Source organism: Papaver somniferum, chromosome 9 (assembly GCF_003573695.1).
Source record: "Papaver somniferum cultivar HN1 chromosome 9, ASM357369v1, whole genome shotgun sequence".
Taxonomy (NCBI): Eukaryota; Viridiplantae; Streptophyta; class Magnoliopsida; order Ranunculales; family Papaveraceae; genus Papaver; species Papaver somniferum.
The window spans coordinates 138,939,845-139,011,933 of NC_039366.1; the positions used below are offsets into that span (position 1 = coordinate 138,939,845).

At 36.4% G+C, this 72,089-nt stretch overlaps 4 protein-coding genes, 1 long non-coding RNA gene and 2 other non-coding genes across 7 annotated transcripts; 3 read left to right on the forward strand and 4 right to left on the reverse strand.

The window, feature by feature from the left end:
- Window positions 1–4,796: 4,796 nt before the first annotated feature.
- Window positions 4,797–5,273, reverse strand: LOC113312631. The gene has a single exon (XM_026561369.1). The coding sequence runs from the start codon at window positions 5,271–5,273 to the stop codon at window positions 4,797–4,799; it is 477 nt and encodes a 158-aa protein (XP_026417154.1).
- A 19,720-nt stretch (window positions 5,274–24,993) lies between these two features.
- Window positions 24,994–26,733, forward strand: LOC113309472 (transcription factor SRM1-like). Its single transcript, XM_026557895.1, has 2 exons — window positions 24,994–25,559; window positions 26,109–26,733. Exons 1-2 carry the CDS (start codon window positions 25,153–25,155, stop codon window positions 26,401–26,403), a joined length of 702 nt encoding a protein of 233 aa, XP_026413680.1. The 5' UTR covers window positions 24,994–25,152; the 3' UTR covers window positions 26,404–26,733.
- Window positions 26,734–27,938: 1,205 nt separating this feature from the next.
- Window positions 27,939–28,011, reverse strand: TRNAR-ACG. The gene has a single exon. It is a non-coding gene; the product is annotated as a tRNA-Arg (tRNA).
- A 4,141-nt stretch (window positions 28,012–32,152) lies between these two features.
- Window positions 32,153–35,660, forward strand: LOC113308336. The gene is made up of 4 exons (XR_003339682.1): window positions 32,153–32,737; window positions 32,860–33,661; window positions 34,010–34,162; window positions 35,339–35,660. It is a non-coding gene; the product is annotated as an uncharacterized LOC113308336 (long non-coding RNA).
- Window positions 35,661–41,913: 6,253 nt separating this feature from the next.
- Window positions 41,914–43,268, reverse strand: LOC113314219 (NAC domain-containing protein 90-like). Its single transcript, XM_026562996.1, has 3 exons — window positions 43,003–43,268; window positions 42,522–42,889; window positions 41,914–42,422 (listed from the first exon to the last, which is right to left on the reverse strand). Exons 1-3 carry the CDS (start codon window positions 43,223–43,225, stop codon window positions 42,114–42,116), a joined length of 900 nt encoding a protein of 299 aa, XP_026418781.1. The 5' UTR covers window positions 43,226–43,268; the 3' UTR covers window positions 41,914–42,113.
- A 3,719-nt stretch (window positions 43,269–46,987) lies between these two features.
- Window positions 46,988–47,067, forward strand: TRNAL-UAG. The gene has a single exon. It is a non-coding gene; the product is annotated as a tRNA-Leu (tRNA).
- Window positions 47,068–47,816: 749 nt separating this feature from the next.
- Window positions 47,817–49,968, reverse strand: LOC113308477 (60S ribosomal protein L36a). Its single transcript, XM_026556945.1, has 4 exons — window positions 49,841–49,968; window positions 48,372–48,551; window positions 48,189–48,263; window positions 47,817–48,096 (listed from the first exon to the last, which is right to left on the reverse strand). The coding sequence occupies exons 1-4, from the start codon at window positions 49,841–49,843 to the stop codon at window positions 48,037–48,039; spliced, it is 318 nt and encodes a 105-aa protein (XP_026412730.1). The 5' UTR covers window positions 49,844–49,968; the 3' UTR covers window positions 47,817–48,036.
- Between the last annotated feature and the right edge of the window lie 22,121 nt (window positions 49,969–72,089).

Sequence of the window (72,089 nt, forward strand, 5' to 3'; positions counted from 1 at the left end):
GACAAAGTTTATATAGCTTAAGAGAATTGGTCTCTCGACTCTAGCACGCTCATTGCACACGCTCACTGCACACGACTATCACATGACACACACAGTCACATTACACTATGTTATTACCCTCCCTCAATCTCTAGTGGGCTGTAAGAAGACCACTTGAGATTGCACTATCACATGACACACACAGTCACATTACACTCACATTACTCTATCCAACAACACACTGCAGTAGGTGTATCAAGAGAAGCAAGAGAGTAGCATAGGACATAAAATAAAACAAAACAGGATGTCAAGGTGGCACAACAGACTAGCATTGGGCGTTGCAGCAGATGAGAAATATAAGAAGTAGACACATCCCTAGTAGTTGTTGCAGTAATAAGCATGAAGAATCACCAGGCTAGTAATCATGTGGTGAATGTCATAGTAGGTTGTTGTCGCAGATGTAGAATAAGCATTCACGGTGGGGTTATACTTGCAGTTGGTGCAACACAGAAGATACAAGACACATCATCAGGGGAAGTCAGCAATGGAAGTAATAGATGCTGTCGACTACTGTTGCATAAGTAGATCAGATTGCAGGCATGTTAAGAAATGTAGTCGAAAAACAGTCACCCACACACACTGGCATGACTGTAGTGGCATATCAATGACTCGGAAATTGACATTCTCCCTTGAATTTGATATCTTGCACTAACTCACTAGCAACCAACACTATTTGAACCATCAAGTAATAGGTGGATAGCATGATGCTTATTCATAACAAAGCTGTAGAAGGACAAAGAATTAATGAATCAGCAAGAAGTATAAGAAGCAGCAACAAATACTTTGACAAGCCTGAATCAGCTGGATACAATGGCAGTAGTTGGTGATATAATTGTTGCAGTAGGTGGTCAATTGATGCAGTAGGTGAAGTACTCACAGTTGGTGTAGTAATAGAAATAATGCAATATGAACAACCAACCAAATAGAAGCACCTGGAGATGTAGAAGTATGGCGGTATATATACTTGTAGCAGGAAGTAAGATTAAGAAAATTTGCTCTGCAACTTACTGTGTGCTGAGGTCTTGTTGTGGCATGTCATATGAAACTCAAAATAAACAACAAGCACATACCTTTGCACTGAAGTATTTAACTACCACAACATTAGCCTGTAAGCTGCAGTCTCACACAAACACTCATGCCAGCACCACATCTTGCAAATACCATTCATAAGAGAAGTGTACTATGAACACCACCAGCTTGCATACTCCAATGACATGATAGAAGTTTAAGACCTTGAACTGAAAATTAGGAGTACCGAAAAGTACTTGGTAGTTGTACCATTGTTACGCACTAAAAAAATAATGACAAACAACTGATAAAGATAAAAGATAAAGGGCAGCAGGCTATACTCAGAATTGAATACAAAATCATCAATGAGAACATCAACTGTACTCAATATAACTTCTCAATTCCAATCACATGACATCATTTTCAGTTTCATCATTTGAACTCGCAAGCCAACTCACTCATAAAAAGAGGATTGTACCAAAGCCAACACCAATGGGATGAACTGATAATAAGCTAATTAAGCATATATAGTGCAGTAAACTTTCGTTTCGTACACTTATCAATACACATCTGTGATTTAAGAGGAGATTTTCCTGACTTTCAAGTGGAACAACTTTAAGCTTCTCTCTTATCTAGACAAGGTGTAGAGGAGATAGGCATGCTCAGACTCAAAAGCGCTAGGTATTAGCACAAGTAGGACTTGATGAAAAAACTAGATGCCAAAATTCTAGTTATGATGAAAAGGATTTTGAAAACAACATTGTCTGTTGTTGAGCTAGTGATGTAGAAGCTGAACACATGAGGTTAAAACCTAAAGTAATCGAAAGATAACAATGGATATTACCAACATAGACTCAAATTTCAGTTGATGAGTAAAGAAGTTCCAATCCTAAACAAGCAAACTGGAAACTGGAAAAACCAAGAGCTCAAACCCCAAAACTGAGTTTTAGATCCAAAATCATGCTTAATCCTCTTGACGACGTTGCAATACTAGCATCAGGATCAGATACAACCTCACACTACTTAACCATTAATGATCACAACTGCATACTAGTTCCATGAAAACAAACTCTATGAAAAGAATTGATGAAATTAAAAGAACTCAAACCTGTTGATTCGTGCACTCCAACTCCAATATGAAAATAAAACTCAGAAACATCATGTAAAACACAAGATTCTTCAAACATATGTGAGGACTTCCTTGAAGTAAGATATGAGACCAACAACTTCTCAAACTTCTGCTGAGTCCAATCGGTGGAACGACTTTAAGTTTTCGCCCTAACTAGACCGTAGTGTAGCGGACTAGAACACGCTCAGACTATCTCGACACCAGGATTCAAGAATAGCAGATCTTGATGAAGAAATTAGCTGCAAAAACAAGCTAATTATGATGGAAATCTTTGGTTGAAGATGAAATTGGAAGATGTTGTTGTAAGTAATCTAGATCTGAGATGTAATTCTTTGTAGGATGAAGAACAATCTGTGGATTTTTGATGAAGAACAATCATAGTTGTAAGATGTTGTTGATGAACATCAGCAGGAGATGAAGATTCAGGTGAATCAGTAGAAAAATTAGATCGATACCCTCAGAAATTCATGATTTTTGAGTCTGATACCATGATAACATTCAATGAATGAATGTCTACATTGTATTGAGACGATTTGTAATCAAATGATTATTAGAAAATATTAATTTTGTTTACAGGACAGACAGAGTTTATATAGATCAACAGAATTGGTCTCTCGACTCTAGCACGCTCATTGCACACGCTCACTGCACACGACTATCACATGACACACACAGTCACATTACACTATGCTATTAAATATCAATGAGTATAAACTTGTATATTTGTATATATATGAAGTTGTTGAACCGACAATACAGAAAGAAAAAATGAATTCTACTTCTTTAATGGAGGATAGTGATAAGAAAAAACAATACAAATGGAAGATTAAAAAGGGTGTTTAGTTTCTGCTAATTTTGAGATTGGCCGACTTGCTAATTTAGAGCAGACGCCCATGACGTTTGTTAGACATGTTAAGAAAAATTTTCTCAACATGCGTAAAACTTTCACACCTCTAATGACACCATTTCTCTCATCATGCATAACCTTTTAGATAAAAATCCCATTTGTTATGCGTCAAAATCTACTTATGGTGTGTTTGTTTGCAGAACTCACGATTTCGAGGATTTATAATCCCATGGGATTACAAATTCCGGAATTCATGTAAATCCCTCGTGTGTTTGGTAACTCACTTAAAATTCGTAGGATTTATAGAATTATCTTGTTTTAAAGTCCATATATTTTTTGGTATTACCCTTAGCATCTTAAAATTAAATATACTAGAATACGCTCAGACTATCTCGGCATCATGAATCAATAACAACATATATTGATGAAGAAATTAGATGCAACATACATGATAATTATGATGTATAAAGCAGTTGAAAATGAAATTGGATGTAGTTGAGCAAGTGATGTAGAAATTGAACACATGAGATTAAATCTAAAGTAATCTAAACATGAAATTGGAGATTATCAGCAGAGACTCAATTTTAGTTGATGAGGTAAGAGATTTCAATCCAAACACCAAACAGGAAATTGAAATAACCAAGAGCTCAAACCCTAAAACTGAATTTTAGATCTAAAATACATGCTTAATTATGTTTGTTGACGTAGCAGAGGTATCAAACCAAATCAAAACCCTAATTTTTAACAGAAACACCATTAATGGAAGTGGATGAAGAAAATTACCAATTGTTTGCTGTAGATGTAGATAGAAATGCACCGTTGAGTCAAATTAAACCCAAATTTGAGAGGAATTCATGAAATCGGTCTTCAAATCTCGATCTACACACAGTAGCAGCAGCAGAAGATGGTGAAATAATGGTGGTGATGATTGTTGAAGATGGAAGTAATGGTGGTTTTGATGAAGAAACAGGATAGGATCGGTACCCTCAGAAATTGATTTATGAGTCTGATACCATAGTAACACAGGTAAATCCTGATGTCTACATTGCAATGATTTAATCAATTGATTGATAATAAGAAAGATAATTGAGTTTACAGGACAGGGGAGAATATATAGCTCGACTCTCTCATTCTCTCTTACACTTCTCACGTGTGTTGCACACACTTGCAACCTACACCACACAGATTCACTCACACACTTACATTACATGTTATTAGTGAGATGCTAAAGTAGCTAGTGTTCTGAGTCCACACAAAACTCTACATTTTTACACATGATCTGGTAATAAGAAGTTGCTTAAACTCTTTAATACTAAGAAAAAAAATGATCTGATCAACCTTAGATTTTGGCATCATAAAGTAAACTCACCTTTTTATTCATCTTTTAATGTTTTTAATTTTTCCAACTCTTTTTGCTATAACTCTTGAGAAGTCTTAATTCTGTAACACTGAGAGGTAGTATACGGAGGAACTGCGACGTAAGGTGATTTTACTTAAAAGTAATATTTAGAGAAAAGATATACGTGTTCTTATCACCACCAGGTCTCAACTACCACCAGTTGTTTCTTTGATTCTCTCAATATCCAAACAACCTCATCACCGGAGTTTCTCAACTACGAAGGGAAAAAAGTGAAGGTTAAGATCTATATAAAATACAAACCAAAGAAAATTAACAAGAAAAGAAAGGAACCAAGTCAACACCTTCAGCAGAAACCATGACAGGACATCCGGTCGATAGACTTTTTTTTTTATAAGCAAAGGCCTTCAAAAAGGCTAATGGTCCTCCTCAACTGTTGGAAGGATCCAAACAGGAGGTGTAGACCAGTACATGGTAGAATTATTTTGTTTATCCCACTGAGGAAGTTCATGAGCTACAAAATTATAATATCGAGTTTGGAAACTAAAGATACAAGCATATAACTTGGAAGAAAAAAATAGAATGTCTTTAAAGATAACATCCGTTTGCGAGTCCCCATCAAAATTCCCAGCTGAAAATTGATCGATGAGAGATTTCGCATCACTTTCTATGATGATGTGAGTTAAGTGTTGTTCCACAGCTTTCTTCAGAACTGCCCAGATGGCCCTTGCTTCAGCTTCTTCAGCAGAACGAACATCAAAGACTAAGGAAGCACAAAAGGTTGCTTTTCTTTTGAAGTCTCGTATCACATACCCTGCACCATTTTCTCCAGAGATATCATCAAATGGACCATCAATATTACATTTAATCCAACCAAAAGAGGGGGCATCCATTTATCACAAATACTGACATGTATGGTAGAAGGTATAGTCACACTAGGATTTTTGTTTTTTTTCTAGTGAGGAGCATAGCTCTAGCTCTAGCTAGGACATCAGTGAAGTTTTCCTTAATGTTCTGGAAGATGAATTTGTTTCTACTGGTCAAAAGAGACCATAAGATATCCACGAAGAGACATTGATCGTCCTCGGAGAGTTTAGATTGAGGATCAATTAACCAGAAAAGAAGCCAGACAATAAAAGATTTGTTCTGAAAAAATTGAATGTTTATGTTGAAATCAGAGATGAACCAGACTCTACTAGCAAAGGGACAAGTGACAAAGCATGCATAATAGTTTCCTGAGGATCAGAACACCTAGGACAATCCACACTATGCATAGGCATTCTAGTGTGAAGAATAATTCTAGAGGGCAAAGCATTTCTAGCTGCTCTCCATAAAAAGACCTGAATTCTGTAAGGTACTCTTACTTTCCAAATACGCTTCCAAAGGTTTTTACAAGGGGAGGCCTAAGGCCTCTGAGCCCCAAGTAGGCAGATTTAGAGAAAAATTTGCCATTCTTTGAAAGATCTCAAGCCCTCCTATCAGGAGTACAAAGCTGGCTTAAGGGAATGGTGATAATCTTTTGGAAATAAGCATTATCAAAATGGGTGTTAAGTCTAACACATCCCAACTTCTAGTTTGGAAATCAATAAAATAAGCAACTTTGATGCTAGGATCAAGAGGAACAAGAGGGTTGGGTGTGGCGGAACCCAGAGAAGGAATCCATTTGTCACACCATGTGTCAATGAATTGACCATCCCCAACAATCCAGGAAATGAAAGGTTTTATAAGTTCCTTTATGGCATGCAGACACTTCCAAGTCCAAGAGCACTTGGCAGTACACTTGGAATTCAAGAAATCAGTTCTAGGAAAGTATTTAGCCTTAAGAACAATGGCAAGTAAACAATTAGGATTTTCTAAGATTCTCCAGGCATTCCTAGCAAGCATTGCTAGGTTATTTAATTCAGCCTTTCGGAACCCCAGACCTCCTTCAGCTTGGGGTGAGCATAAAATATCTCACCCTAGGAGGTGCAACTTTCTATCATTGGGGTCTAAAATTTCACCCCACCTGAGTTTGCAGAGGTGAGAATACATTTGTTTACAGATATATTTAGGAATAAAAAAATCTCTCATTTGAAAAAGAGGAATAGCTTGGCCAATGTGCTTTATTAGAGTAGTTCTAGCAGCTTGAGATAAGAGCTTATGAAGCCAGATAGAAATCCTAGCATCGATGGCTTGGAGGATACCCATATGGGTCTGGATTTTAGAAGATTGGAAAACAATGGGAGTGCCAAGATATTTTTCTCCTAAATCCCTGCTTTGGGTATCTAGAATATTAGCCAAAAGAGCTTTCATATGCTCGTGGATCTTCCTGCTAAACAAAATGCCAGATTTTTCAAAATTGATTTCTTGCCCAGAGGCTAGGCAATACTTTTGAAGATAGTCTTTTATGACATGAAAGTTTTTTTAAGTAGCTTTATCAAACAAGAGAGAATCACCAACAAGCAAAAGGTGAGTCATTTCAGGGGCCTCTTTACAAACTTTAATGCCTTCTAAAATACCCTTCTTCTGGAGGCTATCAATGTAAGAAGATAGGGCTTCAGAACAGATGATGTAAAGATAGGGAGAGAGTGGGTCTCCCTGTCTTAGCCCTCTTTCAGGTTGGAAAAATCCAGTAAGGCTACCATTAAGAAGGACAAAATAAGACACAGTAGAAACACTCTGGTTTATCAGTTTAACCCAGTGGTTAGACAGACCCATTTTAGTTAAAACTTTTTCAAGAAAATCCCATTCAAGCTTGTCATAAGCTTTAGACATATCAAGTTCAATGGAAGCTATGCCCTCAACTTTATCATTATGATTGAAAGCATATATGGCCTCATTAGCTAGTAAGATATTATCGTAAATGCCCCTCTTAGGAATAAAAGCACTTTGATTTTGAGAAATTATGTTGTTCGTGAAAGGTTTTAGACTAGTAGCTAAGGTTTCTGAAAGAATTTTGTAAATAAAATTACAAAGACCTATTGGCCTATATTGAGTAACCAATTCAGCAAGAGGGACTTTGGGTATGAGAGCTATATTGGTATGATTAAAAACCTTAGCAATGTTACCTGTTCTGAAGCAGGTTTATGTCATATCAATGAACAACATCTCCCACAATATCCCAATGCTTTTGATAAAAAAGACATGTAAAGCCATCAGGGTCAGGAGCCTTTTCCCCCCATTTGGAAGACAGCATTCTTAATTTCCTCTGGATTTTGAGGCACATTTAAGGATGTGTTGTCCTCCTCAGAAAATTTGACAGGAAGATCATCCAGAATTTCATCTTGAAATTTCCGAGGATGGGAGGAATAAAGATTTTTAAAATAATATACGAAAGAGCCTCCAATACTATCTCTATCAGTTAGAATAATATTCAAGGAGTTCTTTATCCAGCTAATAAAATTTCTTTTTCTTCTAAAGAGAGTTACTCTATGAAAATATGGTGAATTTATGTCACCTTCCAAGAGCCAGACTTCTCTAGATTTGTCCTTCCAATATAATTCCTCCAAGTTATACAGATACTCAAGCCTAGCTTTTAGTCTAGAAGTATTACTAGTATCAGTAGGATTAGAAAGTTGGAGATCAGCTAATTCTTTCCTAATGACAAAGATGTTAGTTTGGATATTACCAAAAGAAGACTTATTCAAGTCTCTAATGCCTTTCTTAGTACTTAAAAGTTTAGCTTTAAGCTTGTAGGAAGGGGAACCTACCACATTAACAGACCAAGAGTTAGCAACAATGTCTCTACAAGTAGGATCCTCTATCCACATGGACATAAAATGAAAAGGTCTAGGCATACAAATATCCTCATAATTAAATCCTATATGAATTGGGCAATGATCAAAAGAGTCCATAGGGAGGTTGTTGACACAAAGTTTGGGAAAAAGCTCCTCAGCAGTTTGGTTAATAAGACATCTATCTAATCTTTCAAGGATTAAATCAGGACCTTGTTGCATATTGGACCAAGTAAACCTGGGTCCAGAAAAATCAGGATCATGCAGATTGAAAACAGAACAGAAATTTCTAAGATTTTCAAAATCAGGATCATCAATTTCTAGACCACCATTTTTCAGTTCCTAGAAGAGCATTAAAATCTCATATAAAGAAGACAAGTTCATCTAAAGGGGCATTAGTCTGTTGACATTGTTGTTCCCAAAAGGCTTGTCTTAGACTACTATTGGGTTCACCATACATAAATTGAATATGACAGGTCTTAGCATGGATGATGTCTGTAGAAGTAACATAGATGCCCCTCATACTGGATGAAACAATGTTGAGGTGAACTTCCTTCTTCAAGGCAAGAGCAAGACCACCACTTCTACCAACACAAAGGATATTAAAAGTACAAGGAAATCCCATGTTTTTTAACTTTCTAGCTGCCATGTCTTTGTTCATTTTTGCCTCAGAGAGGAAAATGATGTCAGGGTTGACATTCTTACGTAGTAAGCTAATCTCCTTATTAGCAGATTTTTTACCAAAACCTCGAAGATTCCAAGCAATCAGATTGATATTATTGACAGGGAAATGATACGGCATTATGAGCAGTATCAATTAAAGGGGTTGCATGAGGATGGTTTACCTGAGTGGTAGAGTCAGATCCACCACCAAGAGAGGCACTGGTACCGTCACCACTTTGAGAAGAAAATTGGGAGGAATCGAGACTAGAACTAGCAGCATTGAGAAGAGAATTATTTCGGACACCATTGTTGCTTGGGGAATTGTCAGCAGGTACATTGTAGCTCCCAAAAGAGTTAAAGACTGGTTGGGTGTTGAGGGAACATGTAGAGACATCAATGGCTGGTAAGTCCCCCAATTTGGTAATTGGAGGACACAGTTGAGCAAAATCAGGCTCGGTAGAGGTTTGTTCTTCAGGGATAACCACTATACTAGCCACACTATAATTAGCACCGGTACGTTTCCTTAAATCTGCCTTAGGATTAATTTTCCTTTTGAGATTTTCTAGAGCGTCTTGTTCAGCTGAGTTAACAGTTCCTCTAGTGATGATTGGACTGGTATTTGGGATAACAGCAGTTTTGAATCTTCTTGATGAGTTTGTAGTACGAATCGGACCACTAGGGTTTGACTCGGAACCAGAAATGGAGGCATCCACAGTGACATTTTGAGTGGTAACTTGCTTGAGAACAATTGGCAGACCATTCTCCAGCTGGGTCAAATGTTTCTGAACAGGACTAACATCAAAAATCTTCAGGGTAGTGGATGTGTTTATAAAGGGATCCATCTGAAAAGTGTTTGATAAGCTCTTCTGAATAGTATTTTCCATTCTTTGATCAATCGCTTCTGATTTTCCTTTGTTGCACACTTTAATCGTTGTTGAATCAATTTGTGTGTCTGGTATTATCTCAGATTGTTGCATAATAGTATCAGTGATGGAAGCAGAGGAGAAGTCTACTTGCTTGATTGAAGAAGGAATCATTAGCTTTGAAACAGCCGGGAGAGTATACTTACATCAAGAAGCATCAAGTTCTTTGATCTTTTTCTGCTTCAATTTCCAGGCAGAGCAGTTTTGGTCTTTATGATCAAGGATGCGACATGAGGTACAGAAATATCTTGGAACTATGATGTATCTACATTCAATCAAGAAAGGTTCACTTCTACCACTTGTGAAGAGAGGGATGCATGTTGGTAAGGCTTTCTGTACTGGGATTCTAATGCACACTTTGACGTTCTTCTTAAGAGGATGTTTACCAAAAGGATTTTGAGCTTCAATTAGTTCCCCCATACTGAGAGTGAGTTTCTGTAGATCCTAAAATTTTGTGCATTCATTTGGGATGTTGCATAAGATAAACCACATGATTTTTTCGTCAAACATAAGTTTATGGTTTGCAGGTCATCCTTCAACAGGTACCACTTTTAACACCATTAGATAACCACAGACAAATCAAGGTTTTTGAGAATTGATTCTGTTAAAGTCCTCTTCAGATAAGTAACGAATAAGAACTTTGTTTCGCTGACCATTGAAGGTAGTTATAGTTGGTTGTTGAGCTAAGGGACAGTTATTGCAGATATAAAACCTGATTAAGGAGGTTGGGATCAAAGTTTCACAGCAAACATATCCCACCATACACCATTTCCAATTGCTATCAGCTTCAGCTAGAACAAATTTTTTTTCGATGAAAACTGGTTTGGCAAGTGAAGATGGTAGGGTTAATTTATCAGTCATTTGAGTAGAAAGGGTTTGAATCTCTTGTTTTAATTTCTGAGTGTTCTCTGAAGAGTGTGGGAACTCCATCATGTAAGAGAATTGGATATATATGAATATGGATTGATGGAGATCAGTTTTCCAAGTAACTAATATAAAATACAGTTGTAGAGAAAAGAATCTCTTGGTGGTACTGTTTTGATATTGGTTACAGACAACATGAATGAAGGAGAGACATGGGGATTTGTTTGTATATGAATTTGAACCTTAAAAAAGGAATGAGAAAATTGTTGACTATGGACTAAAAAAATTTCAGGAGAAATTTGGTGTAAAGTAGTTGTTGTTGTACTGCAAGACTTGCTTTGGGGAAGAGAGTTAACATATGGAATGTCACTTTCATATCCTTGCTTTATGGGAATTATTCGAGTTGAAGTATTCACGTGAGTATTGTGGAAAGAAGACCACATATGGACAGATCTAATAATACATTTGGGGATGCATGACGTAGTTTGAGGTTGTTGGATATTTATCGGGTTTTTCCTTTCTTGGGTTGACGTTTGTATAATGATGCAAACAACCAAATGTAATAATGGTAGAAAAGTGGGGGAAAAGTTTGTGTTTGGGTGATAGTTTTGGGATGGTTGTAGAAGGTCCATTGAGTATTTTGTCTTAGTAGTAGAGTTAGTAACACATCTGCCTGACATGTACCAGACCGCAATGGTGCCTCTCAACTGATGATGCATTCTTCTAGTTTGCATAAAACATAAAATTTCAATTAGACCCCAAAAATAAATTTCAAAGTTTGATGACCTACCAAAGCCTCCCTTAATAGCAGTTCCGAGAAGAGTAATGGTAATAATGAAGATTAGGTGTTGAAAATAGGTGTTGATAGGGTAATGATGGCATTAGGGTTAAGGGGGTACACATGGTTTTGAATGGGCGTAGAGAACAAAGCGACATGATGGTTGACTAAGCGCCATAAATGGCAGTTAATGAATAAAGTTGTGCCTTTAAAATGGGGGTTTTGGAAGAGATTAACATCAGCATTAACAAATTTATTAGAAAAGGGAAGGTTAAGAGAGATTTTAGTAAAAAATGGCAAGTTCCAGTGCCTCAACTCCGGCGATTCCTGCAACTCTGATCAATACAATCAAGCAAAACATCATGCATTTTCCTTGGGGATGAAAGATTTACAGAGATTGAGGGATGAGGTTCAGGGGGAGATAAATAAACATGCGAGTGAGATTGTTGATCGTCAGAGAGAGGAGGATGAAAAGAAGAAGAGGGAAGATGAAGAGATTGAATCATTATATGCTGCTTGGTTGTCGAAACATTATGAGAGGTCAGATCGAAAGATGGAGGAGAGGTCATAAAGACATCAGAAGGGTCCAAAATACGGTATTGCAACTGAGAGTGATTCTGAAGCAGATTCTGCAGCAGGGTACGAGTATCACTTGGAAGAGGTAAACACCAGTGAAGAAGGATCTGATGCTGCTGAGGACAGGTTAAGGATGGAGAAGTATCAAGATTGGAAATTGCGAAGAAGATTTGAGTTTGAGAGAGTCAATCCAAAGATATTTTCCAGAACCATGCAGGAAGGAGAACCCAAGGTTGAAAAGGGGAATCTTGTTTTGATACATCCCCGAACTGCTCAAGTGGAAGATTCCAGTGACTCCGATGATCATCTTCCTGATGCCTCCAGTAATGATGAAGAAGAAGATGAAAGTGATGAGGAGGATTCGACTTCTGGAGATGGTGATACTTCTCCCGGCTTCATCAGGCAGCAGTTGCAGTGAACGTTATGCGGAGGATGAAGACTGGAGCTACGATGAAGAGGATTGGTAAGGTTATCTTCTGGAGCGTCGAAAGCAGCCAAGTTTTCAGGCTTTGAAAAAAGTTTGAAAATGATCAACAAGTTTTTTCCAAAGTGGCTTTCTCGATGCTTGCTCCTGATCTTCTGAATTTTCCTGTTGATGGTAGTACTCTTGTTCTTGGTTCTTCTCTCTTTTCAGTCGGATGTTATAGAATGTTGTTTAGTTTCTTGTTTATAATGTTGTTGGTAGTGTTTATGATGATGGTGGAAGAAGGTTCTTGTAAAGTGACCTCAGTAGTAATTGCAGTGGGAAGTTGCAGGTTGTGATGTTGGTTATGGATATTGATATTTTGGTCTGTAAGAAGATTTGGCAGGATAATATTATGTCTGAAATTATCTTTGTTGCTTTGAATACTACTTTTAATGTTTCTCCTTTGGGTATTATTCTTAGTGTTGAATGATATTAAATAACAGTAGAGTCTGATGAAGATTTGAAAGAGGTAGTTTAGTAAGTTGATGATTGTAACGTAGGTGTTTCTGAGATTGTTTGGATGAATCATAAGAAAATCAATCTGAGCTATAAATCATCTTACATACAACATCCAATCGATAGATTTTCATCATCAATGGCATCACCGAAAATGTCCTATTTAAAATGCAAAGAATAACAAAATTGGCGGATTTAGAATAACAACACACTGGGAGCAGATAACACTTCAAAACTCTGCAACAATATAGGCAAAGTCATAAAGGCTTGTAAATAAAAAAAAAGTTGTAAAGGCTTGCTGGTGCATTAACTTTTTTCATATAATATAATATAGAGTTTTCTATTTTTAAAGTAGTGAAATACATGAGAAAGTGAAATATCTTACATCATCATAAATGAATCTTCTTCGCTGCTAGGTTCTTCCTTATTTGTCATGACAACCTTGGCTTCTTCAGGTTCAACTTCTAATTGATTTCATACTCAAGATCTATAAAACAAAACCCCATAAATTCGATTAGTTAATCAACAAAGAAAAACATAAAAAGAGAAAATGAAAAAAAAGGACAATCAAACCTTCATTTTCCCAGTTTAGCAACAAGCTAAATAAACAATAATAGGCAAAACTTGTTTTATGCATCAAATAATAAAAAATTTATATCGCGATGAAAGATATATTTGCAAGAATGAGTGTATACTTCATACCTCGACTTATGACAGGCTACAACAGCTAAAACAGGTGTATGATGGAGGACAGCTGCAAAACAAACAACGAAAGTGGATCAGACAAAAAAAAAATCCCAGGAAGAAGAAAAAATAAAATTCTAGATAACAGAAGCATCGTGGAGATCATGGAGATAATTCAGATTGGCTTGTGCATGAATGTTTTATATAGAGAAACCAAACCCATGAATTCCATAAAAGCATAAAACGTTTTTGGAAATAATTTTAATCAATAATGTCTAAAAATATCTACAGTTTTACATTTTTGGTTAGTTACATTAACTTGTTGCAATATTTTTCTCCCAAAAACTATAAATGGAGTGTCTATTCACCCGATTTAGGAACAGAATTAATGTCTTTCTACTTATGAAAATGAACAAAATAAAGATGAATTATACTGAATATATCATGCACGTCATGGATTTTTTTTTCTTCATTTTTTTATGGAATGAATAGTACTAAAAATATAATAGCAATATTCATTCTTACATTCTCTATTGCACTTTTCAGCTAATTTCGCAGTTTGTGTATGTTTATTCTATTTAGAGTGTTGATTTCATGTTCTAATACTCTACGATTTTGTTTTTTGGCAGGATCGATTCAATTGCGAAAGAGGAAGCACGCTTCAATTTAAGGGTAAGTATCGTTCATTGGTTTTGTATATTGATTATTGGCCTAAATTTCAAATATTTTTTAATTTTATTGGAATTGTAACTGTAAATAAGAATTAAGGGTAGTTTAGTCGTTAATAGCGTGCCATTTGTAATTGGGATTTAATCAAATGCTAAAAAGTGGAACTGAATATTGGACATTCTTTTTTATTTATATTTTATGATCGATTTAATTTAGTGATGAAATTGTGATGAACGATGCGTACTTTGATATTTTTTATATTTATAATGATGAGGATCATGATGCATAATTTAATTGTGATTTTATTTTAGTAATTTATTTGCATGATTTTATCTTAAGATTTCATTATGAATTCTTAAAGACTTTTTTGGATTTATTTATGGTAGAAAAATATTAAAAGTGAGCTTTTATAATATTTATAAGATCACAAAATTGGTTAAAAAGACCAAAATCAACAAATCCTGGATGAAATGGACAGTTAGATTTTGATACTGTTTAAATGGACAAAAATGTAAAAATATAGAGGATGTAACCAGTTTCATCGTGCCCATTTTCAAATATTTTTTCTTATTTTTAATTTACACAGGATGTATCCAGTTTCATCCTTACTTTTTTTTTTTTGGCCATGTCACCCAAACTATTTTTTACTCGTACATTTGAACCGTGATTTAAAAATATTTGGACAAATGACCCATTTTCCGTTATAAGATTTTGTGGGGAAAAGAGTATTTTCTAAGATTTTTTTGTTTGAATGTATTAAAATTTTCTAAAATAAAACAAAGTGGTGGGGCCAGAATCAACCAGAAACTCCGATTAACCACAACGTTCAAAAAACTCTATTTTTATATAAAGAATAATATGAGATTTAAAGTTAAAAAAGGTGAGTTCATAAATCCCTTGATAAGTTTCTCAGCAAATCTTAGGGGAGGGGGGTCAGACTCCATATGGAGGATTTGCTGGAAAACTGATTCTCGTGGAAAACGTGATTCCAGGGATTTGAGAAACCAAACATTCCGAAGAAAACGTAATTCCACTAAATTTCATGGACCCATAAATTCCACCTAAAAAATTTTAGGTCCAAACCCATCATTTATATTTTCACTTAGACATGGTAAGAAAACTGGGCCTTAATTCTGGCAACCAAAATGAAAACTTTCTCCAACAATGCGCTTTTAATCGGTTTACTAGCTATTGTACAATTTCACAACTTACCACTTTTTTTAAATAATTTTATGGAGTCTGCTCGACTCACCCTTTTGCATCTAGTCTAGTATATAGTATATATTAACGGAGACGATCACGGCTGGCTGCTGAATAACGTAAGCATTCGGAGTATTTTTTTTTTTTTTTTGGACTTTCCACTCGTAGACTCTTTGATGGCTGGTGAGTGGTGACTTCAGCATCAAATCGTTCTCAACTTTCTTGATTTACTGTTAACTATTCGGTTTTTAATCAGCCATAGTTTTTATATCCCAAAAAGAAGGCAAAATGCTGTCGGCATCCAATGAACTTGAGTTTTAAAATAGCTTTCATTTTGGTAGGTGCGAGTGATCACGCTTCTTCTTTCTAGTCTGGTAATAAAAAGGTAGACTAGTTATGTCAGCATCTCAAAGGATACAATCATACGATCTTATCCGCTGTCTACCTCAGAAAGTAAGAATGTGGAATCATGGACAATCAGGCATCATGGGTTCCACATCCAAAGTAGAGCTTGAATCAAACGCCATTTGTTAAGTTGGTTGAAAAGCTCCCTGGATAACTTACTTCACTGATCTTCCGCATCTCAAATTATACTCCCCCTGTTTTCTTTTACTGATTTTCGCCTATCTTGTTGCAGATAACAGTTTTATAAAAATTAAAGAGATCCGAGATTGTAATACTAGTTTGAATGTGATAACTATGTAAAATATTTAATAATCGACATCAAAGGTTACAAGTGCTTAAACGAGCATGCCATAGCTTCTCGAAGATGTAAATTGCGTGTGATGTGTGCATCACTTTTTGGAAAAACTATGACGTTATCGTCGTTATAGGTTTCTGATAAAGAGAAATCATTAGTAGCCATTTACAGGGTATTGGGTAACATTTGTAATTTAGCATTTTTCTGCAAATTAATTTCATTTTAGATTTGCAAAAGGAGTTCTGATCTTCTAGATAGAAATCAATAACAGTTTATATGGAATAGTGTCTATTTTGGTTTATTTATTTATTTTTTATTTATCTTTTGAAAAGGAGATTCCTCTCGTTCGATTGAAATTAAAGTGCTAGTTACTCCACAAGGAGAGTTCCCGTGAATCATTAATCTATATTATCGTTCCAAATTTGTATATTCAGTATTCAGATAGTTTAGGATTGCCCATAAGTTGTTTTCTTTCCAATTGTTCTTAACTGCATGTTTACTACACATAACCACTAATTTGACTGTTTAAATAATGTCTATTCTCCTTACTAAAATGAAAGCATTCACTTTTAAAGTTTATAGGAAAGCCACCGTTGTTTCCAAAATCTCTCTAATGGTGTATCTTTTTCTTTAACCTCTGAGTATATTACAATCAGCATCGTGATAGTCTGTTGAAAATCGATTCTGAAAGTAATTGTGTGCCCAGTCCATTCAGTTTCTCAACGGAAAGCCGCTTTTGCACCTTCGCTTGATAGTTGTTTTGTGGTGTTGCAATCCGTGCGAATTCCTCTTGTTTCTCTGATATACTCCCTCCGTTCCATTTTACTTGATGTTGTAAAGTTTTTCACGCAAATTAAGAAACAACATAGAAAATAAATTTTTTCCAAATCTACCCATATTAATAGTTTTGTAAAAATTTAAAGCACATAACTTTAGTTTTTAGATTTAGTGTAAATCACGAATCCCCTTGTAATTTACTTGGGATAAACCAAATATTCCTCCATGGAGTAGACTTAAAAATTATTTATTTGCTGATTACCATGAGAATTAATGGTTCCAAAACAGGGACAAATTAGTGAACATTTGGGAAAAATACTAAAACTCTCATCTATTTTGGAACATACCCTAAAACATCAAGTAAAGTGGAACGGAGGGAGTATCTTGAGTAATCATCTATGTTAATGCAATAGCATCATTTGAGCCTAATTTCATCATTGTCAGCGTTATGTTTATGTTTAAGTCCAAATACCATGTCTTCCTTTCCATTTCAATGTTAGTTATTGTCAAGGATTCATTGTTCAGAGGGTTATAGGATTTTACATCGTAGCCTCTCATTGTTGCCATCTTATAATTATTTAAAAAAACATAATGTGTAATTGCACTTTTTCTTTTTTCTTGAAAACCACGTTACACCATGTCTTCCAAATTTGCCATATGGTTATACTACACATAATCTTCCCATCAATATCATATCCTTCTCTATTATTGTCTTTAAAACAGTCATTCAATCATTGATGAAAATTAGATTCCCTATTTTTATGAACCGCCTATCAAAATTCATATGCATCCAACCATATTTTTGTATAGTTAAAATTCAAGAAAATGTGGGTTAAGGATTACTGGTCCCTTCCACACAGCTTATACTTCGTATCAATGTCTGGAATAATAGTCGTCATTCTCATACTGTTTGGTAGTATGACATGAGCAGCCTTTCATATGGAATGTTTCACAGATTGGTGATATTTCCCTATTCCATATTTTGAGCCAGTTTGCGTTGATGTTTCCATCGGAATTGATATGGTTCTATAAGGATTTTACGGAGAATATCTCTTTTTCATTTAAATATCAATGTGGAATGTCTTCTCTATTCATTCTAGGTATGCTTATCTTCCTGTTTTTTTTTATATTGTCGGGTTATCGAAACATTTTGATAGTTTTTCAATATCCCAAGTCTTGTTGTTTGTAATCAGATTTTTTACCTTTGTTAATCTTATAATGTCGGTGGTGTGTTTATTAATTCGTATACTTGTTTCTGGTATCCAATCTCCCCATATATGAATTGTGTCACCATTTCCTAATTCACAAAAATATCCCTTTTTAAGTTGATCGATTTCCTTTAAAATTCTTTTCTCGATCCAGCTATCTCCTCTATTTAGTGTACAATTTATATATAATGTCATTGTTCGGGTAGTATTTTGATTTGAGAATAGTGACGCAAATAGAATCAGGTGTCTCTTTCGTGCGTCATCCCGTCTTCGCAGTCATTGTGGTACTAAATTCTTTTATGTCTCTATGCCATCTTCCTCAAGCGGTTTACGGTTTTTAAGATACACTCGTTTTTTCTCTTTTTCATTTAATCCTTTTCTTTTTTTAGTTTTTCCCCACCATAGTCTCTTTAGATGTTATTACACATCTTGAGTGGATTTTAAAACAGATTATTTAGTAAGCATGTAATGAAGTTGTTACATTTTTCTACCATGATATATTTTAATTCCAACCATGTTTAAATCTATTCTTCTCCAATTGTGCAGTTTATTCCTCATTTTCCTACTAATGGTTTAAGGCAGTCAATCTTTGATCTATTGGTGAATAATGATAACCCGAAATATTTTTCATCCAGTGGTATAGCCTTGACACCTAGGATTTTTTTAACTTTGTGTATTATATGAGTTTTCAGTTTTTGGGCTGAAAAAAACACCCGATTTGCTCGGTTAATTAACTGACCAGAGGTATCTCCAAATTTGGTGAACAGTTTCACCAGATTGTTGCAAGCATTGAACTTTGGTTTTCTTTTCTTTCTTTTCTTTGGTTATTTATGACTCGAATCTTTCTCAAAACTAATGAGATAACAAACACGATTTACTGTTGATCCATGAGCGCTAACTATTTCGTAAGAGGAGCCAAATTTAATCAAAAATTTCTAATAACATGTTTCGATACTAGAAGCGAAAATTCAATCTAGAATTCAGAAGCAAAAATGTTTTAAAAGAAGTTAATTTGTTTTGAGATTCCAAAAGTTATTGAATATGTGTCCCAAATTAATTTCTAATTTAATTAGGTTTAAAATTAACTTTTCACGGTGCACCTAAATACCATCTAAATGAATATTTGTTTTCTATTCATGGAAAATCTTATTTGCACAATTTCTCGTTAGAGAGTCTAAACGACAATGAATTTAAACCAATACTTTAGTGATACGTTATTCTTATGAAACTCGACAATCGTATAGATAATAGGCACAACTCGAGACATATAACACCACTATCTACCACTTTGAAACTCAACCGTTGAAGATTAACTGTCAAAATTAAAATCGATAAAAGGTGAGATATGGTATCTCGAATTATGCTCATTTTTTGTAGGCATCAATAGTTTAATAAAAGAAACGTATCATCAAAATATTTGCTTCAAGTTAATTTTCATTTGTACTTTAAAAAAATTTATAAGATATTGTCCAAATAAAATTGTCCATAGGTTCCCTCTAATTTTAAAATTGTATAAGTAATTTTTATAAGAACATGAATATGTAGCTGCATTTATCTTAGGACTCATTTACTAATGGTGGTAAAGTTGGTAGAAAACGCTTGAAAGGCGTTGGATTCATGTAAGTGGGAAGGGTTCTTTTAGTGACTAATGCTTACTCTGCACAGAAAGAGATGGTTGTTTTACTTTGTTTGATAAATAATCGTAGATTTTCAAGAGCTTTTCTAATAAAAGGTGCAAATTTAAGTTTTTCATGGCATATAGGATTTTGAACCCCCAGTTAAATAAATTCATATCCAACAGTAGTTTCTATAAAGGAGAAGAGACGACATACTAATACAAATTTTTTAAAAAAAAGTCTTAACTAGGTCTTCGGAACGATCTTCATAGCATATCTTTCATTATTTATTTATTTTTAACAATTCTTTAAAATAAACTAAATGCTAGTATTTTATCATATAAGATATTATAAGATTATCTCTAACAATGAGTGTCAAAAATCCTACGTGGAAGTCTTATTAAGACCTTAATTTAGGAGAGTTTACACACGTAGTAAATATAGGACGTCGTAGCTAATAAACTATCTCTAATAATATAGAATTGTGGATGGTGGATTTTCGACAAAGGCTAAACTAGTAAAATCATGACACTGCATGTGTTCTGGCCCGGCTTCAGGAATGTATACAATTCATATTTTATGATCCGTGAACCATTTCACGATCTCTGACTGGGTGAACTTCCTCTCAGATCTATGATGAATATGTTTCTCGAAAGGCATCTCAGCTGAGACTTCGATGCTTCACACATTTCATAATCACCTCTGCATAGAATCAAAATGATTGGGCGGCTCCTAAACATTTTGCATGCTAGTATAGAGCCTAACGCCTTCAGGACGTCACGTTGCTCTTTGTTCCCTGACTACATAGAGAGACCGTGTATAGAATCTCTTAATGATTGAGCGGCTCCTAGACATATTGTATGCTAGTATAGAGCCTAACGCCTTCAAGACGTCACGCTATTCGTTGTTCCCTGACTATATACCCCCTTAGAACGAGTATGATGCTTCAATTATCTCATATGTCAATTCTACAAATAGGTTAATTCTAGCGTGTCATTCATCAACTGAATTCCTAGAAAATAATCTATCATATCTCAGTACTCTGTTTCATGGTTGATCCTCAGCGATTCCATGGATTAGTAATAGATACTCAACTCATTTATTACTCCGTTTCATGAATTATTCTCAGCTGAATTTCATAAATTAGTAATAAATACTCAAATAATTTTTATTACTTCGTTTCATGAATTATTCTCAGCTGAATTTCATGAATTAGTAATAAATATTCACTGATAGGGCATCTTGGCCATCATCGAGTAAGCCCCGAGAAAATGGTGCGAGTGTATTTAGCAATAATGCACAAACGAGCATCCTAATACACGAACGAGTATTCTAAAATATGGACAAACGAGGGAAACTTGTGCAAAATAGGGAGGAAAATAATATCAATAAAATAATAAAGAGGCGCCTAAGGGGACCGCGCCCATCGGCCGGCCAGTCATGCCGCGTGGACGATCCCGCACCTCTTTCCATTATTTTATATTATTTTATTATTTTTCCTCATCTTATGAAAACTCCTTCATTTGAGCAAACTCCCTCGTTTGAGCAGAACTCTTAGTTTCTCCATATTTTCCTTCAAACAATGAAAAAATAGCAAAAAATAGGAAAAGATGTCACGGGACAGGGCCACCTAGCCGGCCGGCCATGCCCTAGCCGTGACCGGTCCCACACCTTACAATTCCTTATTTTCTCATATTATTATTTCTTTCAACTAATGAAACTCCATCGTTTGAACGAAAACCCTAGTTTTTCAATATTTTCTCAAATATTGCTCAAACCATGAAAAAGCCAAAAAGTCAAATGGTCACATGACCGACTAGGCTTCTCACGTCAAAAATTAAAATATTATTATTTTCAAAATATTGGTCGCACGAGCAAAGTTCTACTTGCTCATTTGAGCAAAATCGAGAGTTTCAGTCAAGATCAAACTCTGCTGAAAATCCAAAATATTACTCAAACGCGCACCAGAAAATACCAATACTCTTAGGACTGAGACACGGGCAGTATGGTGACATGGGCATGCCACCTTGACCGACCAAGGTCATCCCTTAGGCTTGCAAGGAGCCGGTCCCACACTCTTTCATAAATTTGACCTAATTAGCTTTCAACAGTTCATATTGGGTCCAAACTCTCTCCAACCAACTTGGGATTTGCTCAATCGACCATCAGCTGGTCCCACGATCACCAAGGACCGGTCCCATGACCCCTTGGTCGGTCCCTCATCTCTCAATAACTAGGTTTTATTACCTAATGCTCAGACGAGCACTATTTTAATAAATGATTAAACAGGTGATTGATCATCCTTTCACCAACAGGTAAACAAAGGACTTTGGTGCATGCTCACTCGAACACCTGGGCGCTACATGGTCGTCTATCATCCCATTTAGTTGGTCCCTCCTTCACTCAGCGACTTATTTTTCAGTAAATCATCAATTGATCAAAATTAGGGTTTTGAACGAATGCTCTACAAATCATAATTCTGAGCAAGTTCAAACACTAATAATTTTATGTTGATCCAGCAATCAACATCTGAATTAATTATATAATATTCGATCCAGCTACCAATATTTTAATTAATTTTTATTTGGTCACGCTACCAATAATTCATCAAATGAGCAATATTTACTCAGACGAGCAATATTTTCTCAGACGAGGAATATTGCTTCAACTATCAATGTTCATTAATTCATCAAATGAGCAATATCTGCTCAGACGAGCAATATTTGCTCAGGGAATATCAATATTTAGTAATCCATCGAATAAGCAATATTTGCTTAGACTATAAATATTCATTATGTTGATTCAATTATCAACATCATTTATTCAAGAACTATACATCCCAGCAGACATGTTCAATCCATGAATCCCAGAGCATTCGACAATCATGCTCCACAGAACAATACTTAGACTCATCGTCTAATCAAGTCAACGATTGACTAATTAAATACACGTCTGCCTTGCAGACTCCACGTTCTTGAGACATTAATCACGTCACATGGGGGATATTAATGAGGGTTTTGGTCTGGAGGCCTATGGCACGTGTGTTCATCCACGATGAGAAATGTTAGTAAGTCGTCAAGCATTTGAGGGAGTTAGCAAAGTAGTGGGCGGACAATCAACCAAGTCTCCACACGACCTGGAACTGGTTAAACCCCGATTTCCCACTTTCTCACTCTTTCACTCGAGCAACCGTCACACTTACTGGAGATCAATGTGTCTACACTATAGAAATATAAATAAGTTTATGAATTCACGATTGAGGACAACATTGGTCGAATAGACAACATTCGTCTAACCAAAAATCATCGTGTGAGCAACAATCTCTCTCGATTGAGCAGAATTCAAACATATTCTTCATTTGCAGAAACCCACAACACATTCACAATCCTTGATCACCATTGATCTCACACACTTCTCAGCTTCCCTTCTACAGATCAACCCTTTCCCCCCTTTGTGGCCGAATGGACTCTGGAACGACCATTTCTTGGTTTAGGCCGGAGTCCTACAGGTTGATCTCTCGAACTCAAAGCACTCCCGTGCAGTGCATCTGTTTGAGGTTAGGCAGTTTGCTCGGTTGAGGAGCCTCCGTCCGCACGGTCGTCTCTCCACTTCCTGAAAAAAACAGCAAATCCTTTTTCCCCATCTACAAGAATGTAACTCTTAGAATTTGAAAAATCTTTGTATGATTATAAAATCATAACCGTTTAGTTTTAGTTAGAATAACTATTAAAAAATAAAATTAACGAAAAATATGACATGGAGGTGAATCCGAAGGTGTGGGCAATACTTTCTTTAACACATTCGTACTTAGTATCTCCAACCGTTTAGTTTAAAGATGCATTTATGTTAAATGGGGGTCTAAAATCTTATGTATCATGAAAAAAATAATATTTTCACCTTATTTGGGGATGCTCTAACGGTTAAATTTGTACCATTGGAGATAGTATATTTGCAATGGGTCCTATACTTGCCACCTGTTTAACTCTCCTAAATAGTGATCTTAGTAAGACTTCCACGTAAGGTATTTTACACCCGCTGAGATGCTTTTTAATCCTCATGAAAATTTGTTTCTTAGTTTGGACATTATGTTACGATGGGGCTTCCACTTCAGAATCAGTAGGCAGAAGGTCTATCTGAGAACGGAGTAATAAGAAGATCAAGAACATGCTTGAAAGGCTAGAAAATGTTTAAAAGGATTTTGGGATTATTTTTCTTTTGCTTGTTGGTGGAGTATCAAGAGAGAAAGAAACAACAAGATGTTTAATAGTGTATCCAGAACTCTTAGTACATCTCCAGTAGTGGGTGTTAAAATACCTAAGTGGAGGTATGATTTAGACCTTTATTTCTGAATGTTTATACATTTCGTAGAAGTATTACTTTTTAGTTAATAAACCATCCCAATACTGTAAAGTATTAATATGGATGATTACAATTAATTAAAAAATCAAAGTACTTTTGTTTTCCTATTAATTTACTTTAATTTTGATTTCAACAACAAATGCGTTGGAGCGCAAATTGTTGCTCGTCTTCCAACTATTGTTGTGTAAATACTTTAGCTTTTGTTTAATAAAAGCCTTCGGTGGCATCTTTTTCCTTTTACAATTAAAAATAAAAATTAATTAAAATGATGAGATAAAGGTTAAAAAAATAATTAAATTTGTGACACGAAGGTCATTCTGAAAGTATAAATAAGACTTTCTTGAAAACTTTTACATTTCTTTTACTATTGAATACGGATTTTATTTTAAATAAAATGCCAAAATCTTATTTGTCATAAAAAAAATTAAAACTCCCACCTTCGAGAAAATACTCTTAAACACATTGTTATTGAGGTTAAATCTTTTTGTTCTATAGACCATATACACTGCTTTTTTCAGATTTTAGTTTGTCAACTTTCGTTTGTAATTGGGATGGTGTGACCCATATATTTTTCTTTTCGTTGTTGTCACATTTTCTGTGACATGAAGTTGCCCTTCTCCTTAAAAAAACATAAATACATGTAGGCAAATCCATCTATAAAATCATGCATGTAGATTTTATTTCCCAAAATTTACAGAACAAATCCAACAAATCCCAAATTTACAACTCATAAACACTCTCTTCTCTCGTAATATCTGGGAAAACATAAATTGAGAATCACTCAACCGAATCTTCAAAAATCATAGAAACAGAATCTAAATTAGCATTTTAGTAAACAACGGCCGCCACAATCGGCATATACACGTATACTACACTTCGAATTCAACCCCCGACGAAAACCCAAAATTAAAAAACGTGTTGAAAATATGCGAAATAATTAACAATTTTAGTCAAAGACTCCAACTAAAACCCAAACTTCTCCCCTAACCAAAAAAACAACTATTTAACCAACAAAACTCTCTCAACGAACAGCTATTATAAAGTCTTTCGCCGAACCCTGAAACCCTTTCACGCGGAATCAATCTTTATCTTCTCTTCTTTTCGGATAACATCGAAATAGATGTTTCAGGAAAATATCAGCATGAATATCTACAACAATCAATTTCAATCTCAATCTCCTTCTTATTCATGGACACGTCAGCAAGATAAACTGTTTGAACAAGCTATTGTTATGTTCCCGGATGAAAACGATCCTCATCGCTGGCAAAAAATTGCAAACTGTGTTCCTGGTAAAACAGCTTCAGAAGTTTATCAACATTACCAGGTTTTGCTTGCTGATATTAAGGATATCGAAGAGGGAAGAGTTGAATTGCCTTCTTATTATGACGATGATGTCGATGATAACAAGGTTGTTTGGGAGACTGAATCGTCACCTCCTCTTCCGGGTACGATGAATAATAATAATAAGACGAAACAGACTGAATCGGAACGGAAGAAAGGAGTTCCTTGGACGGAAGAAGAACACAGGTTAGATTTGATAATTTCTTATTTACTTTTCAATTGATTTTTTTTTTTTCGTTTTATTATAATTTTTTAGTGCAGAGAAATGATTTACTGGAGAATTTTGATTGCGAAATCTTCTATGAGAAGGGTCCCACTGTATCTAAAACTTGATTTCTGCAGCAACAAAACAAAAAGGTCCTAGTCCATTTGAAAAAAAATATGTTCAGGTTTTGAAAATAAAATTCTTGGATTTTAAGAAATTGTTTTTTTTTTTTTTTTTAATTTGGGAATTTTGAATTAGAATATTAGGGTTTAGCTTACCCTGCAGCGGGATATTTTTTTTTTAATAATGAAATGAAATAAATAATAATTAAATGATTATGTGCAAAATGATATGCATAATGCCAGTATGGACCATATTAGCTTAGCACATGGACTTCTGCAGCTCTGATGCGGTCCAAATTATCTGACATAATATACAAGTCCATCCGGCTGAAACAACATCTTCTTCAATTGAATGCTTAGAGTAATTGTTTAGATATCTTATCTGGTTTAATTTGTTGATGTAATTAGGGCATTTCTTTATGGATTGGAGAAATTTGGAAAAGGGGATTGGAGAAGTATTTCGAGAAATGCAGTGCAAACAAGAACCCCAACTCAAGTTGCTAGTCATGCACAGAAGTACTTCCTGCGCCTAAACGCGGAGAAGAAAGAAAGGAAGAGATCAAGTATTCATGACATAACCACAGTAGAGAAAGCGTCAAAAGTTAGCATCAAGCCCTCCGACTGTCCTGTTCAGCAGATGAGAACGATGGACAACCTGATAGGATCATATCCTCGACAAGGTGATTATTTTGGGTGTCGCTGACAACTTTTTACCCATATAAATTAGGAAGGAATTAACTGGCACATGCTACACATACTAGTTTGTAGATATGAACAGTGGAATGTAAAGGGCGCGGATTCTTTTTTGTGAAATTTCACAGTAGTTGATTAGGCAAGAAATTTATAAACTTATTCTTCAGTTCAGATGAAAGTAGTGATATATAAAAGGGTATGAAATCTGTTTGCTCTTACTTGCTTCTTATGGAGTCTTAAATGGCTGGATTTTTTTTTGAAGCATTTAAATGGCTGGATTTTTTTTTCGAAGCATTTAAATGGCTGGATGTTTCGATCTTTAACGATAAATTATGATTCGGATACTGTTGTGCTCATTGTTGCATTGCATCTTGAGCAATGTAGTTGATTTCGGATTCCGATTTGTCTCGGTCCCTAACGAGACACTGATACAACGTTGTCTCGGAGAGATTCCGTTTCCAAATGTCGGGATAATTTCGGTTCCAACTTCTATATATAAATAATTTTTATATATCAAAATATAATGCTATTATATAAATAATTTTTATATATCAAAATATAATGCTATTAAATTAGCCAAAACAAAAACTAATATTCACTAAGAAAGCACAAATATTCATTAAGAAAACAACCTTTATACTGTATAACTAACACCTGTAATCCAATACATAATTCTCATGTACCACAAGTTAACACCTGTTCGCATGCCTTTCGGTTCATTTGAAAGGAAGCACCGTTGTTAGCATTAAGAAAATGAAGGAGAGGAATGAGAAGAGGGAATATAAAATTAACTGTCTCATTTTTCTTTACAACTAAGTGTCTCTCTTTCTTTCTTCGAACCCTTTCACATGAGTAATTTATACGGAAGCATTGGGGTTAAGACTTTGGTTCTGCTTACCGAGATCTTCGATGAAAAAGCTCGTTTAATGGATAATGGGTTTGGAGAAATTAAAAAGAGAATATAAAAGGAGATTAATGAAACAAGATTAGTGAGATATTTTTAATATCAACAGGGTTGATGACGGTGTTAAATTAGAAGAAATCTTCCTCACTAAAACATACGAAGGTCCTGCAATAGAGGTTTCTAGTGGGGTTCATCGATCTGGAAGTGGTTATACTGATTCGTGTATGGTATACTTTTATGATTATTTCTGTACGTCACTTTCAAAAATATTAGTATTATTTGACTTTTAGTTCAAAAAATAAAATAAAGGACTCATGAAAACCATGATACCGTAAAATTGAGGAGCTTCAATTTAATGGAAACCATGGAACGGTTAAAGGTAAAACGAAATTCCGTCCGAGATAGCAGCCGAGATTGAATAATTCCGGCGAGATTCCCGGTGAGATATCGTCTCGGCGAGAATGTGCTTATCGGCTGTCCAATGGCGGAAAACGGAAAAATCGCCGAGATCTCGGCCGTCTCGAGGACAGTTATGCATTTGCGTCTTAGAAGTTGAAACAGTGGGGGGTCAGAGAAAAAGTTACTTTCTGGGGATCGAACCCTTGTACATAAGGTAAAAAAGTAAAAATAAGTACTTAGTACGACTTCACTGGGGATCGAACCCAGAATCTCTGGTTTCGTAGACCAGCGCCTTATCCATTGGGCCATGAAGTCTCTTGCTCATTTTAGTTTTAGGATTAACAAATCAAAATGAAAGATACTACCACATCCCCTAAATGATGTCCTTTACGGGCCTAGGAATCGCTCTACAATTATTTTGCTTCGAGGGCTTAATATCTTTAAAAGTTTTAGAGATTCTTAGTTGACTCTCTACCTTGCAAGATCTATCTATGATTATAGATCGTACCTTTGTAGAATTAATAAGGCGTGTAGCTTCTATCAATCTTATTTCTCGATCAATAGCTCTTGAATGGTCGTATAGCAGAAGAGAAAGACCTTTAGAATAGACAAGAACAATAGTGATCAAGATAATATTCTGAATAACAAATACTTATTAAGTAAAAGATTATAGTTTGATTGGGCTTCACAAATTCCAAGTGAAGTTTTGAAAGTTTTAACCTAATTATGTTTCCCTAAGAAACCCAGGTTTATGCTTCACAAATTCCAAGTGAAATCTTGAAAGTTTTAACCTAATTATGTTTCTCTAAGAGCATATCCTATGGATAGTCTCCAAATAGAGACTAACTCGCTCAAATGAACGGTCACTCAATCAAACGAACGAGAGAACCCACTATGGGCAAATACAAAAAAAGACACTACACGGGAGACAGTCTCCCGTGCAAGTACAAAAAACGGAATTTTAATCAGACGGGGGACTGTCCCCCGTCCAAAAAAAAAAAATCCAAACGGGGGAGTGTCTCCCGTTTGGTACTAAAAAACTTCTAAAACGGGGGACTGTTCCCCGTTTGGTGCAATTTTTTTTGCTACACGGGAGACAGTCCCCCGTGTAACCCTATTTTTCCTGACGACGGACAGTCCCCCGTCTAGTGTTACACTCCCAACCACTCGTTCAGCTGAACGAGTGCATGAACGGGTTTGGGGAAAAAGTGGGGTAAAGACTACCCATAACAACCTCAAATTTGCTCAAATTGGTAGTGCACTCTTTCATTTGGAAGAGTGACACTACCCATAGGATTTGCTCTAAGAAACCCAGGTTTATGTAGGAGGACTCTTTCAACAGCAAGATACACATTATGCATGGATTGAGAATCCTTGTTCCAGAAGATCCTCTGTTTGTAACGATGAACATGGCTATGTTGCTTAAAGTTCAAGCAACTACTACTTGCACTCAAACATGGGCGAAAGCACTGTCGATCTCAACCAAAGTAGTTAATATCGTGTATCGGTATTGTATCAGCTGGGTACGATATACCTATATATACAAAAGATTATATCGGTTTTTATCAGTGATACATTATTAGAATATAATATTAAAATTTTATAAATATTTCAATCTAACAAAATTGGTGTCATATGATGCATTAGTTTTCAAGATCAAAAGCTTCACGGTACAAATTAAAGGGTACAATGGAAAGAAATGATTAGGAAGAAGGGTTATGTTTACAAATTTCCAGATCTCAATAATTTATTCTACCAAATTACTCTTAGCGATATTATCAGTGTATCAGTGAACCTAATATATAGGTTTGTACCGGCCGATATGAGCGTTTTTATCGTTCAATATTTGTATCGCCGATATTTTAGGTATCGTATAGGTTTTCCTCGATATATGATAAAAACCTATAATATCGGCCAATACGACCGATATTGACTACATTGAGCGAAACATTTTTTTCTCTTGCCTATTTCTATTCAGCCAAAATCCTATTTACTAAAATTAGGCTTAAGCCAGGGTAGAAAATTTGTCAAGCCCACCTCATATAACATTCCTGGTTCCACACTGCATTCAAACTAAGTTCTTTTTTTTCTTTTTTGAAGCATGCATTTTATTGATAGGAAATTTGGTTACAATTTGTCGTGGATATGTGGTACCCATCAAATCATGAATAAAATTTGACTAATAAAAAGCGGACTTGCCTGGTCCCATATTTTGGTTGATGAGTTTCCCAATTGACATCCATCCGTCGCATGATTGGCTAAACCATCTGCTGCTTGGTTTCCTTCCTTGTAGTTGTGTTGAATGGCAACTTGTGGGATCTGTCTGAATCTATTCTTTATTTCCTCGATCATCCCTGAGATGTGCCAAGGAGGGGGTAGCGGATGTGATGAAGCGCAAAAGGTTTTTTGAGTCAGTTTCAAAGAGAACTTTTGGCCATTGTCTTTCGGTTGCCGTTCTTGAAGCCAATAGTAAAGCCCAAGTTTCTGCGGTTGAGGCAGTCGTAATTCCTAAAGGTTGAGCTAGAGCCATTAAAGTTCGTGTGTCGGAATCTCTGCAGATGAATCCTTCTCCCGCAAAATCTGGGTGACCTCTGGCTGCCCCATTTGTGTTAATCTTAATCCAATTGATGTTTGCACTTGACCATCCTACCAATATTGTAGATATCCTTTTGTTTCTTCTTGGGTGGTTATATATCGGTGCATCTCCTGTTAGGACTGGTGGTAGGGGTGTCAATGGGTCCGGGTCCTCCTGGATATCATAGGACCCGGAACCGTACCCTATTATTTTAGCCGGTTCCGGATATTAACGGTTCCGGGTCCGGTTCCTAATTTTGTTGGTCCAGAACCGGACCCTATAAAAATAACGGATAATTACCGGATCCGGGTAGTTATGGGGTATCACGATACATTGACATAAATTCAGATTGTTCGCTCGATTAGAACGAAAAAAAAGTCTGTAGGACACTTCTGAGATATGCCTTAATGATCCAATTAAGCTCGTTAAACAAAAATTAAAACAACAGTTCCATTTCAAGACAACTAAACCTAGCTTTATCTTCCCTGTATCTAACAACGCTGCCATACACCATCATCCATTTTCAAGATCACATAAATGAAACATTACTCCCACATTCAAATCTAAAATACTTGAGATTCTCTTTTATCTTTGATAAATTTAAGATTCATATAATCATATGTAAAAACTGTTAGTTAACAAATTAACACCACCACAAAGAATCTAGCCTGACAGCTCATTGATTTGTAAGGAAATTATACACCAAAACAGATGCACCAATAATTAAGATTATGATTTGAAGCAACGTAACTTAAAAACCCAATCAATTTTTCTTAGATCCATAAAGAAATCATGTATATCAAAAGCCAATATAGAAAAGATTAGATATAATGAAGAGGATTTGCTTATGGTACGAACTTCCGCTGTTTCCAGTATCAAACAGAAAGAGATCTTTTTAGATACAAAAAGGAATTAGCTTTTGAGACATTAAAACATCATATATTCATATACATAGACGGCAAAACTATTAATTATTCTGGGATACTAGGTATCACCGGGGGTCTTACGGCCCCGGCTCAACCTCTCGTGATAGTCATCAGTTTACATACATTAAAACAGACTACATCTTAATCAACGTATTCAAATAATTTTAAAAAATAAGTAAGCAATTTAGTTACTTAGACCCCCATGATGTTCGCATGTATTTCATAAAATAAATGTTGATATGAAAAATTATTCATAGAACTCAATTCGGATGATATTGTGAGAAAATGATTTCATATTGATATTGTTCTCCCTACATATGCCGTTCCAACTCATTTTATTTTATTTTGGAATTCATAGGTTTTCTTGTGGTTGTGCCATATCCATACCATAGATTTTTTTTTCTCCCTCCTACGGCCGGCGCTCAACCTGTTCGACTATTTTTTGTTGTATGATTTAACTCATTATTAGACTTAGTTCTGGAATCCAGTTTAAAAAGAAGCATGATTATTTTACTATAATAACCTCTTGAAAAAACTGTATAGCCCCATATAATTTCAAATTATTTTGGCGATACTAATTGGAGGCTAATCAATTGGAAAGAAACAATAGTGGTTAGTCATCACTATAATTTCACTATCATTCGAGAATTAAAACTAAACACTAAAAATGACCTTGTACCTGAGCTTAATACTTTTCTCCAAATTTTAGCGTAACCGGAGAACCTTTGCAGACATTGGTACACTCTAAACTCGCGTTGATGTAAGGATCCAAATGTATACACAGATGGATACATTTGAATAGAAAATAAATAAATTAAAAAGATCCGTTTTACAAAGAGGAATACAGATTACAGCAACACGTGGATATTTATTCTTAGATGTTTGGTAGCCAAAACCATGGATATCTTCGTCATTTCCCAAATTCGTAGAATTCCTTCCTCTCTTATCTCTTCTCCGTCCAAATTTTACTAAGAAACTTTTAGCCCTAAAATTCTAAACCATCTGTAATTCTGTATACATAGACAGACAGAGAGCTCAATTTCTTTTTTGCTGAATCAAAATGTTGTTGTACATAATCTCTTCATTTACATTATCTTTCTCATTTCCATCATTTTCTTCTCAAAGTTCCCCTAACCCTAACATTTTCATCTTCGTTTTTCAAATTCGCCAAAAAAACTCAAGTAAATTAGGCTTTAAACGATACACGTGCTATGAGATCTGGATGATCCGACGCATATTGATGTGGTTCAAGCGCATTTTGAATTTCAGGCCAACGCGGATTGGCGGTCATTGTTAAGAAGATATCTGGATGATGATTAAACCGGGTAATGGCCATTGAATCTTGATAAATCTCATACATATGCCTAGGACCACCGATAAAAGTCGATGGTAATACATATGGCTTACCCAAGTCTTCGGGAGTTAGCCCGGATTCCGCCGAGGGCTTTATATGTTCATACGAATCTGCTCGCAGCTTATCCTGGTTTATCTTAAGATAATACAGACGGTTCTGTTCTGTTGATGCCCAAGCGTCCACCAGGTATTGTTGAAAAAGTTTTTTTGCTCTTAGTATGGTAGAATACTCGCTTTGGCGCTTTAATAGACGAAAACTGTGAAATTGTTTCAGAGTTAAACGTTTAGTAGTATGTTTTCCTGTTTCAGGATCCAGATGTTTCATATCAGGATGCCAACCCATCTCGCCGTATGGAAACAGTAAAACATAATGCAGGGGCAAGTATGCAGGGTGACACTCTGAAATACGTTTGAATCCATTTCTCCCCTTGCGGTGAAGTATTATATCTCTGAAGTCAGGCTTCTGAGAACCATCTCCGGGTAATATTACAGAGATTTCATCGGCCGTTGGTAGGTTATAACGCCTTTCATCTGTAGATTCCTCATAGTGCATGATGACTTTGAAACTATTGTCTGTGGAGTCAGCATTGCTCAGAAGTTCTCGTGCCTGGTAATATTTATCGCAAAAAACATTATGTTCTGAGATAATTTTCTGGACCTTTTTAAGAACTTCTTTATCCAGCTTGGGATTCCGTGTTGCAAGAACAACCAATGCCTGATCTGGGTCATAGAAATACAACTGATGATAGATTGGGTCTTTACCCTCGTCTGGTAGTAAAGTTCCGGAATTATGTCGAAGTTCACCATGAATTGCAAAGCCTTTTGGGCCCTTCCCCTTCAGGACCCTCCTATCCAGTTTACAACCGAGACTGGTATAGGCGTTTGAAGCGTTGTACTCCCGCATGTGATCTCTGTAAAACCTCGATTCGGCATCGTCTCCTTCAAGTAAATCCATTAGTTCTTTTGGAGGCTCCAGCAGCGCAGGGAGTATTACTTTTCCTTTGCGACAACATCTTGAAAATTTTGGATTCTTCTTGGATGAGTCGGTTGTCCACTCATCAATCCAATGCAGTGCTCCACATGAAGAACATTCTATATCCATTTCACCAAGGTAATGACGAACAGACATACGAAAATTAGTTTTTTGGTGTTCAATTCTGTCTATACCATCTTCCTCCTCGTCCGAAAGACCACAGAATTCATCGGAACCATCTGATGTAAAATCTTCATTAGCAACTGACCTGTACAACCAACAAATTTAGACATAGTTAGTGGTAGTTAATAATGAAGTGTATACCTGAGTATTATCAGTTGCTTAAAGTAGAGTGATTGCAAAATCATAACATGCTTGCTATATGTGTAATAGTCCTCAACTTGTTTGCACGTTTTACAAAATTTCAACCGAGAATCTTTCCTATTTCAGTACTCTATGTTTATGCTACGTTAATCCTCTTATCAGGTGATCTATTAGCTGCTGAGAAAACCGAATAACATTCAACTCTTTAAGGTAGAGTTGCTTGATTACAACATCCTATGTGCTGCCATTGTAGAATGCAGTGGAGTTTTCCACGTTGCCAGTCCAGTTCCTGCCTATCGCATAGCCAATCATGAGGTATGCAATTTGCTTACACTCAATTCTATTTAAACAGATGCTTTAACTGTTACATTCCCAGCCATTAGTAAACTTATGTCGTAGGTGTATACCAAGACCACTGTAATGGGGACACATAATCTGTTGCTGCTTTTTTTACTAATCCTGTGTTGTCTGGACATTATTTTACCAATACTGGCTGAACCACATGAATCCGCATGATTTTGAAGCTCACAGATTCCATGACATTTTTTCTAGAGATGAACAATTATGCAAAAGAGATGTTACGTTTTGATATAAGTTGATTCCGTGGGCTCCAGGGATGCGTCGTAGTCCGAAATGTTTGAACTCCCCTGTACCAGAATGCTTGAACTAACCTGTATATTGATATACAATCAATTAGATATTTCCAGCTGTATGGGCCTGTGAATAATATGTTTAGGTATTTACCGGACTATCTGAGCCATCAATATTGTGGAAGTGGTTTGTGTTGCATGTACGTCTCCGTTTGGTATGGGTAGCCTATAACATATACAATTAGTTTTGTCAGATGGCAAACAATTTGATTTTATCTAGTCTAGAAATCTTGACATGTTGTATACCTCTTTGATCGATAAATCTCTCTTACGCCGAGATTTATTTTGCGGACCTACTTGATTCTGAGTAAAATATCAAGAAAATAATGCTTTTAATTTAAAATTAATTAGTACTGTTGTACATATGATTTCTTTTGTTAATTATGTACCAATGTATGTATCCTGGCAAGAAGATTATATATTCATGAACACATCATTATAAAAATAACAAATGCATAGAATGTGCAACTTCTACCGAGTATGCATCTGTCCGTTGTTCTGGATGTCGGCTACTCTGAATAAGTTGTTCCTGCTTATTTTTCTCCCATCGTTTCAGCTGGGCCAAGGACCTTTTATTACAATGGTTAGGATCGCTTTGATTCTGTTTAGAAGACAAACAAAACAATGCAGTTAATTATGTACTAATGTATGTATCCCTGCAAGAAGACTGCACATTCATGAACACATCAAATAAAAATACCCAATGCTTTACATTGGATTGCAGAGAATGTGCAACTTCTACCAAGACGGCATATGCCTGTTGTTCTGGATTCTGGCTAGTCTGAATAAGTTGTTTTTTTTCCCATCACTTCTGTTGGCCTAACGACCTTTTATTATTCAGGTTAAGATCGTCGTGCTCTTGGGAACCTACTTACTGGGCAACGCTTTGATTCTGAATAAAAGACCATCAAACAAATTGGCTTGTGAGAAGAAAATTCTGATGCTGATGTAAATTTAAGTTAGGGTTTATAAATTAAAGTTAGGGGGTTTACCGAGTATGCGTCTCTCTGTTGTTCCTGCCTTTTTTTCTCCCATCGTTTCAGCTGGCCCAAGGACCTTTTATTACAAAGGTCAACATCAACGGCATTTATATGTTGTTCTGCATCTGTATGTTGTTCTGGATTCTGGCTACTCTGAATAAGTTGTTCCTGTTTTTTTTTCCCCATCGTTTCCGTTGGCTAAGGATGCTTTACTACTAACGTTGAGATAAGCACCTTTTGGTGACATACTTGCTGCAGGAACTGATTTAAAACAGAAATCTTCACTCCGCCGTGAATATATTTTATTTGTTGTAACCTAAATCAAGAATTGATAGAACTGTTTTTATTGTAAAACTGGGAGGTGCTTCGTATAAATCAATAACTGATAGAATTGTTTTTATGGTAAAATTGTGAGGTGATATATATGGTAAATCTCGTTTTGTGGGAAGTCTTGTTTAGTTTTTTTTTCTCCCTTCGTTTTAAATAAGTGTGGCCCCCTCTCATTCCCAGTCGTCCAAGTCAAACGAAATCAGGACGATAATGATCGTAAAATAACCCTTTTCGGCCAATCCTGTCCGCTCTTTGACTCTTTGATCAAGGAGTCAATTACCACGTCTTTTTGTAACTACGATATATTTTCGAGTCCTGTTATTAGGAGAGAAAGAATCGATACGAGGAGGGAAAGATTATGGGGAGGGAAATAGAAATTATGAGCACCGCTGAATTGGGGGCCTGAAAAATAATTGGGGGCCTCGCCAAATTTATACCCACTCCATTTATTTTAGGGGGTTCCAATATGTAAGGAAAATACTATTTTGTCCTTACCTAATAATAAAACTTAAAATTTTATTCAACCTTAACCCTAAGCCTCCATTTCATTTCCATCTTTTAATCTCCCGCCCTCTCCCTCTCTCAACTATCTTCTCTTCCATTAACGATACAAAAAAGAAAAAAATCAGTTATAATTAAAGGGTCGTCAACCCGAAAATCCTAAAGCCTAATGATTTTTCATATGCATGTAGAGACTATGAAAAATCGTTAGGGTATATGAGGAGGGAGATAACGACCCTAATTCTGCTTTTTCATTTTTTTTTGCTCTAGTTTAGAGTCGTTACCATGATATAGAAACATATGACGATTCTTTACGAACTATCCCCTTTTAAAAGTTAACGACTCTATGCGAAAAACAAACACCCTCTCTGCCCTAAAAATTAAAAGGGTCGTCGACTTAAGTTTTTGAGAGTCGTCATTTGTCTTAGATAGTCGTCATTGTGGAAGCTAATGATCCCTTTGTCTTAGAGGGTCGTCATTTATCTTGTAGAAAAATACAGAGATTAGAAGCTAAGTTCAAGAGTAACTTTAACAATAGCATATACGTGTACGATTAATGTGCATCCAAATAACCTTAAAGAACTATGATGATTTTGCTTACTTACCTTTGTAGTCGTCAACTTAAGTTTTCCTCCATGGCACTATAAACAAAGAAAGGCATAGAGTCGTCAATTTAAGTCATGCTTTCCCCCACGACACTATAAACAGATAAAGTTTATCATAGAGTCGTCAATTTAAGTATTAGAGAGTCGTCGATCACAACTAGAGGGTCGTTACCAATTATCATAGGGTCGTCATTTGGAATTTGAGGGTCGTTTACGTGTAAAAGATTTGGTGACGACCCTTGTTAGAGTCGTCAGAGTTTATCATATTATCATGACGATTTTTCATAACCTTAAAAAATTGCAGGTCGTCATTTGGAATTTGAGGATCGTTTACGTGTTAAATTTTTGGATGACGATCCTTGTTAGAGTCGTCAGGGATTATCGTATTACCATGACGATTTTTCATAACCCTCATTTTGAGATGACAACATCTCTTCATAAACCCTTTTTATTTACAAATTTTAATTCTAAAATCTGATTTTAATCTAACCACACTAATTAATTTAACTAACTATTAACACTAATCATTTAGAGGCAGTTTAGCCATTAAAAAAGAATTAGGACAAGGGGTAACCATCAATCACTATTTCATGACTTTTTTGTCCTGTAGCTAGGGGCCCCAAATTATTTTCCAGGACCCCAATTAACCGGTGATTATGAGGAGGGATTGACTTCTTTATAAAATAATGAAATGTCCATAATACCCTTGACATTACTTGCGATTCACTAACCAAACAAGTCCCAACTAGGGAATAAAAAGTCTTACAAATACTTCGTCTCCCAAACGGCAAATCTTGCGATACGGAAAAAAAAAACCCTGCAACTGTAATAAAAGATAACTGGGTGAGGATAGAAATCATAGCATTTCTTCAAATGCATAGCAGATAACAAACCATAACGGGAAATATAATAGATTTATAAAAAAAAGAGGTTTGCTGCCATCAGAAACCATATACCAAATGGAGTCACTCACTCATTTCAGTACACGCATGTACAACATGGAATCAGATCTAATCTTAACTAGCTCCAGTCACGTTCATGTCCTCTTAGGATTTCATGCTTGCCTAAGCAGGTAGATCATTGCACACGGTCTTAATGTTTCTGAAACAATTACTTATGATCCTACTCCAAAAGTACAGACCTGCTCCAAAAGTACAGAAAGACTATAGTAATACTGCTCTTATGGCAGGAGACTATAGTAAAAATGCAACTACCAGAAGTGAGCATAGCATCAAATCCATCTAAAACTGCAACCCTTATTCTCTGCAACTAAAAAATGGGAAACATTATGTGGCAATCAAAAAAGTGCTTATAAGTGCATTTGCACCTTATTGAATGTTTCGTATGATTAAGATTAAAAACAAAACAAAACTGCGACTATCATAAATTACTACAATGAGTCAGACAACTTCGAAGACCGTTAATTAAACTTGCTACTACTTTATTAAAGGAAAACAGAGTTGAACAAAGTGGGATATATTCCATACTACTACTACCCATATAAGAGTTGATACCCATATATTCCACTGTGTGATGCCGTTCTTGAGACAACACCATGAATTGTTGCATTACATTCCTTCCTTGACAAGCGATAAGGTTAAGCTTTGCCCTAGCATTGTAAATTGTTCTCATTGTCGAATGATTATTCGGAAATTTTTCTTCCAGTAATGTGAGAATACCACGAGGGTTAACACCTGCTTTAGTTAAATCTTCAACAAGCATCATTCTTCTTCATTCAATCTACCTGGGTATGAGTGCCCCGTAAGTGCATTTGGCAAAGAGTGATTATGAAAACCGCATTTCACCCGAACAACCCATTTTCCATCCTTGTTAGAGCTACTGTTTATCTTAAATGGACAATTACATTTAATGGTGCCAGTATTTCTTTTCCTCTTTGTTGTGGTCTTGGGCATATATGTTTTGCTTCTATGAGTGCAGAACTTGCGGCTTCTTTCGCATTGCATAACCATGTTTTGAATTTTGGAAGACGATTTTACTATCACACAATTGAGAGTTAACCCTATTTCCATAATCCACATAGCAGCTTCCATTTTCGAATCAAATACCTATGCAAATAAAAAATACTCCCTTCGTTACTTTTTAATAGGTCATTTTCTTTTTTTGAGAAATTAAGGAAATTAAGAGAACTAATTATTGAAAGTGGTACTCTAGACACTTGTCGATAAAAGAAGTGAAGTGAAATGGTCCCCAAAGAAATAAGTGAAATGGTCCACATAACACTTGTCATCAAAAGAAGTTAAAAGAAAAGTGGTCCCAGAAAATTAAAGTAACATTTGACTTTCCCACTTAGGAAACTGACCTATTTTTTTGAAATATTTATTTATAGAAACTGGCCTATTAAAAAGTAACGGAGGGAGTAACAAATTTAGAATAGTTAAACTTCAACTACACTCAGCCGATTTAAAGACCGAGAATTCATACCTCTTCGGTTCGGAAATTCATGTGTCGATGGTACCGACTGATCATCCTCCCTATATTCAAGATTTCTGTATAAAAAGAGAGAGTAAAATCTCAATACCAGTACGTAAGATAGATTACAGAAACATATAAGATTATCGTCTGTACAAAAAATAGTAAAAACTGGAAAGATTCTTACTGATCGAGAACGACGTCAACAAACATGTTTTGTGTTTGATAGGATCCAGCACCAAACTAGGTGTCTCAACAGTGTTCTAATGAGTTTTGATAAAATCTTAGGGTTTTGTTTTTGGACGTTGAGACAAACAAGAATACGATGCATTTTTAGAAAACAAGGATTAACAACAGTCAGGTTATCGCGGGTAGGTTGGGTATTTTGAGAATGTTTACTTATTTTCGTTGTATTTGATTCTGACCGAACATTGACTAGAATTTGGCGAAAATCCTTCCCTCCCCGTATCGATTCTTTCCCTCCTAATAACAGGACTCGTATTTTCCAAGGTTTTACACATTCGGGTACCCGAGAACCGCGGGTACCCGTTGGGTATACCCGATAAGGACCCAGTATTAATCAGGTCTACCCAACGAGTATTAAATGGATACTGTATGAAGACCCGGAACCGGACCCGAATGAGCCGGGTTCGGTTCGGTTCCGGTAAATGGGTACTCATTGATAGCCTTAACTGGTGGTAAGGAATCTAGTTTCCATGTTTACAAATTAGTGAGTTATTTTGATTCCAAGTAATTTCTTTCCGCTGAGAATAGTTTTTTACTTTGGTCCTCATTTCCTTAGAACACTCTGGTAATACAGTTCTTTTTTTTTTCTTCTAAAAGCCTTCGGAATAATAACTTTGTGCTTTCCAAAGAAAGATACTCATAAATTTAGCTACTCAATTTGGAAAAGAATTGATTACGGTTAGAGTTTAGGAAACGTAGCCTTTGTTTCCTATTGAAACTGTATTTTTCTGTTTATAGTTTGGGTCATATTAGTTATGTCTTGTATGACAAGTCTATTGTAAGTGTATGTTTTCCTGTGTGTCACGTCATGTAAACAGATATATATATATATACACAGTTGCACTTTGGTTTTCTCTATTGAGAAACCTATTAAAACCTAAACTCTGTCTTGGTATCAGACAGGTCGTTTCCTTCTTCCGACCTGTTTTAGGGCTCCTGTTAGTTCTTCTCTTTTCCTTTTTTTTTTCTTTTACCATGGCTACAGGCTCGTCTCAATCATCTACTGAATCTTCTTCCACAACTTCTTCTTATGGTCTTACTCTGCGACCCTCTTCTTCTTTGCAACTAAATTTTCAAGCCTACACGGATGCTGATTGGGCTGGTGATCCAACTGATAGACGTTCCACTAGTGGTTATTGTGTCTACTTAGGATCGAATCTCATTTCTTGGAGTGCTAGAAAACACAAAACAGTCTCTAAATCGAGTATCGAGGCTGAGTATCGAGGGCTTGCCATTGCCACTGCTGAGCTCATGTGGATTGAGTCTTTACTTAAAGAACTGCAAGTTCCGTTTTGCACTCCTCCTTGTTTGTGGTGTGATAATCTTGGTGCTACCTCTCTTACTATGAATCCTATTTTCCATGGTCGCACTAAACATATTGAAATCGATTATCATTTTGTTCGTGAAAGGGTTCAACGTGGTCAACTCGTTGTTCGTTTTGTTTGCTCTAAGGATCAGATTGCTGACGTATTTACTAAACGTCTTTCAAGAGATCGTTTTTCTTTTCTACGCTATAAGCTTACTGTTTCTAACCACCAGCTTAGATCGAGGGAGGGTGTTAGAGTTTAGGAAACGTAGCCTTTATTTCCTATTGAAACTGTATTTTTCTGTTTATAGTTTGGGTCATATTAGTTATGTCTTGTATGACAAGTATATTGTAAGTGTATGTTTTCCTGTGTGTCACGTCATGTAAACAGATATATATATATATATATACACAGTTGCACTTTGGTTTTCTCTATTGAGAAACCTATTAAAACCTAAACTCTGTCTATTACACTGGCTTAAAATCATCAAAAACTTTAGCGAAATTCAAAAATAGTTGCAAAATCTGTTGCACGGTCATCTAGTCTTACTCGATAGAAGTTTCAACTTCATATTGTGGAAATCACTACTGAATGATTGTAATAATACTTACTACAGAAATATCTGCTATTATAATCACATGACCAAAAACCTGAAATCTCAAATCAGAACTGAGATTTAACGCATGGTCAGAGGCTGCTTTAATTTTAGACTCCAAAGTACAAAACTCTTTCACTGTACGTGCATAGAGAGATGTCAATTCAGGGAGAGACTTCTCCCATGCCTTTCAAAATTAAGCTACTCAAATAAGATCTTTGCTCTTCCAAATCAAGGAGATCTAATTTCCAGTCAAATTAACATAAACAAAAGACATGCGGTAACATGATTTTCAACAACAACTACGTAAATTTTATTACTATCCTCTCTTATTCTATCCTCCACAGGGACGTGAAGAGTAGACATAACAAGAACATAAAGCAAATTAATACAACGGGCAAAATATAGACCATAAAAAGAAGTAAAGAAACATATGACACTAAACTAATCAGTAAACCATCAATTCCGTACGCACATAATTACACAAATAATTGAGTTACAGCAAATTAACAAGAATCATGTTGTAGTCAAGTTTAAATCTTCTAGCTACTTTCATTTTGGTTCTCTCCAGGTCTTTAGCTCTGGGTTATTGATCAGTTAACGATGTATATCTAGACCCATTTCAGTTGCTCCAATCCCATAACCGGTTAAAATCGTCCGGCATAATCATGTCCCACTGAGTAGTATTACTAGTAGAAGCTTCTCCTAAAACTTCACGCGAAGTTGACTGATTTTGAATACAATCATCTCCAGAAGAATGATAACTAGGGGAGCTTGTTTTCTGATCATTATGGACTGCTATAGAGTGATGTTGATGACGAGTTAGTGCTATAGGTTCGCTACACGCCGGGGGTCCCAATGGCCGACGATCAAATGCTCTTAAACAACCCGATTTCACGTATATACGGCATAGACTGAATTCATGGCGTAACTATATGTACAAGTAAAATCTAAACTAGTTAGCGTTAATAGCACAAAAATTTTATGGAGAGGAATCGCATTTATCCATATTAGTGAAATGTGTACGTACCACTGGAGCACTTGGGTTGGTGATTAACATCGATGTCTGATTATGATGTTCCTGATCAGCTCCTACTACTCCGTCGCGCATAATGGCTCTGTATTCGTTCATCTTCCATATGGTTTTTCTCCCCGTAGGAGCTTTCCCTTCGTAAAACACCATTGTTTTCTTCACACCAATGACTCGATGATTATTACGATTGTGTGTAGTTGATGGTATTGACGGTGATGAATACACGTAACTAGGAGAACCAGTAGCTTTCCAGTAACCGGAAGTGGTGGTTCGGTTAGGGCGTCCACCACGCGCTTCTCTCTCCTGTCTTGGTGTAAAGAAAAACCACTGTTCTTTGTCCCTGTGACACAGCTCCCCTGATATTTCTGCATTTATACAAGCATGCATGCATCATAATTAAACGAAAGCTAATTAAAGAAGCTAGCTAGCTAATCATGCATCTTGCATGTATTTACATAATAAGCAGCAGATAGCGTACCAGGGAGTTGCCACGGATTGACGTCGTAAATCTGAACAACTGGGATTACACAATTGAAGATGGTGTCTGTACTATTGCCATGATCAAGTTTTCTATGGAGATAGAAAGTGATGAGCTCCTCCTCCGTAGGGTAGAAACGATAACCAGGTGGAAGTGCAGACACCAAATAATCCTCTGCCTCATGATCCTCCTCCTCCATTACTACTTGATTGTTATTACTCATTAAATCTCTCTTTTTCGCTCAAAATGTTTTTATTTTTATTGCTTACATAATACATCCGCAGAATAATGAGCTCCTCCTCTGTAGGGTAGTTCATTATATATATGGGAAGCTTCGTAGATATGGTTGTGGCACCGTGAGTCGTGAAGTACAGGGCACTTTATTTACTAAACCGAGTGAAAAGGTTTAAACATTATGATTGTTTGTCAGCTATGCCAATGCTACAAGTGAGTATGTTTTTCTAATGAAACTTCCACGCGGTTGTCGCAAGGAAAACTTCCAAGCTCGCAATTCCTTCCCAATCGATCCCTCGTACGCGCATACCATCATGTTAGTTTCCTTCTTTTGAACCAGTCAATCAATAGATACAGAACAGTAATTTGTTTGCTCCATATACCAACAACATAGGCTTTTGTCGCGTGATTTTGAAGGAAGAAAAGGATACAAAATGAATAAATGGTTCGTTAATGCTTCAAAAAAAAAATGGTTCGTTAAAAAATCACGGATGAATAATTGAAAAGTCATTTAAGTCTACACACAAGTCAACTAATAAGAAAAAAAAAAAGTCATTAGTAAGTCGTGTTTCTGTCTTCTGAGATAAATGAGACAACAATTGACAACCAGACACTTTCTTGCGCGTAAGAATCAGAATCTCATCTTCATTTCTAATTTGGTAATTTTGAGAGATAATCACGGATGATAAAATTACCCAAAGAAACTAAGCATATCCGAATTTCTTGTGCATAAGGCTTGCATTTACAGTTACAAGTTTGCCTGTCACACTCAATTGCAAGAAGTCTCCAACACGACTTATCTGTGTCCACATTGCATAGCTTCCAAGTTCAATCGGGGTCTTTATATTCCTCAAAAAATGTCTTCTATGTCAGCAAACACAGAAAATCCAAAATTACAGTTTTTAAGTTGCAGCAAAGTCTGAGTGATTTCACAATCATTTACATGTGCTTAATAGTGTGCAAACATTCGAAAATATCTGAGTTATGTAGGACTGGTCAAGACCACATGGACTTTCGTCTGCAATTGAGACAAAACCCAACCCTTCCAAGTCCATAAGGTATGAAGTAAACTGATCTTTGTAAAACTTGGTCAGGAATCAATCTCGTATCAGGTCTTCAAGTGATTCTTTGGTCTTGAGAATGCTGGTTTGATCGACAAGTGATGACCTATTCATAGCATGTAATATCCTTGGTAAATTCAAGGAATCCTGAAATCGAAGTTGAGAATATGAATAAACGCGTTTTCAGACGATTATACCGAGCAAATAATTTACGTCAACATCAGATGTTATACCTACCAGATCTTTGACAAAAACAATTTACCCTGTTACAATAAACAAAGTTTTAATGTTCAAAAAAAGAATAAACAAAGTTTAATTCGTTATGAAGTGTTTTTAGTTAGTAGCAAGTAAACAGACAAAATGAATTTGCTAAGTTTCAATTTCCAAATTTATATAACCAAAACAAACTAAAAAATTCACTCTCAGATTCAAGTTTACTTCAACGAAAAGTAATAGACATTTTCCTAGCTAAGTCAGGAATTCAACAGTTTTTGTCTACAAATGCTCAAAGAATTGAGTTTTTGGTTCAGTCAGCGAGTCAATGTTGCTCAAGTTTCTGGTATCATCACTGTCCGAAGAAATATTTGAGTGACTTGGGTCAAACTGCATATGCTAGCCTTGACAGATGACGGAAGAGATGGGAATCACCGCTTAAGATTTAATGTTAGTTGTGAAACATTGTTAGTAATTTAGTATGTAATGTTTTCTCAAGTGTTTAAGTACCTTAAATTGCAATAAGTAGCACAGGTAAGGAGATAATGGTTATGCAAATAAAATTGGACTAAACAACATTTATCATGTGCAAAGCAAACCTGGAACTTCTCGCTCAGCCTCAGACTGCAAACCAACTCTATGGAGTCCAATTCTCCAATGAAATGCCCTTCTGCAGTTGTTGTGACTTTTACTTTATCAACAATCTAATGTGTCTCCCCTACCTTCAAAATTGGATGGGTCTCCACTGAAGAGGAGTCGTCATTGTAAGCTTCTTTGAGTATCACTGCACAGCTCTTGTTTTCCAGTGAAAGGTAGAATATGTCATGATAGCAATCGAACGCCCTATGAAACTTCTGCAGCAAACCTAAATGTGTTCAAAGACAGATAAGATTCTTTTTCTGGCTGAGTTATCAAGAAAGAGACCTAGCAACTGATGAAGAACCCAACAGCTCGTTTCTTTGAAACATCAATGCTTGAATTCAGAAGCAAAGAGTAACTTACAGGGAGGCGCTGGGGAGTTTCTTAGTTTCTGCACCATAATGAAATGTTCAACCTCAAACCTTAGAAGGAATAAGAAGAAACCAAGTGCCATCGATTAAGATATGGTCTATTAAGATATATTGCCCAAGTATTAGTGATGAATCTTTTAGAGAGATTAGTGGTCTGAGATCTTTTGATGAGTGTATGATCTCAATAGAGTCATAGAAGGAGTCCTCCTTTCACTTCATCTTCATATCCACATAGCTGCATTTCTGTGTATTCTTGTATATTGTAAGTGAGTTGCTATCCGAACAGGAGAATCGTCCCTGCGAGACGATTTCTTTCAGTTTCTTGAGGTTGATTTGAGTGAAGAACATGGTGGGTTTGTGGCAGAATGACACATAAGCTATGGTTTTAGGAGGCTTATTTCCCTTTTGTCAAATTTTTATAAACTGTAGACAGGAGAAATTAACCTTTTGGGGAACCTAGCTTAGTCCATCCAACAAATCCAAATTGCTTGTGATCATAACATCATTAGACTTGGGCAGCAACCGATTGCCTTATGACCTTATCATTCTTGCTCGAGTAACTTCGCGCACTGGTTTGATTTTTGCACCCACTGTATTTGCAGTATATATCCAATATTTACTTCTGTCTTCTGAATGTTCACCTGCAGAGGTGAGAGCACCATCAGTATGACGACGGTACCAGCTCCAAAAGATTCAACAACCATAGAAACATCTAGTTAAAAAAAAAAACGATAACACTTACCACATCATTGAGTGCCCGAATGGGCAATACCCAGTCAGATGCATAGGAAAATATCTAAAGGATAAATGTTAAGTACAGGCACGTCAGACAAGACCTCGGAAGACAATTGGGTTGATTGTTTTCCAAGTTAGTCTTTTTCCAACTGGGAGCATCAGACCTTAAACTAGCCTCCTTTCTATACTCTTGACAATTATGAAGGGACTTCGTACAACGTTTATAGGGAAAACTCGGTTTATGATCGTATAACTGATTTCTTTGCCTAAAGGTTGTCCATCAAGAGGATGGCATTGTTATATGATTTAGGTTTGACCACCTCTTGTGATGCCCAAACAAAAATATCATGAATCAAATGCAAAATCAATATAGTATGAACCAAAACAATATATGCCCTTCTTATATAGAGTTGGTAGAGAGATAATCAAGCTAATACTTCCCATAATGACCCTGCAATATATTTCTATAAGAAGTTTTGAAGAATCGGATTGTTGTACATAGCAGCAATTCTCATGTATTTGTGTACTGGTGTGTGTAAAATCAATTTTGCATAGTTGGTAACACCTTGTCCAACCTTTATCCTTCAACTTTGTTTATCGTTATGCAGTTTCTCATTTGCTTATCTATGTGGCCATCAAATTACCTTATTTCCATGTTTCCTGCTTTGGAGTTGTTGGTGGTGGCTTGTGTATTGCATTGAAAGTCATTCACATGAGCCATAAGCATCACCTGACAGTTTGGCCGAGTTGTCTAAGGCGCCAGATTTAGGCTCTGGTCCGAAAGGGCGGGGGTTCAAATCCCACAGCTGTCATTAGTTTTAACATATTTTTTCCCCAGCAGTCGATGGAACTGTGCAAATGGGTAGTTTTAATATATTTTTTTCCCAGCAGTCGATGGACCTGTGCAAAGACCCAGTTATCAACCTGTTCCCGCACGCAACAATCCACTTAGCAGAACCACTCTGAAAATGAGAAGAGGGTAGCACTACTTACACACGGAGTGAACCGTGGGAATTAGGAGCTTGTGATTCACTTTCTGGGTTACTAGGATTGTTGTGCTCACCATCTGAATAGTGATGCTCCAGAATGCTAATGGCCAGATAAACAAGCCGTATGAACTTATGGGACTAATGTCATTATCTAAACAGATAAAACATGTCAACATCTCATTCACTTATTTGTGGAGTAACAGCTTGGAGATGCAACAATTAGCTTCTCCACAGCCTGGAGATATAACAATTACCTTCGCCTTTAAGCTGATTGTACAATAAACATAAGTAGTGGCTATCTGACTGATGAGTATTTCATGTAGGATTGGAGTATTTAAAACGAAGCCTGCGCAGACTTACTAGATAGGTTTCACAGATAGCCCAGGATGAGCAAGAGTTTCCATGACAGCATAAGGCCACACATGAGTTCTCGGTCTGGTGTCCTATAAAAATCTATCAGAACTACCAAAGCTACTGCACCCTAAAATGCAGTCTGGTCTGTCAATTATACCCAGACTCAGTCTGGTCAGTCAAATATTCCCAAAGACCCCACAACAGAGTAACAACCACAATTAGCATAACTTGTTTCTATTCAATGTTAAAAAGTTGACACAAACCCAATATTTTGCAGTCTAAACTAGCCATAGCATAAACATCAAAATTCTTCTATGTAGCATATATTCTTTCTAAAAAGAAATAAGTCAAAATTACACCAGCTAGAATATGTTTCAATGGCATATCTAATACCAAAACACTGAAAAGAAACAAGCAATAAGTAGACGACTCCAGCTTCTAGAAAAGTGAAGTTCCCTTTCCCTTCTTGTCTCCACCAATCTCAAAATGCTTGCACCTCTGCAGAAACATATGTAAATTAGTAAAGCTACTTACTAAATAACTAGGGCAACCGAAAAGACAGAAAGGTAGGTCAGGGTTTGAAGTTGAACCTTGATTGCGTGCTGGGACATGTGTTTGCAACTCTGACACTGAAGCCTTAGCACAATCTTCTTTGTGGTTTTTGCCTGGTTAAAGGGATCAGGATTTTAGGCAAACCTAGAATACTAATTTATAATATATTAACATTTCTTCCCAGATAAAGATGAAGTTTGTGCGCCGACAGATAAGATTACCTTTTTGTGGAAGACAGGCTTGGTCTGTCCTCCATAACCAGATTGTTTGCGATCATAACGCCGTTTTCCCTGGGCTGCAAGACTATCCTTACCCTTCTTGTACTGAGTAACTTTGTGCAGAGTGTGCTTCCTGCACTCCTTGTTCTTGCAGTATGTGTTCTTTGTCTTTGGCACATTCACCTATAGAGATCATACCACTATCAATACTAACACCGAGATAGAAACTATAAACATCTGGTTAAAAAAAAAACTTACTATCAGTGCAAGCAGCTCTAGTTTACTAAACTATAATGCATCACATAAATGTAGTCAAACCTAATGTTATTACCAATCAAACTACAAATGTACTCCAAACAAGAAAACAAAAACAACTTTTGCCAACAGGAAACTTTGCTCTAAATCCATAAGATATAACTAATGTTAAATCACTGAAATATTTACAATGCTCTACTAATCAAACGGAAGTCCAAACTCTGCGCAACACAATGAATACCTCCAGCAAACTCATTTTATGACTCTTATGTATATCTGCAAATGAGCTAGTACATAATTTAAAATGGAGAGATTGAACAATGATAATCCCCAACTCACCACTTCAACCCACACAGTCAGTACAGTAGATGGTAGGTATAGCAACAGTTCATTAACACAACAATTACAGAATTTTAGGTCATACAAAATGGTATCACCTACAAAAGAAGATTAGTCAAACTAGGAAGGCGCCTAAAAAGATGAGAGAAAAATCATAATGTAACTTCCCAATATTTTCAACCCTGAATACATTGCATTTGCAGTACTCACAGAGCAGTATGATTTTTCTCTAATCTAATCTGGTAATATTTTCCAAATATATCATCAGATCATAGATTACACATACAGCAAAAAGATCTAAGACTTGAAAACCATATGGAGTAAAAGTGACCATAATATGTCCCATGACAAGTCCTAACAAGTAATTGCCACTACAAAGCTTCCCAAGGCCCCAACAACTGGTAACTCCTAAAAAAGAGGAACAACAATGACAAAAAACAAAGAAAAAAACTTTTTTCACAAACTAGAATCATATTAACTTGTTATTCACATGGGAAACATTTCATTTATCCAACAAGCAGAAGGGAACCCTAAAAAAATATTGATAACAGTAGAAAGATCTTGCAACACATACACTTCAGATTCCAAGTTAAATACGTATTAAACTATTAAGCTCACCAGAACCAATCATTATATATTTCAGGAGATCTACACATCTCTGAATCTACTACCACTTTTTTAAGTTACAGCAAACACCCATGAAAAAGAGGAAACAAAAATTCGTTTATAGAAGGACTCAACCACAGAATCACGAGACATATAAGAAAATCAACTTCCAGACTCAGATTCAAATGGTTCAGAAAGTATGGAATCATGTTTTAGTGATTTAACTGCTAGATTAAGAGCTGGTGAAATGAAAAGAGTAGTTAGGGCTTTACCATGGCTGCAACTCGAGAGGTAGAGCTTTTCGTCTCTCTGAGGCGCAATCGATAGACTAGGGAAAAATTGAGGTGCTAGTTCTCTTTTCGGTTTTATATTGGGTTTGGTCAAAGACCTAGGGTTTTCAAGAGGGAGACTTTACTTGACTAATGACGAATTCACATATTTAACCCTGGTTGTTCTAGAGGTGGTCTTTTATTTCGGCCGGCTTGTAGTGCCTGAGCTTTTTGCCGGTATAGAAACAGAACGTTCAATTGGGGTCTGTTTGGAGTTTATTTTTTTGTTTGTTAGAAAAACGACTCCATCGAAAAGAAGAAATTACAACGTAGAGTTGAAGAAGTCAGAGATACTTTTCATCAATTCTCATGTATTCGTATGTGGTTCTAGACTTTATACAAAATTTAGTTTCTTATTACCAATCGGAGGCGTGATTTCTATTTAAAAATCTAGATTTAACAAAATTATAACTAAAAAGAACGGTTTTGAGAAAGTTGTAAATCTTTTATTATCAAAAACAAAGACTTTCACACAATCCTTAAATAGGTAATAACATGACACAAAAAACATTACTGAGGTCAGGTCAATGTTGATTCATTGACTTGCCACATGATTCAGTCACACAGACACATAATGTCTAATACACCCCCTTTAATATGATACTGGCAGACACAGTATCAAATTGAGATACAAAAAAAAAAATCAACAAAAACAAAAGACTAAAGTAATCAGACAAAGAAACTAATCATCAACTGAAGTAGGATGAACATAATTAGATGTTGTAGCAGTAGAAGATATATCCAGTAATCTTGAGAAAGTTGGAAAACACAATCCTTTTGTGAATAAATCTGCAATCTGTTCCTCAGAGGCAATATGTTAGAGCTGTAAAAAACCTTCATCCACTAGTTCTCTGACAGTATGATACTGAATCTTTATATGCTTTGTCCTGTCATGAAAAACAGGGTTAGAAGCCAAGGACAATATACTAATATCATCACAGAGAAGTAAAGCTGGTTTATCAAGAGTAATATGTAAATCTGCTAAAAGATAAGAAAGCCATTGCAACTCAGCAGAAGCAACAGAAAGACATTTGTATTCAGCAGCCTCTGCAGAAGACTTAAAAACTGTGGGTTGCTTTTTAGAAGATTAAGAAACAAGATTTGGACCCAAATAAAATGCTTTGCCTGAAGTAGACCTCCTAGTGTCTGGACAACCAACCCAATCAGAATTTGTAAATGCTCTTAATGTACACAAGCTATCGTTTTTCAGTGTAATACCCATACCAATTGTTCCTTTTAAATACCTCAAAATCCTCTTCGTAAGTTGAAAATGCATATTTGTGGGTGAATGCATGAATTGGGAAACCTAATTTACTCCAAAACAAATATCATGCCTAGTGACAGTCAAATATTGTAATGCACCTACAATTGTTCTGTATTCAGTTGCATTATCTAATTTAACACCATCATGAATTGACAACCTAGCACCTTTAACAATTGGAGTGTCACAAGGTTTGGAATCCAACATTTTTCTTTTTCCAATAATTCCAAAGTGTATTTCTTTTGAGTCAATGTAATTGAGTCAGATGTCCTTGTTGCTTATAAACCAAGAAAATACCCTAAATCTCTCATTTCCTTCATGGCAAACTCTTTCTTCAAAGAAACAATCAAATTATTCAACATAACAGTAAAGCTCCCAGTCAATAATATGGAAAAAAAATTGAACTCGCAGTGCGAGTTCAAAATTGAACTAGCAGCTTTTCCTTCGTTGGATCACCAAGATATGACATCAGCTTACCGTATACTTAACCACAGTTACAAAACATAGTTTTGAAATAAACCCGTATTATCTGAAGGAAGAAGAGATAAGCTCAAATCCAAATTGGAACTCAAATCTCTCCGGCTACTATTTGATCCCTTCAATACTGGCACTTGCGGTACTACTTTTTTTTGATGAGTAATGTCCGTAAAGTCAGATGATGATGAGAATGACAACCCTGTAGTTGTAGTTGTTGTTTCTGTTGTTGACTAAGATTCAATCATGGCAGCTCTGTGCTTTCTCATATGACCACCTAAAGCTTGTCCAATCACAAACGTTAAACCACAAACCGAACACTCGTGCACCTTTTGTTTCTTACTTGTTGTTGGTTGTCATTGATAATTTGATTGTCTGATAAATATAGTTCCATTAACCGAGATTTCCCGTGACTTGCTCTATGTCCTCCTAGTGCTTGAAACAAGTTATTAATTAATATAAGGTTAATGGTTGTATAAAACAACTGAGATATACACTACAACGATTTTTCAAATTTCAAGAATGCAATAAGGAAGACAAAAGAAAAAAAATCATAGTTGGAAAAGATCCTAATAAGCATCTGAGCTAGGATCTTTAAGATTATGAGAAAGAAACACACTATTGATCGAGGTGAGGAGTATATAACTTGATTCACATATGATATTGGTTGTTGAGATTTTGGCAGCCAAATTACAAAAATATTGTAGTTATTTCAAAAGCATGGCAGGTAACTGTGGTTAAGTACACAGTTAGCTGATGTCATATCTACATAATCTAAGGGAGGAAAAGCTGCTAGTTCAATTTTGAACTCGCACAGCGAGTTCAAAACTTTTTGCCAATAATATGTCATCCACATACAAAAGTAAAACCATAATACCAGCTTGAGAAGTATAAACAAACATTGAATTATCTGAAACTGACTTTTTAAAACCATAATACATAAGAAAAATACTGAATCTATGAAACTAAGCTCTAGGAGCTTGTTTCAACCCATACAAACTTTTCTTGAGATGACAAACATAGTGTGAAGAATAATCTGAATTGATGAAACCTTGCGGCTGTGACATATAAACATTCTCATCTAAATATCCATGTAGAAAAGCATTGCTGACATCTAATTGTCTAACTTCCCAATTATAAGTAATATCCATACACAACACAACTCTAACAGTAGTACACTTTACTACAGGACTGCAAGTTTCATTAAAATATATCCATCTTGTTGATTATATCCTTTTGCTACCAGTCTTGACTTAAATTTGTCTATTGTACCATCATCTTTTGTTTTATTTTCTACACCCATTTAGAACCTAAAATGTTCATATGTGGTTCTGGTGCTACATAATCCCAAGTATCATTCTCTCTCAAAGCAGTATATCCATCCTTCATAGAGACTTGTCATTTTGGATTCTTAATTGCTTACTTAAAAGTATTTTCTCAACATTGGTTAACAAAGATGCATAAGATGCAAAAACTGGATGTTTAATACAGATATGAGACACAAAATCAGGAAATTGTTTTAACTTGGTGATACCTCTGAAAAAGCGGGGGTCTAACCACCACACCCAATATTTCATTTCGGCAACCTGTATGTGAAAAAGCGGTGGTCTAACAACCACAACCAACAATTCGTTTGGCAATCTGAATAGACAAACTCCAATATACTTTCAAGAGAATCAACTAGACAGTTAGACTCAATCTAGAGAAGAATATATCAAAGAGTTTTATGTATCTTTATCTCTCAATTCAATCTGCAATCAGCAAATAGGAATTTGCGAGCCCGATTGAATATAAGAGAAATAACTTGAACGGTACCAAAGACCAATGTTCAAGGATCAATCAATTTAAATCAACAACCAAAGGTTGTATTTCCCAATTGATCGATTCAACGCACAACTTGTGATATTTCAATTATATAACAAAATATAATGCGGAAAAGAAATAACACAGACACCAGAATTTTGTTAACGAGGAAACCGTAAATGCAGAAAAACCCCGGGACCTAGTCCAGATTTGAACACCACACTGTATTAAGCCGCTACAGACACTAGCCTACTACCAATGAACTTCGGACTGGACTGTAGTTGAACCCTAACCAATCTCACATTGATTCAAGGTACAGTTGCGCTCCTTACGTCTCTGATCCCAGCAGGATACTACGCACTTGATTCCCTTAGATGATCTCACCCACAACCAAGAGTTGCTATGACCCAAAGTCGAAGACTTGATAAACAAATTTGTCTCACACAGAAAAGTCTATAGGAATAGATAAATCTATCTCCCGCAGAAATACCTACGAGTTTTGTTCCGTCTTTTGGTAAATTAAGGTGAACATGAACAAATTGATATACCGTTCTTATATTCCCGAAGAACAGCCTAGAAATATCAATCACCTCACAATAATCTTAATCCTATGGTAGCGAAACAAGATATTGTGGAATCACAAACGATGAGACGAAGATGTTTGTGACTACTTTTTATCTTGCCTATCGGAGATTAAATCTTGAGCCAATATTAGATAAGATGGTACTCAAACGCGATAGAAACAGCAAGATCAGATCACGCAACTACAGAGAAAATAGTTGGGTCCGGCTTCACAATCCCAATGAAGTCTTTAAGTCGTTAACCTACAGGGTTTCGTGAAAAACCTAAGGTTAAAGGAGAATCGACTCTAGCTTATGCAACTAGTATCACACAAGAGGTGTGGGTATTACGTTTCCCAGTTGCTAGAGTTCTCCTTTATATAGTTTTCAGATCAGGGTTTGCAATCTAAGTTACCTTGGTAACAAAGCATTCAATATTCACCGTTAGATGAAAACCTGATTAGATTCAAGCTAATATATTTCAACCGTTAGATCGAACTTAGCGTTTTATACACAAATGAAATGTACCCTCATTTAGGTTTAGTAACCATACCTAAACGTGTACACCATGTTGGCTCAACCGTAGTTAACCGAGGTTAGATATATGAACACTCTCATATCAACCTTATTCATCTTAACCATAACTAGTTCAAATGACTTAAATGAAACTAGTTAAAGAGTTTTTCAATTGTTATATTCTCATAGAAGTATACAAGAACACAATTGAAGCAAAATCGGATTGATTCACTCGAATCAATTCATGAACATTATAGCCACGGTTTGCAAATAATGCATTCCTTAATATATAAATGTATTAGTTCATGAGCCAACCGATTTTAGAACTTTAACCACTCAAGTATGCAAACGTGTAGGCATACTTAAGTAGCCGGTCTGAGTTTGTGTTCGCCAGTATGCAAACGGGTACGCATACTTAGTGCACTTCCAAAACCCAGCAGAAATTCCCGGATCTATACCTTACGCAAGTATGCGTACCGGTATGTGTACTTGGTACACGGAATTTCACAACTACAAGTACGCATACGGGTATGCATACTTTAGTTCCGGTCATGGATCACATACATGCAAGAAAGCACATTATGTTTATAATCCAGTGATGGTTAAGTATTTTAAACTCTTATTTCAATCATTGAAACTTTCTTAGAGGATAACAATAGCCGTTTTCACACACTATTAGCATCAAAGCAATTTTCAAGTTATTGAAATATTCATAACGAAACATTCCAAGTCTACACCAAATGATTGAATCAGACAAACCATGTAAGATGTTACTCGGCGATTTTCACATGATCAAGATGAACTTGGTTGAATCGAAAGCTTACCAACACATATTCCGAGAAATATGTAAGCGAGTTAAATTCAGCTCGAAATCTCAAATGTGTATAATAGAAAACTATATCGTAACACGACTTATGTCTCAATATAGGAGATAGAGTAGAAATAGACTTTCCAAGTGATAGATGAGTTTCAGTCTCCACATACCTTTTGTATATGAGGTTCCACAAGCTATCCTTAGTAGTTCTTCGTCTTCAATTGATAAACGCCGTGAAGTCTAATGCTCAACTACACAATCTATCCTAGTCCGAGACATCTATAAGTATACTAGAAATCAAGACTTATAGTTTTGATCACTAACATTGACTAACAAGCTTGAGATAGCAACGCTTGCGAGTTCGACCGAGCAGTGCTGTAACAATCTCCCCCTTTGTCAATTTTAGTGACAAAACTATCAATACATATGGATTAAAAAATAAATAAACTTTGTAACTTCTCACCCAAACGCTTGATCTCCTTGTTTTTTCAACATTACTCGAAATCTTCACCTCTTCCAAGCACTTCAATGATTCCAAAGATATTCAATTCAGCATCATAGTTGTGGAAGATCCGTAGCTATAACAATGAGAAAACAGTTGCTCTCAATCATTGTTATACAGTGTCATAGTATCATTACACAACTGTAGATGGTGGATTTTCGACAAAGGCTAAAATCGTAAACTCATAATTATACGAAGCTCTGATTCAGCAATCAGACGAGAGTATCGAGACACGGGTCTCTCATCGAATTCTCAATGGAGAGTACTTTCTCTCAGAGTATATGTAGATATGTAGTCTCACGAATGGACAACGGCATATCTCATGAATACTGAGTACTTTCAGTGATCATTTCTGTATAGTATCACGAGATGGACGGCTCCTAGACAGCTCGCTCTGCTATTATAGAGTGATAACATCTTTAGGAACAAACAACGAGTTACTCTGACTATATAAAGGATATGACTTACTGACAAGCTCATGTCGGGATAATTAATGCTCCTAGACAGCTTGCTCTGCTAGTATATAGCCACAAAGTTAATTATTCCTAATTAAAATTGCTCATATTCCATGGTCGAATCCACGACTGGTCCCATGGAATGACAATAACAATTGTTTTGATTCTATGATCGAATCCACGGCTTGATCTCATAGAATAGCAATAACTATGTTATCTCATTACTCCGATTTCATGATCGAATCCACAACTGGTCTCATAAATGGTAATAGATAAAAATTAATTACTCTGATTCTATGGTCGAATCTATGATCCCATGGAATGGTAATGCTCACTTTATTATCCTGAATTCGTAGTCGAATCCTCAGCTGATCCTATGAATTAATAATAAACATCTTATTACTCAGTTTTGTGAATTATTCTCCACTGAATTCCATAATTAGTAATAAATAATCAACAACCGGGCGTCTGAGCTACCTCTAAGTAAGCCCCGATTCAAATGGTGAAAGTGTATTCAACGACGATACACTAACAGTCACCGCACGAACGAGTATTTCAAAATACAACGAAACGATGAACCTATGCAAAATAGAGAAGAACATAATAAATAATTAAAAATATTGACCAGGGTGATGGGAGCACGGACACACGACCAACCGACCGTGTCGTGGTCAATCCCACGCCAGTTTTATATTTTTAATGCATTTTTATTATTCTCCATGATTTGATGAAAATTCTCTCATTTTATCAAATCTCCTTCGTCTCGAGGAAACTCCTCGGTTTCATGGTACTTCCATAAATCCATAAAAAATAATATAAAATTAAGGAAAGAACTGTGGGGGGTGACCATTGGCCAACCGGCCATGCCTTGGTCCCAACCGTCCCCACACACCACGGTTCCTTATTATTTTAGTATTATTATTATTTCTCTAATTTCATGAAAAAACTCCTTAATTTCATGGTATTTTTGCACAAATCATCAAATAATATTAATAAAATAAAATAAATTATGAAAACTTGTGGGACCGGGCCTTGGCCGGCCGGCCATGCCCTAGCCGGTCCCACACGCCCCTTTATTTTATTATTTTATTATTAGTTTTCATTGAATTCATCAAATTCCTTGATTTCATGGTATTTCTCTCAAATTAGGAAAAATTCCCTCAAATCATCAAAAATACCTAAAAAATATTAAAAAATTATGAAAACTCGTGGGACCAGCCCTAGCCGGCTGGTCATGCCTTCCACGGTCCCACACGCCCTTGTTTTTATTATTTTAATATTTTTTGTTTCCTTGAACTCATGAAAACTCCTTCAATTCATGGAAACTCCCAAAATTCATCAAATTTCTCAAAATTCATGAATTTTTCATAAAATCATCAAAACATTATAAAATTAATGAAAAGGCACCACGGGACCGTGGTCACGACCGGACGATCATGCCTTGACCGCGGCGGTCCCACGCCTCCTCATTCCTTATTTTATAATTATTTTTCATCATCTCATGGTGTTTTCCTCAGTTTCGTCGAAACCCTAATTTTGGCATATTTTCTCGGATGGATGCTCAATTGCACGCCAGAAAATATCAAAATTCTCAGGACTGAGACGCGGACACCTTGGGGACACGAGAACGCTATCTTGACCGACCAAGATTGGCTCTTTGGCTCACGGAAGCCGGTCCCATCAATTTTCACAGTTTTGACCTAATTTGCACAATTGCTCGTATTAGGTCCAAAACTCTCCCAAACACTTTGGATTTTCATGAAGCGATCGTCAGGCGGTCATGGGACAACCCAGAGCCGGTTTCATGACTCCATGGTCGGTCCCTCGCCTCGTCATAATTAATTAGGTTTTTTCACCTAAGGCTCAGGCGAGCATTTTTGAATAAATGATTAAACCAGCATTTAATCATTCTTTCACTAACAAATCGTCAACTCTTCAGGAGTTCTTTGTATTTTCTCACGTGAGCATATGGACACTACATGGTTGATCCACGGTCCCATGTAGTCGCTCCCTCCTTCGTCCCATGGTTAAACTTATGACGAACCATGAATTGATCATCAATTGATCAAATTAGGGTTTATGAATCCAAGGATCATCATTCCAGATTCCAACTTTAATAATTTTACGTCGACCTCATGGTCATTAATTTTGTTAATTATGCTCGGTTCAACGACCAGTATTCTAATTAATATTTTTGGTACGCTGCCAATAATCCATCAGATGAGCAACACATGCTCAGACGATCAAATATTCAACAATTCATCACATGAGCAACACTTGCTCAGATGATAAATATTTGCTCAAACCAAGGAATATTGGTTCAACAATCAATATTCAACGGTTCATCGAATGAGAAATACTTGCTCAGATGATAAATATTTGCTCAAACCAAGGAATATTGGTTCAACAATCAATATTCAACGATTCATCGAATGAGCAATACTTGCTCACTTCATCATAAGAACTATACCTCTGTCTCATGACACGTTCAATTCATGAGTTTCAGAACATCATGTTCAACTCAACAACTACATGGACTCATCGTCCCATCAAACCACGAAGTCATCAATTGACTAACAAACCACGAGACGTCAATCGTGTCACTTGGGGGGATATCACTTAGGGTTTTGGTGTGGCGGTCTACGGCACGTGTGTTCAAATACACGATGGAATGTGAGCAAGTCGTGCAGTTAGTTGAAGGAATTCACGAGGTAGTGGGTGGAAAATCGACCAAGTCTCCACATGTTGAGCAACTGGTTTCAAACACGATCTCCACTTTCCCACTCCTTGATTCCATCAACTGTCACACTTCATGGGATCATGGTGTCTAAAATTCCAGCAATATAAATAAGTCTCTGAATCATGATTGAATCATCAACATCATCAGTATCATTAATCTCACGTCAAACTGACAACACGAGATCATCAACTCATCAATTGAGCAACTACTCTCAATTGAGCAATTTTAATCACTCAGAGCTTATCGTATTCAGAATTCACACACCCACAATCTTTGATTACCATTGATTCCACACATTTCTCATCTTTCCTCCTACAGATCAACCCATCCTCTCTTGTGACTGAATTTACTCTGGAATGGTCATTGTCTTGATTTAGGCTGGAGTACTATAGATTGATCTCTCGAATCTAAAGCACCCCCTTTGCAGCGATGCATCTGTGTGAGGTTTAACATTTCGCTCGGTTCGAGGAGTCTCCTCCGTACGGTCGTATCCTCAATTCCTTAAAAACCAGCAAATCGTTTTTCTCCATCTACAACAACATCAAAGTTCAATTGTATCATAACTTTGACAACAATACTATGGTGATATGTATCACTCCCCCTTAGTCAATACTTCATCTCACAATGAAAACCACTCCCCCTTACATAATGATCCGTAAACCATATGTATTTGTAGTGTGAACTACACATTAATTCTCCCCCTTTTTGTCAATATAAATTGGCAAAGGTACGAAAACTAGTGGGATCCTCATGAAATTTTCTTAGAGATATTTCATGACCAAAATAGAACAACATATCAACTTGTTTAGATGCCATCATAAAGTCGAAACTAAATGCATTCATCAAGGAGTTTATAAACATACAAGATAACCCCTACAATATTCCACAGCCGCACTCCCCATAAAGATTTGGCAATTAAGCACAAGTTCAAATAAGAACTCTCCCCCATAAAATGCCATCCCCGAAAGAACAACAAGAGCGACCTTACTTTTACAAGAAAAGAAGGATTTATTTGGACATTAACAAATCACATAAGAATATGAATTTGTATCTGTTAGAGCATAGATCGGTTGAACCCACCAAGCGTTGGTATGTCAAGTTTGGTTGTCATATTTTAGTGAGCCAAAACTCATTTAAAGAGTCGCTTGATTACGTACTAGAGTCAACTTCGTATAGGTTAGCTTGAAAGTATTAGGATATGAGACATTACAAGTATTACGCGAAGACTTGAAGAAGTGAAGAAGTAAGGAGCTACAACGACAACATCATCCTTCCACTTGAGGTTAGTAATATTTGACTTGAACTGTTTCATTCCCTAACGTATCTTTCAAGTCATGCATATTGAAAACATAACTGCGATGCATGAATGATTATACTCTAGTTAGACATAGTATTAAGGAATACAATACGAGGTTTATTGCTTAACCATTAAACTTTGTATATAAGACATCGATATAATCGTATGAATGTTATTGTGATTATGTATGGGTATGAGGTGAAGATTTCATCTTAGGAAACAATGTTTACATTCGTTTAAAGGAAGTAAATTCATGAACTTGTTTCGTGAATCGAAAGGGAAATCGCTAGGCTTATTGGTATTGTTATTCATTGCAAATCTATTGAATTATCAATATGTGTGATTAGTATAACCGCTCATGATTTTTTTATGTTCTTGGTAAAACTATTCACAAGGCCTGACTTTTGTATTGGTATGACTTTTATTAGTGAAACCGATCTTAAGTAATCACCTGAGATAGTATGATCGATTTGTTGTAATTGGTATGACCAACTCTAGGCAAATGGGAACCGATCCTATGAACATGTGCAACACGTTTTTAGATATTGGGAACTGATCCTATGGACATGTGCAACAAATACAAGTTAGATACCATATATATGTGGGAACCGATCCTAGTACCTAGTCAACCGAATTTTTGGAAAGCTAGTGTGACTAATTCCAGTACCCACATGGAGGTAGAACCGAAACTTGTTTTGGTAGAACCGTGAAACCCATGTTTGGTGATTGAGTGTTCTTAATCAATCACATAGTTCTTGAAGTCAGATGAACCAATTCTAAACTTGTTTGGAAGTGTGGCAAATCGGTTTCAAGATTCTGAGTATGAAAGAGGACTTACAAAGTAAATATGTCGACATACTTTGAACATGTGCAGTAACGCTTATCTTTTATTGTTCAAAGATATTCCTTGATAGCTAAAGGAAAATCCCGGATCGAAAATAAATTGAGAATCTTTTAATTAAGGTTTTTAATTTTATTTTGGAAAATGAAAATTAGTAATGTGCATTTACTAGTTGGATATTTTCTAAGAGATTTTCGGTTAATATTTGGACAAAGCATTTCCAGGAATTATGGAAACCGAATTTGGAAATATATTGCATATCTTGAGAATATTTTCGGTTTTGGAAATTCCTTGGTGTCCAAACTTCCTTGGTATATAAATATCAAAGTTTGCATTTCGAACAAACTAATCCTCAAAGCCAGCAAAACTACCTAGTTATGTTGTTACTAGTGGAGCCGCCTATTCGGAGAGGAAAGTAACATAATATGTCTTGTTGTTTCTAACGTTTAGCGCTAGTGGGTTACTAGTTGATTATATGATGTGTGCCGATGTAATAACTTGTTATGATAATGAAGATTCTCGGGGTGGTTTTGACCGTGGATGTAGACTACAAAGGTGAACCACGTAATCTTTGTGTCGTGTGTGATTGTCTATTATTGTGTTGATTATATATTCGTGCTAGTATTATCCTATCATGCTAATATAAAGATGTAAGAGAAGGATTCGAGTTAAGTTATCTAAAGTAGGATGTTTCATGGAATTGACTTCTATGTAAACATGCCGGTTCGAGATGAACGTAACCTCGGTTTTCCCCACAAGTGGTGCGGTGAGCGTGGATAAAGATGGCAGTGGTTCGGTAATTTGAACAAGAGGTTTCAAAGAAGAGAAAATCTTGGTTCGTAGTAGAATGATATAGATCGCGAAGATGATGAGTAAATCAAGTTCGAAAAAAGAATAGGACGACATCAAGAAAGATTCGACAACTTTGCTTTATGTGACTATGATTCGCGTTGAAGGTGTTTTCTTTGCAAGAGAAGATCGTTCGTAGGTTCAATTGGCGTCTGCAAATATTTTCAGGAGAATGTTTTGAATCATGGTGGTGCTAAGTGACAATCGTTCATACACAACATATGAAGATTGTAGCATGTTTTGTCTATATGGAGGATGACTCAAGATTGTTGGTTCTTGGAGTTGGTGAAATCCGTCTGAAATTGTTTGGTGGCTCAGATCAAATAATGTCAAGTGTTAGACATATTTCGAAGAATAAGTATTCTACAAAAGGTGGAATAATGAGTGATCATGGCGACGAAGTAGTTTCATACAAGTCATGCAGAAACTTGTAAAAACTACATGATGAAGTTGTTTGTGGTGATGCTAGAAGATCGACAAATAGCGATTCCGGTGGTGCAAGTGTAAAAAAGGAATTTGGCTTAGGTGGTGGTTCAAGCTCAAAGTACAAAACAATTTTGATTCGTGCTAGTGATGATGTCCGCGAGGATGGCCTTGTATAAGGTGGTAAGCATTCATGCTTTGTTGGAGTGAAGACGAGTGTTTTGTTCACGTCACAAAAGGTGGTGATTGTTGGGGTTTTGTTCCGTATACAAAACTATATGGCTGAAATTGGACTTTAGATGACAGTTTTTGAAGCTGAAATAGTGATCTAATGCTGTCAAAACCGTGGTAAAGGTCCATTTCGGGTTTGGAATGTCTACAAGGTTTATTTGGTTTAGGAAACTTGTATGACGGTTTGGAGGACTGTTTTCCAAGTTTAGTTATTTCCTAATTAAGGTGTGAGTGATAGACGCATTTATGTGTCTATTTTGTCCTCAATTTTCTGTATCGTTAGACTCGATTAAGTACTTATTGTGTTATTTTGTGTTCTTGTAGGAAATTTTAGAGAAATAAGCCCTTGCGGCGAAATGGGCTCAAAAAGCAGTGTTTTACACCCCGGAGAAATGTACCGTAGGCACCCCAAAAAATGCACCGGAAGCGTCCCAGAAATGTCCCGGAGGAACCCAGAAAAATTACTATTTCCGCCCCAATTGATATTCACACCCCAGCACTCTGGATAAGGGGCACCTTCTTCACAATTTGAATTTGTGTTTTTGGCGGGAAATGAAGTTTTCAACTGGCAGAATTTTGATTGTCAAAATGAATGGGTTAGAGTGCGATTCAATCGCTGAAAATTGGCAGAAAGATGTGATTTGGAATAAGGAACAAATTTGGGTGGTGGTTTCGATCAAATTTGGCTGGAATACGTGTTTTGATTCTCGAGTTCAAAACAGGGCAAGCATGGACTGGAGGATGATAATCACGCGTCATGGAGAGTTATGGACGTGTTCTGATGATGTGGAATGGCTCGAGCATCACTTTGGGTCGTGAAGAATCGATTTGGAGCGTGGAGGGAGGAAGTTTACGCAAGAAATTCCAAGTTTGGTAAGAAAATATTGTTATTCACTTCCCGCATAATAAAGAATTATATTGGAGTTATTGGCGAGATTTGGAGCTGTTGTTGGGTATAAATAGGCTCTTTGGGTCTACTAGAGAGGGTGTCGAGAGTCTGGGGGGATGAGGAGAGCCAGAGAAGAAGAAATTCGAGTTTTCCCAAACTCGGTTTCTACTGCTGCTGCTGATGATGAACATGAAGAACACGAAGAACGGACTTGTAACAACAGTCGTTTTTCTACAGTAGTAACGACTAACACCTGTGGGTCGTAATCAGGCAGTCTTATTTTCCACAGGGTTTGCGACAGAGCTTCAGCAGTCTTATTTTATCACTGAGGGTCGTAGTTCTCTGGTTTTATTGTATTTCTCATATTCTCATCATTTGTAAACCATTTTTGAGCCATAATAAATTACTTTGAGAGCATTTTTACTATGATGAGTTAAACCCCAACACTGGGACGACGGAGGAGGCCGAGCTTCATACATGGGTAATTTTATTAATTCTTTTTAAGACTTTTGCATTAAAAATTAATTGAAATATGATTTGATTAAATTGGGTGTTATTTGATTAGATGGGTCATGCTTAGCTTAGGTGATTTGATGTTCCATGCTTAACATTTACAATCAATGTTTTGAGAATCTACTTTGGCAAAATAAGAGTCCATATATGTTTTGAGCGATTATTGTTGAGAATAAATCATTGAGCCCTATGTTATGAAGATTGGCCGAATCATTAGTCCCAGTACCTCTCTACCAATTTGTCAATATTTTTGTATATAATTTTTATAAATCTAAAAATCCTTCACCTTCACAAGTCTTATAGTTCGAACCTTCATTACTACAACCCCATAAAAATCATTAATCAGTGAGTCTATTTTTAGGTGTTCTAAGACTTGGGGAGCAAGGATTTGTCTACTATATAAGAGACTTATATTGTGAGTAGAAAATCATCCTCTTGGAAATTATCGTGACAAGAGAGATCGAGGGCCACAACCGTTGTGTCCTACGATGGTTAGTGATGGAAAAAAAATCAGTAAAAAGAGAGACTTGTAGTGAGAACGGGTATGGGAGAAATCTAGGGTTTCTAGGGTTCGTATGGGAGAAGGTAGAATCCATGATGTTCTTCATGTTCTTGTTTAAAGTCGAAGCAACCATGGCGGTGGAGTTTTATGGAAGAAGAAGAAGAAAGGGAGAGGTAACTCTTCGTAATATGTCTTGTTGTTTCTAACGTTTAGCGCTAGTGGGTTACTAGTTGATTATATGATGTGTGCCGATGTAATAACTTGTTATGATAATGAAGATTCTCGGGGTGGTTTTGACCGTGGATGTAGCCTACAAAGGTGAACCACGTAATCTTTGTGTCGTGTGTGATTGTCTATTATTGTGTTGATTATATATTCGTGCTAGTATTATTCGATCACGCTAATCTAAAGATGTAAGAGAAGGATTCGAGTTAAGTTATCTAAACTAGGATGTTTCATGGAATTGACTTCTATGTAAACATGCCTGTTCGAGATGAACGTAACCTCGGTTTTCCCGACACATATTACTCCACAAGGAAGTTGAAACCAAAATGAATTTCCATTGTAAGTACCCAATCCACAACCACCCATATAAAATGTGAAGCATCACGACATGACGTTTAGATATATAATTATTATCAAAAAAAAAATGGAATATTTATCCCTGGTCATGTATACCAGTGTTTATTTTTAACCGTTCACCATAGGAAACTTGTGAAGCATTAGTGAGATCATGGCAAGCAACTCCCAGCAGATACTTGTAATACCAATGAGGATACTGACGAATTCTAAAATGAATCATTTATGAAGATGTAATTGCGTCTGCTATACAATTGGTGCTAAAATTTTGATGGAAAGGGACCAAAATTAACCGTAGCTGGAAAAGAACAACGGCTGCTTCCCATATATCAAGCATTTGAAGAAACAATTGATAAACATTCTTGATCTCACACATTAGCATGCACACAGACAAATGAGCATTCAGTGGTACAATATTTCCTTGCGACCCTTTCGAAAACAAATGACCACTATCACCACTATTACCAGTTGTAACAAACTCTAGGACAATAGAATTGTGAAACACCCATTTCAACCAATACACATGTCTTGTAATCACCTTGTAACCACAATGTCTATTGCACTCAGTCATGAAAATCAACCTAATGAGAACAATCAAGCCAGAACTATGAGTATCAAAACCAATTCTATAAGCATCAACAAAATTAAAATACCCTCTGCCACGATCAAATACGGAACCAGTGTAAACAAAAGAAGGACAGGAACAAAAAACACCATCATTCCAGCTCCGCAATATGGTCTCAAGCATTCTATCCAACCAAATTGTGTCTCTCTTTGACATTTGAACAAACAACATTTCAGCAGTACTAAGAACACCTCCATTAGTTATTCTACAAGTAATTGAATCACCAGACCATGAATCTGCCCAATACCTATTCTTGGAACTCAGCCTATATACAGGATTTCTATCAAGTGCATCAATTAAAACTGAGCCAACATATAGTGCAAAAGAATATGAAGTAATTTAATCGAAACCAAACTCATAAACACCAGCCCAATAACAAAACCACTTAATAAGTTTGAGATACTTTACTGGATCAAATATGTTACGAGATGTATTCAGAATAGTTGAAAAACAATCACCAATTCCGGTTTGATCCGTCCTTCCAAAATCATTCACTTCAGTTTTATCAATTGTTGTAAACTGAAAACTCACAGCTTCGGTTGAATCATCAGCATCGTTTTCAACGAAGAAAAATTGAGGAATCGGCAGCAAATCGGAAGAATCATCTTCATCAACAACACCAGTAAGAATGGGGTTGATTTCTTCAGATGGATAGACCGTGAAAGCACCAATTGAAGTAGCAGAGTCTTCAATATTTGATGTAGATCTTAAAAACCCATCTAAACCCTTATCTGAATTGGTGTTAGAACCAGAATTTGAATCAGAATCTAGAGTTGACTTTGAAGTAGCATCACAAAACGAATTTGGAGTAAGCGCTTGACTGAATTTAGGTACCAATTCTTCCATGAAAACTTCTTCCTCTTTCGTAACTTCTATATCCCCAACTTTATCAAAAATTTCTTCTTCAGATTTTTGTAGAAGTGATTTCAGCTTGCTCCTGGCGATGGAGATGATATATTCCATTAGAAAAAGATTTAAACCTCGAGTTGGTGAAAATACATCGTCCAGCAGCTCTCTACGTTTCCTTTCCAAATCCAATAAATGGATATAAGCATCAAATTTCGCCATCAATTGAGCCATAACATCCCTCGATCGTAACGAATCTGATACCAAATGTAGTGTACCTGGATGTACAACTACAGGGTTTGGATCATCATTTGAGTAAGTAACCTCTTGATTCATAGTGAACCAAGCCTAAATGCTAAACTAAAATATTCAATTCATAAATCTTCTCATAAGAGTTTCATTACAGGGTATGAGAGCATATAACTCAGGTACACTCTCCCTCTCTCTCTCTTTCAATATCCGACGTTCACAAACAATCCAGTGGGCTAATCTAAACCACTCATTACAACTGACTAAATACCTACACACATACGATAATGGGCACCCCCCTGTCACATGACAGATTGCGAGGATGACTCTTTCAAATGACTACCATAGCTGAGTTTCACATTCAATTATAAATGTATATATTTAAGGATTTTAGAACGATAAAGTGGAACTCAATCTACAGCCGTAAGAACTGTTTCAACCTGAAAAGGTTTAGAGTGTCATCCTAAATAGCTCATAAGTAACTCCAAAATATGAAGTTTCAAGAACGCAAGAAATCAAAGAGTATTATTTTTTATTTTATTTTTTTATGTATATGCAAATAGTATGATACTAAATGCTCCCCCACACCTAAACTCAACATTGTCCTCAATGTTTAAAACCGAAAATTCTGATTTCTGACATAACAGCCCTGAAAAACTCAAAAACTGTACCAATGGGTAGTGAACTAGGAAAAACATCCTAAACGAAAGTTGTTCGCCTACGTCTTTTCTATACCGTATCAAAAGGGAACAGTATTTAGATAGACGGTCTGACTTTTATGGCCTCCGGACTGACTGACATGCAATCTGAAAAAGTTCTGGAAAATTACCGAAACTCAAATGTCCAGGCCTATCGCTCCAACCTAACATACTCCGAATTCAGTTTTTTTTTTTGGGAAAAGAAAGATGAGTCTGTCCTCTTTAAAAGTTGGTGCCAACCACAATCGGACTTCGTATGAAGTCTCGGGAGCTATTTTCGTGACAAGTGCGCAGTCAGAATTTTCTGACGAGAATTCGTCAAAACTTTCATTATGGATATAGGATTATGTAAAATATAAGATGGGAATGCAAGATATGATATGCAAAACTAAGAAAAACTAAAAATAAGAGGTATAAATATATAAAACCTATGGGTTTCCTCTCATGTAGCGCTTAGTTTAATGTCCTCAGCCCGACTTGACATTCCAACTATGCTACTCCTCCAGAGGGAGTGAATCCTGAAGTTCAATTATGTCCACGTTCTCTGTAGGAAAATTTTCGTAATATGGCTTCAATCTATGGTCGTTTGACTTTAAAAGTTGTCCCTGTAGTGAGACTAGTAACCTCAACTGCACCATAAGGAAAAACATTAGTAACAACAAACGGTCCACCCCATCGAGACCTTAGCTTTCCAGGAAATAACTTAAGACGAGAATTAAATAAAAGAGATTTTTGACCCACAACAAAACTCTTCTGAGAAATCATCTTGTCATGGAAAAGTTTCGTCTTTTCCTTGTATATATGAGAACTCTCGTAAGCATCATTACGTATGTCCTCTGGCTCGTTAAGTTGTAACTTCCTTTGAATCCCCGCATTGTCATAATCCATGTTGCACATCTTTATCGCCCAATAAGCCTTGTGCTCAAGTTCAACCGGAAGATGACAAGCTTTTCCATAAACCAACCGATATGGAGACATATGAATCGGTATTTTGTACGCCGTTCTATATGCCCATAATGCATTGTTAAGCCTATAACTCCAATATTTCCGTGTAGTGTTTACGGTTTTCTCAAGAATGGATTTAATCTCACGGTTTGAGATTTCGGCTTGCCCACTGGTTTGTGGGTGATACGGCGTACCAACCTTGTGTGTTATGTTGTACTTCTTGAGTAGAGCATGGAATGATCTCTGAAAATGTGAGCCTCCGTCACTGATAACCACTTTTGGTGTACCATGTCTAGAAAAAATATATTCCTTCACAAACTCACAAACAACTTGAGAATCATTATTATGGGTGGTTTTAGCTTCCACCCATTTAGAAACATAATCCACAACAAGAAGTATATAAAATTTTCCATTAGAATTGACAAAAGGACCCATAAAATCAATTCCCCACACATCAAATACTTCAACAACAAGAATTGGTATGAGTGGCATTTGATTTCGAGCACCTAGATTGCCCGTTCTTTGACATCTATCACAAGATTTGCAAAAAATATATGCATCCTCAAATAGGGTAGGCCAATAAAAGCCACTTTCAAATACTTTGAAAGCGGTACGTTTAGAACCAAAGTGACCACCACATGCATAAGTATGACAAAAAGTAAGAAAGGAACGAAATTCAGAATTAGGTACGCACCTGCGGATGATTTGATCAGAACCGTATTTCTACAAGTAGGGATCATCCCACACATACTGCTTGGCTATTTTCTTAAGCTTAAGCTTTTGAAAATTAGACATTGTACTAGGTACTTGTCTTGTAACCAAGTAGTTCACTATATCCGCGTACCAAGGTGTTGAATCTTCAATTGAGAAAAGTTGTTCGTCTGGAAAACGATCTTGTAAAGGAAGTTCTTCTTCGGAAACAACAAGTATACTAAGGTGATCAGCAACAGTATTTTCGACACCTCTTTTATCCTTAATTTCATAATCGAAATCTTGCAACAGTAGTATCCACCGTATAAGTCTTGGCTTAGCTTTTTCTTTTTTAGTAGGTACCTAAGTGTTGCGTGATCAGAATATACAACCACTTTTGAACCCACCAAATAGGATCTAAATTTTTCTAGTACAAACACTATAGCCAAAAATTCTTTATCGGTGGTAAAATATTTGATTTGTGCATCGTTTAGGGTCCTAGATGCATAATAAATCACATGAGACATCTTGTCTACTCTTTGACCCAAAACGGCTCCAACTACGTAGTCACTTGCATCACGCATTAATTCAAATAGTAAACTCCAATCGAGTGACTTGATAATTGGTGCAGTTGTCAACAATTCTTTCAATCTATCAAAGGCATCCTTGCACTCCTTGTTGAAGTCAAAAATAACCTCTTTTTGCAATAATTTGCACATCGACATTGAGATTTTGGAGAAATCCTTGATAAACCGCCTGTAAAAACCTGCATGACCAAGAAAAGAACGAATCTCCCTCACCGAAGTGGGATATTGTAAGTTTCTTATTAAGTTTATCTTTGCTTTGTCAACTTCAAGCCCTCGAGAGGAAACAATGTGACCTAGCACTATACCATGGTTTACCATAAAATGACATTTCTCCCAATTAAGAACAAGGTTAGTGGCTATGCATCTTTTAAGCACAAGTTCAAGATTTTGTAAACAGATGTCAAATGAATCACCATAAACACTAAAATCATCCATAAATACCTCAATAATGCGCTCCACGTAATCAGAAAATATACTAATCATACATCTCTGAAAAGTGGCAGGTGCATTGCAAAGACCAGAAGGCATTCATCTATAGGCAAACGTACCAAAAGGGCAAGTGAAAGTAGTCTTCTCTTGATCCTCCGGTGCAATAACAATCTGATTGTAGCCCGAATAACCGTCCAAAAAACAATAACGTGAGTGTCCCGTTAACCTCTCTAACATATGATCAATGAAAGGCAAAGGAAAGTGATCCTTCCGGGTTGCGGCATTAAGTTTTCTGTAGTCTATGCACACTCTCCATCCTGTTTGAACTCTTGTAGGAACAAGTTCATCATCTTGATTTCTAACAACAGTGACACCTGATTTCTTAGGCACCACCTGTACCAGACTAACCCATTTGCTGTCAGAAATTGGGTAAATCACCCCCACACTTAGTAATTTGAGGATCTCTTTCTTCACGACTTCCATCATTGAGTGTTAAGCCTACGCTGAGCATCACGTATAGGCTTAAAATCATCTTCCATGAGGATTATATGCATGCACATGGATGGACTAATGCCTTTGATATCAGAAATTGTCCAACCAAAATAGCCGTTTTGTGCTCTTTCAGAACCCCAAGTAGACGTTCTTCTTGTATTGGGGTGAGGTTATTTGCAATAATCACCGGAAGTTCTTCTTTATCACCCAAGTATGCTTACTTTAGGTGATCTGGAAGCGGCTTCAATTCTAGTTTTGGTGCCTGCACAATAGAAGGTAACGGAACCTCATTAGTTACAGTTAAAGAAATATAAGAGATATTACCCGGTCACACATCTCCACTAGCTCTTTCGCTAAGTCAACGTCCAGGTTCGGTTGCCCGTGAACGTCTAAATCAATGCAATTACGTAACACAACTCCAAGTTCGACTTCAGCATTCAAATCAAACATTTGTTGCGCTAATGAACCAATAACATCAATGGAGAAAGCAGAATGAACATCACTAGGATAGCGCATGGTTTCAAAAATATTTAAACGTATGATCTCCTTATCAAATTCCATAGTGAGTGCATCAATATCAACATCAATCTTCGTCTTTGCGGTCTTCATGAACGGTCTCCCAAGAAGTAACAAAGTAGATGAACAATTATCTCCGTTATGCATATCCACAATGTAGAAATCAACCGGAAAGATTAACTGATTCACTTGAACTAACACGTCCTCCACGACCCCCTTAGGATATATATTGGACTTGTTGGCCAATTGAATAGTGATCTTTTCCTATTTTAAAGGTCCGAGATTCAAAGAATCATAAACATCGGCTGACATAACACTTATGGAAGCTCCCAAATCAAGCAAAGCACGCTCGAATCGTTGATTACCAATGGTAACGGGAACTGTGAAGCCGCCAGGATCTTCACACTTTGTAGGCATCTTCTTTAGTAACATAGATGTAGCACTTTCGCCCACTTGAGTGATCTCATTAGCAATCAACCTATCCTTCCTTTTATACAAATCCTTCAAAACCTTAGCATACCTGGGTACGGTTTTTATCGCCTCAATAAATGGAATGTTGATGTGTATCTTGCTGAAAATATCCATGATCTCCTTGTCTTGAGCTTCTTTCTTTGATTTGGAAAAACGACTAGGAAAAGGAGGTGGTATGGTAAAAGTGGGAACTGTGTCCTTAGATTGGCCGGTTGAGGTTGGCTTTTCCTTTGGTATGCTTTCCGCCCCTACTTCCTTTTCAATATCGCTACTAGGTGCGCGTACTGCCCCTGTATCCAGATTAGAACCTTGTTGTTGCGGATCCTCCACTTGTCTTCCATTCCTTAATGTCACTACATTGACGTGCTCTCTTGGGTTCACAAACGGTTGAGATG

What these genes read in the sequence shown, in the direction of transcription:
- LOC113312631 (XM_026561369.1), bottom strand. Translation starts at nt 5,273, where the DNA reads ATGGATGCCCCCTCTTTTGGTTGGATTAAATGTAATATTGATGGTCCA.
- LOC113309472 (XM_026557895.1), top strand. Translation starts at nt 25,153, where the DNA reads ATGTTTCAGGAAAATATCAGCATGAATATCTACAACAATCAATTTCAA. An exon ending in TGGACGGAAGAAGAACACAG is followed by an intron (nt 25,560 to 26,108) that starts GTTAGATTTGAT and finishes TGATGTAATTAG; the next exon opens with GGCATTTCTTTATGGATTGG.
- LOC113314219 (XM_026562996.1), bottom strand. Translation starts at nt 43,225, where the DNA reads ATGAGTAATAACAATCAAGTAGTAATGGAGGAGGAGGATCATGAGGCA. An exon ending in CAATCCGTGGCAACTCCCTG is followed by an intron (nt 42,890 to 43,002) that starts GTACGCTATCTG and finishes GTATAAATGCAG; the next exon opens with AAATATCAGGGGAGCTGTGT. An exon ending in CCAACCCAAGTGCTCCAGTG is followed by an intron (nt 42,423 to 42,521) that starts GTACGTACACAT and finishes TTGTACATATAG; the next exon opens with TTACGCCATGAATTCAGTCT.
- LOC113308477 (XM_026556945.1), bottom strand. An exon ending in AGCCTGTCTTCCACAAAAAG is followed by an intron (nt 48,264 to 48,371) that starts GTAATCTTATCT and finishes CCCTTTAACCAG; the next exon opens with GCAAAAACCACAAAGAAGAT. An exon ending in TGTCCCAGCACGCAATCAAG is followed by an intron (nt 48,097 to 48,188) that starts GTTCAACTTCAA and finishes ATGTTTCTGCAG; the next exon opens with AGGTGCAAGCATTTTGAGAT.